The 72,089-nt window shown below is 36.4% G+C and overlaps 3 protein-coding genes across 4 annotated transcripts in view; 1 reads left to right on the top strand and 2 right to left on the bottom strand.

Annotated features, from left to right (window-relative positions):
- The first annotated feature begins 26,543 nt into the window (after nt 1-26,543).
- LOC125668895 (uncharacterized) lies at nt 26,544-27,556 on the top strand. The gene has a single exon (XM_048903333.2). It carries the CDS (start codon nt 26,822-26,824, stop codon nt 27,554-27,556), a length of 735 nt encoding a protein of 244 aa, XP_048759290.2. The 5' UTR covers nt 26,544-26,821.
- Nucleotides 27,557-37,190: 9,634 nt separating this feature from the next.
- On the bottom strand, nt 37,191-55,567 carry LOC125668894 (location of vulva defective 1-like). Its single transcript, XM_048903332.2, has 22 exons — nt 55,072-55,567; nt 54,543-54,936; nt 52,885-53,040; nt 51,059-51,189; nt 50,704-50,853; nt 48,912-49,013; nt 48,640-48,819; nt 48,419-48,515; nt 48,061-48,254; nt 47,694-47,915; nt 47,216-47,612; nt 45,773-45,912; nt 45,447-45,689; nt 43,727-43,897; nt 43,352-43,512; nt 42,550-43,261; nt 42,332-42,464; nt 41,992-42,239; nt 41,703-41,874; nt 40,271-41,515; nt 40,096-40,190; nt 37,191-37,586 (listed from the first exon to the last, which is right to left on the bottom strand). The coding sequence occupies exons 1-22, from the start codon at nt 55,408-55,410 to the stop codon at nt 37,311-37,313; spliced, it is 5,958 nt and encodes a 1,985-aa protein (XP_048759289.2). The 5' UTR covers nt 55,411-55,567; the 3' UTR covers nt 37,191-37,310.
- An 8,871-nt stretch (nt 55,568-64,438) lies between these two features.
- LOC125669793 (uncharacterized protein DDB_G0287625-like) overlaps nt 64,439-72,089 on the bottom strand; it is an 11,398-nt gene continuing 3,747 nt past the window's right edge. For both annotated transcript variants that reach the window (XM_048904570.2, XM_048904571.2), the window contains exons 2-3: nt 69,002-69,511; nt 64,439-68,172 (exon numbers count right to left, since the gene is read on the bottom strand). In XM_048904570.2, the coding sequence (XP_048760527.2) occupies nt 66,437-68,172; nt 69,002-69,509 (2,244 nt within the window). In that variant the 5' untranslated portion in view covers nt 69,510-69,511 and the 3' untranslated portion in view covers nt 64,439-66,436. The remainder of the gene's footprint in view (nt 68,173-69,001; nt 69,512-72,089) is intronic.

Here is a 72,089-nt window from a genome sequence, read left to right as displayed (position 1 = left end):
TTGGAGCGACAACCCTCCAGTTTCTTCAGAAGGGCAAAAATGAAACATATGCCAGTTTAACAACTGTTACCGAGTTCCTTGAATGCCAGACAGACGTTGTGGAGAACAAAATCCAGACTGCTGTGAAAAACAGCGATATTTATGAACTCGTAGCGGACGAGTATATTGATGTTAGTGCCAGGAAGCATTTGGCCTTGATGTGTCGGTACATTTGTGATGGTACATTAAAGCTCGTCTTCCCTGAAGATGTACAATTACCAAATGCAGAAGCAGATACCATCTAAAAAGTCATGAGGGGATACATACAAAACTCCAATATCCCACTACAGAAGATGACATCATTTGCCAGTGACGGTCCCTCAGTTATGGTTGGCAAGAAGAATGGTGTGGTCACACAGCTATAAAGAGACAACCCACATGCCATCAGTGTACACTGCATGAACCATCCTTTGCAGCTGGCAGTGTCAAATGCCTTTTACTCTGTCACTACAACAGTGTAAAGACGGGAAGCCTAAATGTCATCTAGAATCTACTTCGAGAAATCGGTGAAATGGATTCTACGTTCAACTAGTCAATTAAGACGACCGTCCACACTAGATGGTTGAGCCATGAAACAGCAGTCCAGACTGTAAGAAAACTTTATTTACCTGTTACGATTCTGTAACTTTTATGTAAATAAATAGTATGGTATTTACCATGCATTTAATATAGTACATACATGATATTGTTACCAGATATCATATTTTTATTCTATATTCATCATTGGGATTTTCTTTATACTGCGTATATGAAATCGCTACATTAACCAAGTGTAGTCCGACTTTACTCTGTTATACATACCCCGCGAAGTATAAAGAAAGCAAACTATTATTATAGAACATATGTTTGACAATCCATTAGCTTACCTCATCATATAGTTAAAGTATATGTAGCTTTAGTCAAAGTTTGTTTGATGATTATTATTGTAATCAATTATCTTAAATCATGGCACGATATTTACGCCGGATACGATATTCCGTATTCCTCGGGCGTTTTCCGGATTATCGGAACTACTTCCTGTTAAATGTTCTTGAAGTATGGCGCCAAATACGATTATGTATGTTGTCATCTGACAGCTGGTCGACTTACACAAAGTAAATAAATACGGAGTCTTAAGAAATTTTGGGCAGACGTTGTCTCAGCACTTCCAAAGGAAGCAGCTTTCCACTTCAGACCATAGTATGGCGCTCCAAGAGATAGGAGTCGAGGAATACCGTTGGGTAATTGTCACTTTATAATTTGAAAGTTAATGGTCAACATTGTATGTTTACCGATACTCATAAGTGGGATACTTCCGTTTCAATTTGTGTTGATTGCATAACTTCATTGACATTCAGTGTTCTAAGTATACTGTTGTCCGTTATGAAATTGAATCAGCACTTTTATAGTTTTGTTTAAACTTTGGTCGCCAGCATTTTGTGCCTGATTTACTTCAACATATTCTTTCAAGAATATGTTTCAACACTTATCTTATAATCGGTCATTAGCTTAGGGGATTGGGGGGTGGGGGTGGGTTGTAGATTTTTATTACAGGTAATCCATGCGATGCATTCCAGGAGGATCCAGTGCTGCAACTTGTTTTCATTATATGTAGTTTTGTATGCTAAATAAATTGTATAATTTCATAATTCATTCTGTTGTTTTCATTCAACGTACAGTAATAGGAGACCCACATGTTGTGTTTACTTAAGGATAACTTAAGAACGCGACATAACAATAATCAGAAACATTGAAAATGCAGTTGCTGAAAGACGAGACCAGAAATTAAAAGACAACAAGGTCATCCCACCGTCCAGTTTGCCGAAAATGATGAAAACCTAAACGAACCTGTATTTCTTTCCCATTCCTCAAATGAGAAATTCAAATACATCAGACACCCTGATGATCAGCATTTTCTGGATTTTATTAGACAATAGTTTAACGTACCTTTCTACCCAGGGAGGTTATTTTGAAAAACCATCTATTGATATCTTTTAAATGCCAACAACAAAACTTCCCAATTTAATTGTTAAATAATTTTTCAACACTGAATAACGGTTGCCTTCAAACAGCAATTATTTAAAAAATTGTATTTATGGTTTAAATGCATATTTTTATGTTTTCAAGGTGATTTTTGTAACATACATTTAAGATTTGTTTCTATTCTCCCAAACTCAATACTTTATAATATTATCCAATCAGCATTCAGTAATTAATCACGTGACTCCAACTTAGCGTGACTCTACAATTTTGACTTGCTGGTAGGCAGACGTGGCTGCAAATAAAGTGTGATCTGTATTTTATAACCACCATCCACCCCTTCATTCCTGCCATGTAATTGTTTTTCTAGTCCCTATCAATTTTTGATGTGCCAATTTTTTGATGTGCCATCTTTTTGCTGCATCTTTGTAAGGTTGTTTTTTTTTTTATTGTAGTTGATGTAGACTTTTATAGATAAATTTGGGGGATCAGACATATTGAATTATTTTGTCATTGTTTATTTTTTTTCTCCATTTCAGTGACATTTTCAGTGGATTGTTTGTGAGTCTGATCCCCTTGTTAGTAGTTTGTTATCTAGTTCGTCATTTGAATAAATGACATTTTTCATACTCAATTTGCCTTATGTTTATATCTAATATGATACAGCAAAAACTAGCTTCGGTGACCTTTCTCAGCATTTTAAGACATAAACAGTGTTCTATACAGTATATGCCTCAATATTTCCACTAATGAATAGTTTTTGTTGGCGGGCTCGGGGAATGTGCCACAGGATACAAGTCATGTGATGTGTACAAAATCGTTTATTCTATGGCGTAATCCCGACATCAGCGATAACTGTATTTATTTTTATTCAAGTAGATCAACACATCGTTACATTAACGATGACAAAGCTGTTGAAAATCTAACCGACAGTACATGCTAGGTCATTATTCAATGACATGAACTGACGGGATGCTTGAACACGTTCAGTGTCTCATCATCCGACAATTAACAAGTGTTTAGTCAGAGAAAGCTTGACATCATTTGTTTAAATGAGCACAGAAAGATAACGAATAATGACCAATATCATCATACCTATAAAGAATACAAAAGTAAGAGCGCAAACACGCACCCCTGGACATACAATGTACCAGAGGTGGGATCAGGTACCGAGGAAGAGTAAGTATCTCCTGAGGGGACTTTGGCTCGTACCCGAGTACGAACTCGAGCTATCCTAGCTGCAACCGAATATGACATTTGAACTTGACACAGCACTAGCCCAGGGTTAGTCATCATCGGAAACCCTAGGTCGGTCGCACTACGTTTACCTCTCGTGGGACACAACGCTGATATTTTCACTTGAAGGTGTGTCTCGGCTTCTATATGTGATTGGACGCTTTACCATTCCTTATTGCGATATTCAAACTGAAAAAGCCGCTTATTTTCAGTGTTCGGGAGCATAGAAAAACATGCTTTCGAAGCAAAGATTTTGACTACGTTGAAGTTGGACAAGTTACAAAGCTTTCAGCGAGATGCTTTATCTGTATTATTGAAGTGGATGGTGTATTTGTGTCTATAAAGACTGAGGAGGGAAAAGCCCGTGTAACCAAGCGTTTACTACTGCGTACAAGTCTATGTACAGGTTTACATGTTCAGCACTCGTAGTCTCGCCACTTTTATCCATCATATGGGAGCAATGTGTTTTTTAACGGACTTGGTATTTCATCGGTTTATAGGTCTATAGGTACATGTATATTAAATTTACTTGCGTATTAAGTTACTGCCGTAATTTGTTCCAGTTGTGTTGTCGGCACAATTTGAATAAGTAATTATAACCTTCTTTACATACCACTCTCTTGTTAACAAACACAATTGAAGTCTCACTTACGATAACTACAATATGACACGGGATTGTAAGACCCTATTTTAATTTCAATTTGCATTTAATTTTTAAATTGTAGCATGCATGACTGACTTTATTCACGTGCCATGTAGCAGTGAAAATAATAAACATACCATTGGCGATTCCAGGATTTCCGAAAGCGGGGGGGGGGGGGGGGGGGGGGGGGGGTACATGTGTCATCTACATATCCTTGAAAGTGGCACAATACAACAAAACACACACGCTTTCATGGGTGTCGCCATTACTGCTGACACTTTGAGTTCCTGGAATATTTACGGTGTTTGCCATTGGTCCTAGATAGGTCACGTAAGGTCATGCATTTTAATGAGTTATGCGAAAATATCGTCGTTGTGTCCCACGGGAGGTAAACATAGTAACATAGTGTGACCGACCGTGGGTTTCCGACGATGAGGGTTAGAGTGGTAGCAATATGTCGGTCTTGTACTGATACTGGACATGTGTCAGTTTTCAAACGATGGATTTGATTAGTTGGAATATTATACATAGTATTAAGAAAGAACGTCGAAATATTTACCCTCCTAACTCGGGTATATGAACCGAAGTCGCCCCTGTTGACCGGTCACATCCGCTGTGATAACTATATCTTAGTCAAGTAGACGGAGTAATCCTTGTCCATATCGGTACACGCTTTTATTCAAATCTGTAAAAAGTCGGGTATATAATTTTCTAAAACTACAAACATTTTGCACCCATGTCCTGGAAGTAGCTATAGCAGAAATCGAATCACCATAATTCCGATTTGAGATTTTTGAACGTATCAAGTTTTTGAAAAAATTAAGTATATTAACACATATTTCAGCTTGTCTGTAAATATGTGTCTTTATCTAAGCATTATTTACGATAGTATTCGCATCAACGTGTATATATATAATAATAGTAAGCCCATCTCTGTTATGTTGCAATCCGGAAACTTTGTTCCGGAATTATAACTCATCACGGGTGCACTCAGCAATTACGCAGCCCAGCTTCCTTCTTTTCCATTCAGCAGCCAACCAAGAAGGTTGGTCAAATTTTGGGGAAGAAAAACATTTTAAATATCTTTTACTAAATAAGGAATAAGTTGTTTCCATTTTCAAAATCATTAAGATTAATCACGTTAGATGATAATTTTACAATGTAATAACTACGATGGCTTTTACAATTTGAGGATTTTAGCAGATTTTAATGTTGGCACACGTGGAAGGTTTATATTGGTGGCTTGTAACTGCGTCAATTATACTTGAATTCTCATATGTGTAATTAGAAATTACATAGATTCTTTTTATTTCAAATTGATGTAAGCATGCCGCCGGTACGACAAAAACGAGGTAGCAGAAAACCAACAAGGGGGGGGGGGGTGCGCCCAATCCCAGGTACAAACGGAGCCGCCGGTCCCGCAGGGTGGAATAACCAGCGACGAAATACCGTCGAGTAATGCCGTCCAGCCCTTTCAGACAGGTACAAATACACTTCTGTCACAGGATTGGGGTTTTACCCCCATGCCAGTAAATTCAGTGCAATTTTCATTGGGGCATAACGTTAATGAAATGATCAGGCAGAAAATTGTAGAGGGAAAATATGTAGACCTGGCTCTCTTGTTAAAAAATTCAAATATTGAAGACTCGGCTAGCGAGAGAATTTTTCTGATTGGAAATGATGGTCAGATGCAGAGTAAGCTAAAGAATACTCTTAAAATTACATCTATTGAAAAATGGACGGACGCTTTTCTCATTTATTTGAGTGTGTTCATGTCTGTCCATACAAGTAAATACCAGGACATGCTCAAGTACATGCATGATGTACGTACGGGAGCTGGCAGGTCCTCTGGGTGGAAAATATATGATGAGCAGTTTCGGCTCAAATTAGCAATGGATCCCACCAAATCATGGTCAGCCATATACACAGAATTGTGGGTTATGTATATGGTTGGGGGTCATAACATGGCACCTGCAGGAGTACAGGGGGTAAATAAATGTTACATGTTTAACTTTCAGGGGTTTTGTGGTAGGAAACATTGTACGTATGCTCACCTTTGTATTAAATGTAGCCAAGAGCATGCAATGACAAATTGCCCCCTTGCTGTCAATGTTAACAAACAAGCTCCTTCTTTCAGTCCCAAACAACTTTTACGACAGGGGCCCCAACAAGGGAGTTGACCAGCACACCACATCCCGCAAAAGTACCCTCGATTTGCCGCACCCAGGCCTCTGGGAGCTCGGTTCAACTCCTATTAGGGTCTCTAATTTAGCACAGTATCTGCACCAATATCCAATCAGGCATGTGGCAAAGGAAATATTACATGGGTTTGCTTATGGCTTTAAGTTGAATTATACAGGTCCTCGAATTTTCACGTTTTCCGACAATTTGAGGTCAGCTAGTCAATTTAAAAATCAGTTACAGGAAAAAATCCTTAAAGAAGTTAAAGAGCGAAGGATAATGGGCCCCTTTTTACAATCTCCTATGCCTAATATGCATATTTCACCTATAGGGCTAGTTCCAAAGTCAAGTGGTGGTTGGAGGATGATTACACATCTGTCGTACCCTCCATCCCTTGGCATCAATTCATTTATTGACCCGGAATTGTGTACTGTGAGATACACAGCTTTTGATACAGTTGTTGACATGATCACTCGGATAGGTCCTGGTGCAGAGTTGGGTAAGGTGGATATTAAAAGTGCAGTTAGGTTACTTCCAGTATATCCTGGTGATTTTGAGCTGTTAGGATTTAGATTTAGGGATCATTACTATATTGACAAATGCTTGCCCATGGGATGCTCAATTTCCTGTGCAATTTTTGAAAAGTTTTCAACATTTCTTCAGTGGGCAGTTATAAACAAATCGGGTTTAAGGACAGTCGAGCACTATTTGGATGATTTTATCTTTAACAGTGCGACATTTAACTCTGGACACGACAAAAGTCCGGAGTTTCGCCAACCCTTTTATTAAGGATACAAATAAACCCTTCACAAAAAAAGATGGGATTTTATGTTCACAAGACATGCACCAAGATTTACACTTGCACCTATTGTAGTTTTTAAGATATTTCACCTGAAATCAAAAAATCCCATGGGATTTTGGAGGGATTTTTAATCCCACTTGGGGGATTTTCACTCCCACCAAAAATCCTATGGGAGAAAAAATATAATTTCTCCCATAGGATTTTAACTCCCATATTTAAACTTAATATGGGATACAATGTCCCATAAGAGGAAATGTCCCATAATGAACATGAAATGGCAGTAAATATCCTATTTGAGCATGAATGGGAATAGATATCCCAAATAAAACACAGGATGGGATTTTTATTCCATGAATATAACAATAAAACAGAAAATTGTATCTTAAAAAGTGTTGTTTGTCATGATTCTTAAAATGTACTTTAAAGCCAAGGCATGGCATTAATTTTTAAATATATATAGTAATTATAAACTCTTGTGTGTAGGCCTATGTGTTTGTGAATAAATGTCTAAAAAACATGAGAGATAATAAAAGATATTAGAGCTCTGCATTACTAAACTTTTCCCCATGCAATTTTAATTGTATACATATAACCCTTGCACAAAAATATCCATATAAAATTGGACGGGACTATATTATTGCAACAAGCAGACAAGAACACTATGAAATACTCATTCACACACGGGCACTGTAAGTTAATGTAAATATATAGTATGTGCATGTATAAATATATATACATGCACATACTACATGTATCTATTTACATCAACTTCCATTGCCCGTGCATTCACATGCAGTTGCTCACATTCACTATTCACAACCCTTCATATGTCGTCAGGTACTAAAATATGTTCACAGGAACCGGTAATTTTGTCTGTATTAATAATAGTGTGGGTATATACCATATACCGTACCATCCCCTAATCAGCTGCTATTGGGGGGGGGGGGACCTACAAGGGCTGATACTTCACTCAAAACTTCGTTTCAAAATAGTTCTTAAAATTATCGTCACCCACCATCCTTGTGGTTTTATAAAGGGTAGCAGTATTATTACTACAGATTAAATTACCAGTTCCTGTGATATGTTGTTGAATTACGGAATAGGCCTAGCTTACAACTTGTTTACATATTCTAAAATTAGTGTTAAGTGCTTACGGTGAAACATGAACTCTGCTAGGTGATGCTAAGTTGTTTAGTGAACCGAATCAGACATCTCAAATAAGATTCTCGATTATTTAACAACACAAGAATCGTTTTACAAAATGCATGCTTCGGTCCATCTTTCCCTCCCCAATCTCTCACCAGAGGGCGTATTACGCTGCGCTACAACACCTCTGTCAACGTCTGAATGTCAAGATTCTTGGCAAAACTTATTTCTACCTATTGCATGATAAAGTATGATTTTACAAGTTTTAGTGTTAAGCTTAAAATCTTACAGTAAGTTCACAAAAACAACGAATTCCATGATTATTCTAGTATTATTGGATGAATGAATATTTATATAAAACCTTTTAATTCGCTCAGTTGTCTCATATTTACCAGCTTCTGCATTTATAAAATTCAGACAAGTGTTTGATTTGCTTAGATATGATCATTACAGTTTGATATGCTAAGTTAGTTTTAGTACGTTTTGATATGATTTTTAGACGTTGACAGAGGTATTAGTGGAGCGTAGCGGGAACGATAACTCTGGGTAGAGATTGTTCCCTCCCTTCTACAATCGTATTCATTCTCAAGTCAAAGTACTTTCTCCGATTGCTACCTTTACATTAAGCGTCGAAAAGACTTTGACAGGCGTGTCCGAATAAACGGTTAACAGACGTCTCGACTCTAGGGAAGTTCGGCTCTAAGTGTTCTAAACATCTCGAGCGATTTTATAGTGATAAACTTATATGATTTTCGACATTTGTGTATCAATGTTTTATTAATATTGTAGACTTTTTTTACTCATAAAGCAAAGCAATGTTATCGCAAATTTTTAGGTCTACTTACAAATGTATTAACCCCGAGATCCGCCACTAATTAGTTACACAAGTTGTGTGGATACAACAGTCTTCACTTATCATTTTAATTTCATTGGATGATAAAATAGATGACGTTAATATTTTGAATACCTTGTATACGCAAAAGAATTTAACTATACGATGTTTATTTTTCAAATAATAACTTCAGTGGCGAATGGGCGGATCCCCCGTCCCATTCCCATCCCTCACGCATAGTACTAATTATTTCCCCAGCCACTTAATGACCAGATATACACGACTATTGAATGTAAAGCACTGTTCAGTCATTGTGTACTCCCAATTAATTAACAATCTACCCTCGTAAATCATAATCGTTACGCTTCGTTGGACATGAAACCTTAAATCAATCCATTGACACTACTTAGTCAACGATTTTGTATTGTGATACATTTCTATGATTTCGGACATTTATATATCAGGATTATCTGATTTATTTATCAGTGTTCAAAAATCAAAGTACATGTACCGTTACAACGATTTTATACCTACTTCTTATAATACCCCCCTGGATACGCCACTAGCTAAATTAATTCTGGTGATGCCTATAACAGCGGTACATGTACTCACCTATCATTCTAACTTATTGAAAGTTAAAATAAATGTAGATATAATCTAATGTAAACATTTTGAATACTTTATATATATATATATATATATATATATATATATATATATATATATATATATATATATATAAAGGCATGCCTTCATCATATGATGTTATGTTTATTAACTTTAGTGGTAGATAACCGAGAACGACACTCCACCCCTACTTCGCACAATTCAATTTCTAATATTGACAAGCGGCCCATTTTGACCAGATAGACATTACCCTTGAACGTAAAACACTGGTCAGTCATTGTGTATTTCTAATTAACAAACTTCATCATTGAATACAGCCACTGACACTAGTCGTGAGTTGATTTTGTACGTGATAAATTCCTAATGATCTTTACTCGTGTGTTTCATTGCTTATTTGGAGTTTTTATTTGTTTGGTTTTTCCCCCTTCTTCTTCTTCTTCAAGAGCAAAGTATTGATATTGCAGTTTAACCCCCTGGAACCGCCAGTTATTAGGTAGACGTATTGTGTTGATCTACTAATTAGGTAAATGAAGTCAATGGATATCTGCGGTAATATTTAGCGTTATTCACTTAATATTAGCTTCCTAACTATATTGAAAGTTGAAATAAACAACGTTAACATTTCGAATACTTTAAATATCTAGGATACATAATCATACGAGGATTATTTTTTAATATTTTGAAATTAGAAAAACAACTTTAGAGGCGGAGGAGCGGAAGCCATCCCTCTTCCTGCAGGATTTATGGTCCAAAATTGACAAAAGGCTCGTTTTGACCAGATAGAAATGGCACTTTCAAACGGAAAATATTGGTCAGTCATTGTGTACTTCCAATTAAAAAAACTACTCCCATTGTAACTCTACTTAGTCCCTGGTATTCTACAATGTACAATTTGAATATTTCATATTTGTATGGTATAAACAGTCACACGATGTTTAGTTCGGAAATTTAAAAAAAATGTAGTGGGGACACTGGTCAGTCATTGTGTATTCCCAATTAACAAACTACCCTTTTAAATCCTACTCGTTACGGTTCGTCAGACACGACAACATCTTGTGGGTGTACTTGTTTATTGTAATTAAGGTCTGCTTCGCAATGAAAACCTGTTATCATTGACAATTAATTGTTATTCCACTTAGTCATCGATTTTTTATGTGATACATTTCTATGATCACGGACATTTATATATATATATCAGGGTTGTCTTGTCAGGGTTTATTTATCATTATTCCAAAAGCAAAGTACTGTTATCACGATTTTATGCCTACTTCTTACCCCTCTGGATCCGCCACTAGCTAGATAATTTTGGTGATGCCTATAACAGCGGTACTCATCTATCATTGTAACATTATTGGAAGTTAAAATACAAGTAAATTTAATGTTAACATTTTGAATACTTTACATATATACATGTTAAGGAATTCATCATATGATGTTTATTAACTTTAGTGGTGGATGACCGAGAGCGAACACCCCCCTCTCCCTCGCACAGTTCAATTTCTAGAATTGACAAGTGGCCCATTTTTACCCTTGAACGTAAAGCACTGGTCAGTCATTGTGTAATTCCAATTAACGAACTTCACCATTGAGTTCTGGCCGTTACGCTTCGTCAGACACTAACCCACTAATACTACCTAGATACTGATTTTGTACGTGATAAATTCCTGTGATCTTTACTAGTATGTTTCATTGTTTATTTGGAGTTTCTATCTGTTTGGGTTTTCTATTTTTTCTTTCTTCAAAAGTAAAGTATTCATATTGCAATTTAACCCCCTGGATCCGCCACTTTTTAAAAGTACACATATAAATATAATTGTGTTGATCTATAATAATCAGGTAAATGAAGTCAATGGATATCTGCGGTAAAATTCAGCGTTATTCACTTAGTTTCCTAACTATATTGAAAGTTGAAATAGACAACGTTAACATTTTGAATAATTTGAATATTTAGAATAGATAATCGTGCGGTGTTTATGAATATTTTGAAATTTAAAAAAAACCAAAACTTTAGCGGCGGAGGAGCAGAAGCCACCCCTCCTCCTGCAGAATTTATGGTCCAAAATTGACAAAAGGCTCGTTTTGACCAGATAGAAATGGCACTTGAACGGAAAATACTGTTCAATCACTCTACTTAGTCCCTGATATTCTATACAATGTACAATTTGAATACTTCATATATGTACAGGAAATAATCACACGATGTTTAGTTCGGATATAAAAAAAAATATAGTGGCCCAACTGGTCAGTCATTGTGTATTCCCAATTAACAAACTATCCTTTTAAATCCTAGTCGTTACGCTTCGTCGGACACGACAACATAACACATTGACCCTAACCGAACAAGTCTTGTAGTTAAGGTCTTCTGCTCCCAAATGGAAACCTGAATAAGATATCATTAAGGTCTTCCGTTTCCAACGGAAGATTTCGTTGTTCTTGACACTACTTAAATAAAAAAAAAAAAAATAGTGGTCCCACTAGTCAGTCATTTTGTATTCCCAATTAACAATCTACCCTATTATATTCTACACGTTACGCTTCGTCAGACACGAGATCATAAGCCATTGACCCTAACCTATCTAGTCTAGTATAAATGGGTTTTTTGTTTACTGTAATTCAGGTCCTCCGCTTCCAACTGAAGACCTCATTGTTATCTCTGTTATCATTATGGTCTTCCGCTTCCAAAGAAAGATTTCGTTGTTATTTTTGACACTACCTAGAGACATAATCTCGAACATTTATGTATCGATGATTTGTTGTTTGTTGTAATTTTTTGGTGGAAGCTTTACTGGAGTTGAAATAGTTACGGTTGATATTGGAAATAGATTTTACAATGAAGAACTAATACTGTCTTCATTACTAGGAAAACTTTAGTAGCGGACTGATCAAAGCACCCACCCTTTCCCCAACCCCTCGACCAGCCATCACGTATAGTTCATTTTCCAAAATATATAGATGCAACACTTGATCGTAAAATAGTGATCAATCAATGCATATTCCTAATCAACAAAATACCTTTAAAAGTGCGACATTTAACTCTGGACACGATAAAAGTGCGGAGTTTTTTGTCTATGACAACCACATATTTTCTTCAATAAAAACACTAAAATTTCACTCTGTCATTAAATGTACGTATACGACGCGATCTAATCAAGCCGGCATAGAGGCGCCCCATGCGAAAATTACCCTTATCAAATGTTACGTACTTCGGATTTTTATTGAGCTTAATCCTAAATATTGCACATCTAGATAATTTTCCAAAAATATATGAAACTTTTTACTTGTATCAAAATTCTTTCTGTTTTATATCTTCTAAATTTTATCATAGAGTTAACTAACAGTCTCACTTGCAGAATTAAGGGGTGTGGAGATGGAACCCCCCCCCCCCCCCCCCATCATTTCAAAGATAAGAATTTAATGTGCTTGCAATTGATCATTACCTGTAATGCTTCAATATTTTCTCCCGTAAGGGAGGGGGACAACCCCTCCCGAACCACCCTAACCGTGATTTGGTTAGTCCTCAATTGCAAAGCCCTTGTAGTCCAATATCCAGTATCCAGTTAATGTAGGGCTTTTACATGTAATATGTATATCAGATATGTTTCATCCCGTGGGGATCCGGTGTTGTATCATAGACCCCCCCCCCCCCGGAAAAACGGGCCCGGAATTGCGCCCCAGGATATAATTCCCCCCTATGTACAAAATCAGTATAGAGTCTCCCCTTTGGCGGAAAAATCGCCCTGGTATATATATAACCCCCCCCCCCCCCCAACCCCCCCCCCCCTGTTTCCGGATTTCATTTGTTATAATAGTTTAAGGAAATAGATATGCGCTCATTAATATTACGATATTCATAAAACAAACAAATATTTTTATTGTAAATACAATATGCTTACCAAAAGACTTTAACGATGGTCAATATAAGTAGGATTTTTCGTAAAAAATCGACTCACTAAGCGCACGGTACTGGTGTCACTTTACGTTACACTTATAACGTCATAAATTGTGGCAAAATATAATCACGAAAGCAACGTCACATTTTAAACAAATTCATTATCTCCAAGCTGTAATATCATAACTAAAGCACATGCATGATTTAATGTTTAAAAATTGAAAATAAATCTTTGTACGTGTATAGTGTACATTCATAAAAATTATGAATTCTTAGAAATACTCCAAAGTATACGTACTGTATTTATTTCACCGTGCCTACAACAGCAGGCATGTCGTATGAAATAAGGGTACCCGTTTCGGTAGGTTTCGTTTTGCTTCGGTAGATTTCGTTTCCTTTCGATTTCGTTTCGCATTTTACAGGTAACCATCCCATGAAATAAGGCTTGCAATTCTTATGAATATGACCTCTGAAAAATTTGAACACAGTAAAAAAAATCAGTTTTGGTTTTTTCTAGGATATATATAGACTTGTTCAAGTCTCTATGTTTAATAATCATTACTCTCTTTAATACTTTTTATTAATGCCAAACACGGAAGGGGGGGGGGGTTAAAAACTCCCGTACGTTTCTGTCATCGATCTACATCGATCACGCTCTAGTGGAAAAAAAAACAACAACCAGCGCATAGAAAGTATATGTAGTTTTGCGCTTTATAAATGAATAATAATAATAACCACGGTGAGTTGAAGTGAGAGATAAAAACTTCCAAATAATATTACATTTTAACGTTTTAATGTTCACTTTCATTTCTGAATAAACAGTAGAAAAGGTATACAGAGTGTTATTTATACTCGTATGTTTTACTTGCGAATCGGTTAGTTTCAATATATATCATATTTAGTTTTGAAGGGGTGGTCTCGTGAAAACCGTGTGACTTTAGATTTTTTTGTCAGATGTTGAACTTTTGATCTAATGATATTGTTATTCATATGCGGAAATCTTGATTTGTATTCGATAATCTTGATATCTATATGCGGACGGAAATTTTGATTTATATGTGAGAAATCTTGATATCTATATGCGGACGGAAATTTTGATTTATATGTGAGAAATCTTGATATCTATATGCGGACGGAAATTTTGATTTATATGTGAGAAATCTTGATATTCATATGCGAATTTTTTTTATTTTACTCTACGAGAGAGAGAGAGAGAGAGAGAGAGAGAGGCTTCCTCTACTCTTCTGGAGTACCAACGCATATGGGCGAAATATTCCAGGGGCAATCGCTCACACCCGCCAGAGATCACCTGGGTCCTAAATACAACAGTGAGGTTGTTCAACACGTCACTGATACTCTAACAAGATTTTGACATTCAATTCATTTAATATGTGACTTATGTATATATCTTTCATTCATTGGAAGGGGGGGGGGGGGGGGGGGTAACATAAGATCTAACACGCTATATATATCCACCGTTCTGGTGCCTGTGCTCACATCCACCTCCTAGGGAATGCTACTGGCTGGTGCATGTTGGAAACTGTAGGAGGGTCCACAGTTTGCTCTGTACTTGCTCTTTAAACCAGGTAGCACGCAGGAGACAGCTGAGATGCGCAGAGATCTCTTCCCCCTTAGATGATCACCCGTTCAGGTCCAGGCACCCATGTCCACATAAGGCCCCCTGTGTTGCCCCTACGTTGGTAGTCAAACTGGCCGCCTCCCCAGTTCCCCACAAAAAATTGCACGCGACCCTTTCCGCCATAAATGTAAATTTGCACCCTGTTTCTGATTACGATTAATACATATTCAAATTTGTATCACACTTGTTAATCCAGCTAGGTAAGCAGCCTATGGGGGATTACAGGGCAGCCACCCAAGCTTCGACATAGCTACTGGGTTTATTCAGCATATTAGGGCAAGGTCAACTATTCAATTCAGGCAGTAGGCCAAATGTCTCACGGCTGGTAGTGCTGTATATTTATTAAAGTTTAATTTTAGCAGAGTAGCTCCTCTAGTTAAATTTAAGACATCCGAGGTCAGGTCATGGTCAATGAAGCTAATTCTTTTATCAATTTTTGAAATTATGCATTTCACCTACAATCAATATGACTAAATTCATGCGTACATCTAGCATGTGTACATCAACATTATCAAATACGAATCAAATATTATGGAATATAAATCGAGATTTATATAATTATCGAATATAAATAACAAGGTTACCAAATGTAAATAAATAACAAGATTATCGAATATAAATCAAAATTTTCGCATATAAATATTAAGATTATCGAATATAATTAAAATTTTGTCATATATGAATAACAAGATTATCGAATATGATTAAAGAGTTTCGTATATAAATCAAGATTTGTATAATATTGCAACGTTTTACACACCGTAAGTGTATCTGTTCAATGCTGAATTTTTATATGCATACATACAGTACATCGTTGCAAACCACGGGTTATTGTTTCATTCTATTTCACAAACGTATGTGAAATAGAATGAAACAATAACCCGTGGTTTGCGACGATGACATACAGTAGTACATGCAACAAAATGTAGTCTGTACAATTGTCATTTGATAAAGTCAATTAAAGTATATGTACCAGATCTAGAGTAAAACATATCTATGAGATACACATGCAATAGCTTAAATACCTTGTATACTATTTTTAAAAATCATTTTAATTTAGATAATTCAAAAATAATAAAAGCAACATTTTACGTTTTAGCTAGACGTAGGTTGTGTACATTGACGTCGCGTCATTGCGCGACAAAATCACATGGGACATTTATTTGGACATTAAGTATCTTTTCGTTTTCCTAAATGGACGCGGGATAAAATGAAATGTTGTATATTCTATATAGTAAATTTTATGTACTTTCTGTAAGTTATATTCATTAAAATATTCGCGTTGGAATAATGCTTAGAAATAAGACATAAAATGGTAGAATTGTTTAAAAAGCGCGGTATTTGTAGAAAAAGGACATTTCACTGGACACCGATAAAATCAATCTACTTCATGGATATACTCAGAATTTTATAATACTGGTATACATTGTGCTCCACGATACATGTACATTATAAATGTAACAAGGATAGTCAACTTCCCCCTGTATTAGGCGTGCTACTGGTCATGATGATTTGCATTTGCAGTCTATCTACAAACACGGGACACCACTGACAGGCACTGTCTTTGCCATTTTTAAGGTCGCTATATCAATTCTATGAACTAAATGTTTAAAGTAATTGGTTTATGGTTTTTAGATAAGGACGTCACAATCATACACCAATTCTTACGTTATTTGGGACAAAATCAATCATTTTATTAATCTGTGGATAAAGCGTATGCGTATTTCATGTAACGCGGGACAACGAAAAATGACGACATCTGCGTGTATATAACTCCGTTATTGATAATATAATGCGTGTAAATTATATTTTATATAAGCTATTATTATTATTTATATATTTTCCTTGCCATTGATGTATAAGACTTTAATAATCCACAAAATATACAACTGTGTAAACATAGCGGAAACATTTTCTAATGCACGTATGAAAGTAACACCAGTACCGTGCGCGACGTGACTATAAGATGTATAATTAAAATATCTGAAAAGTGAAATAGATGAACTGTATAAATAAAAGTAATTCAATTTTCTCGTTTATTTAAATTAAAAAAATCATTTAAGTTCTTCCCAACTTTACTAATTCAAATGTTAGATACTAGTAAATAACGATAAAGACTTAAGATGTCTGAATGAATTTTGATATACCATTACACGATTTGAGCAATTTCCTTTTTATAAAAAATCATAAGATGATGATTGTTCACGATACACACACACAAAAATAATCAGAAGAATTACTGGGTCTAAATAAGCAAGAGAATTCTAGTAATAGAAATGGAAACAGATACATAGCTAAAATGTAAGAATGGGGGTGTACTGTCATTTAGGGGGAATTTCTATACTGGGACGGTTTTTCTTAGGGGGTTGGGGTTGGACCCGGGTTAATTCTTCGTAAGGGGAAATTCTATTCCAGGCCCATCTTTCCGGGGGGAATGTCTATCCCGGGCCCGTTTTTTCGGAGGAAAAGTCTATGCGGGAGGGGGGGGGGATTTTATGCTTTACAACACCGGGTAGAATAGGTCCTCAGTACTCCTTGCCTGTCGTAAGAGACGACCCAATGGGACAGTCCTTCGGATGAGAACGCAAAAAACCGAGGCCCATTGTCTCAACTTCTGTGGCACGATAAATTCCCTCCCTGCTCTAAGGCCGTAAGCACCGAGCATAGGCCTATGTTTTAGCCCTTCACCGGCAATGGTGACGTCTTCATATGAGTGAAAAATTCTCGAGAGGAAACTTAAACAATATCCTATCAATCAAATCTGAGTGTCTGTTTTCATATCCATGTAACGTGTGTCTCTAGTACTTAATACATTCTAAGGAACTAAAGATCATGCACCCAATGTTGGGAATGAACTAAGTAAACTTAATTTGTACACTTTTAATGCGATATAGTTTTAGACTTTTTTTTCATTAATGTATATTAAATATGCGCATGCCAAATATACAGCTTTTAAGAATAAAGATATGCAATCAAAATACTTTAGAGAGTACTGGTGCTAGTTTTCGCAATAAAAAGAAGAAAGAAAAAAGCGGGAGCTTTCATAGGCTTTGTCCCCTGGAACCACCCAGGACTTTGTCCTGGACTTACTGAGGTCTAAAGGCGGTCTTTAGACCCACCCACCCAGCAATTTCTCCGGGCCCCAAACTGAAATATTGCACCCGCCTCTGAATACAATACATAATTCATGGTTATATTGCCTTAAAATCAACAAATGTAAATTCATGTAATACTACACAATTGTCTATTACTTAAATGTGGCCATTTGCACGGATCTTGAGAGATAATTCAATTATCCCCTAGATTATAACGCGAGAGTCGGAAGGATAGAGCCAGTCAGACAGCAGAAAGGCATGCGCATTTGCACGCGTGTAGATTCTTCTTTTCCAATATAATTTCATACTAGAGCATTACACACCCGTTTTTATTTGTCAAACTGCGTTTTGGAAATCTTAAAATCTTCAATTCAAAATACCCAGTCTAAGCTTCGATGATTCGGGCTGTATGAACTTCGTAATATCAGGGGCGGGTCCAGGAAATGCGGTTACAGGGAGGGGGCGCCACTTTATGAGGCAGGGGGTCCGGGGGCCGCCTTGAGGCCCACAGTGGACCCAGAGCAAAGTGCTGGTGGTGTTCAGGGGGGCGAAGCCCCTGGAAGCTCCGGGATTTTACAGGGCTTGAAATATGTCTCCTATTTAGTCATTTGTGAAATTAATAAAATGACTCAAATTTTATGGGTTTTAGAACAAAATTAAGTTCTCCCAATAAAGTAATGCAAGAAATCAAAAGATTTTGTCATTTATTTCTCCGGGAGTGGAAGAAATTATTGCTTCTTTTATCGTTTAGTACATTTTTTTAAACAAGATACCGCGATTTACCTTAAATTTGAAAATTTTAGGTGGGGGGTTGCACTGAATATAGGTGTATGGAAATGTATAGATCTATGTGCGTGTATTTTAATAACCAATTGGGACTTCACTTCAGAGTAACACAAACTGGGACTAAAGCATGCAATTCCTAACACTAAAAGCTGGTCTGAATCCCCCCCCCCCCCCACTCGCTTATATACCCTACAAAATTTACCTGCAATATTACATAGTATTTACTAATGTCAATTTATATACATGTAAGTTCTTTTCATTAAAAACATGGAATTTACAAATGGATGAAAAATACAAATTTCACTACATAGACTTAGGTGTACAAGTGGTTTTCGTCAAGTTTCCGCACTCATTTTTCATCTTGAAAGCTTTCTCCCTGCAAAAACTTGGTGTGTCCTGCTGAAACTTGACATATCTACGTTGTTTTCAAGTAGTTTCCGCAACGAAAATTTGCTGAAAGCTGATCAAGTTTGCGTAAATTTCGGTTTGCAGAAACTGTTCTGTTTTAGTATGCACATTGCTATATCGATAGTCTACCGCAAAGTTTTGATAAGTTTCCGCAATATTTTAGTTCTGTATCAGTTTGTACAATATGGTGTATACCAATTTTCAGCTTTGTGGAAACTTACTGAGACTTTATCATCGCCATGTAATTATAATAGGATGTTTGTGTTGCAATCAATATATAGAATTTTTAAAAAGATAACTGAAAACACTCGGACTAAATGCAAAGACAGCCTGTTACATGTATATTATAATTTGCGGAATGTGTTTTTCCCCTTTCGTTGTTAGTCTCACCCCCTCCGTTTGGGGGGATGGTGGTGGTGGTGGTGTCCATTTGTACTAATGAAGTATCACCTATAAGGTGTCAGTATATTCTGGTAGATTATTGCAATATACATCAGTGGCGGATTTAGAGGTGGCGCAGGCGGAGAAATAAATGACAAAATCTTTTAATTACTTTATTGGGAGAACTTAATATTTTCCCAAAAAACCCTTAAAATTTGGGTCATTTTGTTAATTTCACCTTATTAAAATGATAGAAAATACATGTAATACAAATGACTAAATAGGAGAACTATTTCAAGCCCCATAAAATTTGTAAAACCCAGGAGTTTCCGGGGGCTTCGCCCCCTGGGCCCCAACCAGGGCTTCGCCATGGACCCACTGCCTCATAAAGTGGCGCCCCGTAACCACAATTCCTGGACCCGCCCCTGTACATGTAGATATGAGGAGATACTGTCTGTATAAGTTGATAGCTCATCAAACGCACCTCCTGCGATGTGAAAGTGAAAATAGCTGCAATCCTCGCCGGCGGAATTATGGTAAGGTTCAATTTCAGCAACTATTTGCGATAATGTGCTCCACGAAGATTTCCTTAAAGATTACAATTATTCTAAATGAACCCTGTGCTTCCTAATCCCCGTAATGTAGTTCTTGTTCATCAGTGGCGGATCGAGAGGGTTGTAGTCACTCCACTTTACTTCCATAGTTTTAAACAAAACTTGTCATTTTACCAGTTTGAGATATTCACCCATCTTTGGGGCCGGGGCGGAATAGGCACAAACTTGGGTCGCAATCCGCTCATCCTTTAAACAATTCCTGGATGCGCCCTTGCCTGCACAGGCACCTTAAATATGGATATTACTACTCCCCCCCCCCCCCCCCACCTTTTTTTCATATTATTTTTGGTGGGAATAATTTCTCTGAAATGTATGAATTCGTAGTCTATTTCATCCCTCTTTCGATTCATGTAATCGTTTCACGCTTTTTTGTAAGCTTTAGAGATTGGCCTTCTACCGGTATAGAGATTGGCCTTCTACCGGTACAATAAAATTCATTTTATTATATACCAGTAGAAGGCCAATCTCTAAATACATGTATCCGTACTTCCGGTGCCTGTCCCCTTGCCCGTGGAGAACAATACGTAGAGTGCACTTGTAAATATATTACCATTTTGTCTGTAATGATATTTACGGGTGTATTCAATACCACCTCTTAATAAAAACACGGGGGGTGGGGGGGGGGGGTGGTATCGTATAGACTCTCATTATTATCATTACAGACAAAATTACCGGTTCCTGTGATTAGACAAATATTGATTTATGTTCACAAAATAAAAATTAAACCAAAATCGGAACCAGGAAAGCTTAATTGATTCCCAACTACATGGAAATGGACATAAGATTTTAATAGTGATATTGTTTAGCTACAGTTCATAATGCATAAGATATAATTGCAAAAGTCTATCTGTTAGTTGGATAATATCTTGTATACAATATAAGAATTTCATAAGTTAACATCATAGCTATATACTAACTAGTATATAGGTCCCTGTTAACATCAACACTGTTCCAAGTATCTGATTTAAATCATTACTTCTTTTTACTGGCTAACAATTTATATTTCTATTAATTTGTCTTGAAAATGAAAAATCCATCGTACCACTGGACCTGTTCATAAAATGAAATTGATCCAACTTCGCCCCAAAATCACAGATTAAACAGTGGCGGATCTAGACCTCACTGTGTGTGTGTGGAGGGGGGGGGGGGGGGGGGCTTTTTTGGTCAAGAAAAGGAGATATGGTTTTGGTATTAAATGTTAATGAAAATTGAAACATCCATACTTCTTCATTATACTAGCCCGAATATTTAGAAATAATTGTCAAAGTGCACAAATGATCTTACAAAGATTTGGCCTAAAAGCAAAATATGCTTGACCTGGACCATTTAAATTGGCTTTAAAAGTGTTTCAGGTGTTTTCCCCCAAAAAGTCACTTAAATGATTTTAAAAGATTTGAGATGACCTTATAGAAATTAACAAATTTTGCACTAATCAAAATTTATAATCCATAGTTTTGAAATGTTTGAGTGGTATGAATGGTTGGTATGAGTGATTATATATCAATTGTACATCTTACCTTTAAAAGTATATATTATGATGCACTTAATTTCTATTTGTACAAATAAATAAAAAAAAATTAAGCCTAAAAAAAAATAATTTAAAAACATTATTATAATTCGAGGATTAATGTGCATTAAATTATACTTTGTTGTACAATATGAAAAAGGTACAAATTAAACAAATATTAGAAAGAGATTACATATCTTAATGGTAGTATAAGTTAACCACATTCACTAGCTGCAGAATTGTAGCTCTCTGAGAAAATATTGGGACAGATCTGTACCAATTAATATTTTCTCAGAGAGCTACAGTTCTGCAGCTATGCATTCACATGATTATGAATTTCACAATATTTCATATGAATTTAAACGTAAAAATTAAAATGTATCCTTTGCCTTTGTATTGGGTGATGTACATGTATATTGCAACATAATTTTCAATGTTCATGCTGAGAATTGCTTTGCCATTATTTTCCAAATATTACCATATAAGCCTACAATATTACATATTATGTGTCAAATGAATTATTTATAATATTGACTGAAATAGCATGACATGTTGATCATGATATGAAATGCTTATAAAAGTATTAGATGGCAAATTACAACCTCACAAAGTCATTCACCCAGTAATTGTAGATAAGGAACAATGAGAAACAAAGCCAGGGGCTTGCTGAGCTGTAAAGAACATCCCATGTGTATTATACACAGAGGGATTAGTTGGGGTAAAAGTCACAAGACAAAACCTGGGTACAGATATAAAAAAAAAAATGGACAAAGTGACCATGCAAGGACAAAGTCAATATTAGAAGTTTATTAAAGCATAATAACAAAATGTCACAGGACATAATACTGATTTTTATATAAATTCAGGGGGGAAATCTGTTCCTTTTGTAAAGTTTACAAAAATGCATGTGTAAAATATATGTTATATTTTTTATGAGATTGTTTTTCAATTTTAAACTATAGATTTTGATAATTATTATTAAATGCTTATTCCTTTTATCATATCTATTGCAAAATATGAATTAAAATAGGATTTTCTTTTACTGATATAGAATACTAATAGACTTTGTAATCATTGGGTTTACAAATTGCTACACAAGATCTGACATTTTTCACATAGCTTCTGCATGCATGCATGTCATTTGATTCCATATCAACATATCAATTAATAAGCAAGATTCAAAATGTGAAATTACTTTGAACCAAAAAAAAACAACCACACAACAAAAATCTTGATGACTGATAATCTGTAATATGCATGATAGTTCAAATTTTCTTATGAATATATATGTATATCAAATGATATGTCAGAACAATCAATTTGCTATTATTGTACGTACATGTATATGCTTTCATAATTTTGCTGTTGTGTGATAATGAAATATTGTCAAATTAAAAAAAAAATGTGAAATTACAATTTAGTGTCCTTAGGTTTGTAATCAAGAATGAAGGAGTAAATGATAACCCAGTGGTGGATCCAGAAGGGGTGCTGGTTCAGGAAATTTTGCTAAAATAAAGTAAAAATAACACATTTTGAGGGTGGACCCCCTCCCTTGATAACCAAAATTAATGGTAAAATTCCCCTCTCTCAAAAATTCCTGGATCCATCCCTGTAAGCATTAGACAATCATTAATTTGTGATTCCATTATTCATAATTTCTTCATTGGACACATGGAGGCCAACTCTCACATGTATGTATATAGACATAATTCCAATTATTTTGAAAATAAAGAGGTCAAAGTACCAAATTGAATTCAATATAAAATATATAAAGAATATCTTATCATGGATATAAAGATTAAAACATTTCAATCATGTTAATTGATAGATTTTTAGGTCAATTGATTCTCTCATGTGACCTATTGCTAGTGGTCAGCTTCTGTTGTGACAGTAAACAAAACATCAAGCTTGTAAATATCATGATTCCTAGGGTAGAAATTCTGACTCCAGGAGGAACCAAACTTGATATATAGTGTTTATGTGTAAAACATTTAAATTTAGATAACATCTTCCTTAATGCTATTGATGCTTTTAGGTAGAACAGGTAATTGTAAATTTCATGACCTCGATCAGTGATAATAATAATAAAATTTATATACATGCAGCCTTATATAAAACAGTTTATTACTCTATGGTGTTTTACAAGGGCAAGAAGAGGAAATGCAACAATAAAATAGAATTAAATGACATTATGACAACTTATACATGTATCTGTAAATTAAATTATCAAAATAAAACACTATGATTAAGATCAATAGCTAAAAGTTGGTTGGTTTTTGGGTGGGTTTTTTTTTTTTTTTTTTTGGTATTTGATAATTAAAAACGCAGTTTATATATACATGTTAGAATCTAAAGGTTTTGATACTAGCTTTAAAATAGATGGAACCAAAATGGTCATAGTAATTACATGTCTTTATGATTTAAAAGAATCCTTCTTTAATTTTGTTGACACTAGAATATTATAAATGATGGATGCATTGTCAAGAAAAACAGAAAGAGATGTACAAAAATTGTGACACTTGCAACTCCAGGGTTCTGATTCAAGGTCAGATCCAAATAGTGTTAAAAGTGTATATCAAGTTTATAATTGTAAAATGTTTCATCAGTATAGATGATTTTGGGGGAATGAATTACACCTTATATTATACTTCTACTGAATATTAGAATTTAGCATATAAATGCATGCCTAGAGCAAGAAAAGTTACTGTATTATATAGATTTCATTCATATTGAGGTTAGTAATACTTTTAACTAAATAACTCAGGTGACTGGTAAGGTCAGTGTCTTGTTGATATTTTTGATGTGTGTATGCATGTACGTGTATGTGTGCGTGTGTGTGTGAAATACAAAAAAATCCAAAAAGATTTGTTTCAGAGTTTTGAGTAGTGATCAGTTTTAGCAATCATCAACAGCTAGGGTATGAATCTGTACACTCATCTTTGTTAATTTCTAAAAAGACTTAAATTGCATTTCAAAAGTAGTCAAGTGTTATGTGAAGGAGATTTGAGGAACAGATGTTCCTGCTGAATGTGTGTGATCATACATTTGGGGTATCAATGGATGGAAAATCATCTGAAGATTGAAGTTTTGAAGAAATTGAAATACTTTTTTGAATATTAATCAATCTTATTTTCATTCTAAAATCATGTACTCAAAGGAATTTTCTTTCAATTACATATGTAAGTGCAATAAATTGAATTATTTTTCTATTTCTGACTTACATTTAAAACAGTTATGTTTGTCATTTTGTTTCTCAAAGTAGAAAATATTTTCATGTAGATTTTTCTTCCAAGATTATTATTTCTTAGATTTCAATTTAGAACATTCAAGTTTGTGGGTAGGAGTGGATCGGCGGACTGTTTGCAGTTAATGACAATTTTCCAACAGTTGTGCAGTGAATTAGGAGTTCCATTAGCAGGGGAAAAGACACAGGGTCCAGTTACTTGCTTAGTGTTTCTGGGACTTGAAATAGATACAGTGCTTAGGAATGTTAAGATCCCCAGGGAAAAGATACAGGGACTGAAAGGGCTGCTTAGTATTCTGATCAATAAAACTAAGGCTAAGTTAAAGGAACTGGAATCATTGGTGGGAAAATTGAATTTCTTTTCCAAGGCTATCAGAGGTAGTAGGGCATTTAACAGGAGATTTTATGATTCAATGATGGGGTTATCTCGCCCAAATAGTCATATTAGACTCACTAGAGCATTGAAAGAAGACATGTTATTATGGCTCCATTTTTTAGACAATTTTAATGGTGTAGCTTATTTTTCTCATTCAGAATGGGTTAATTCTAGAGCGATCCAGCTATACACGGACAGTGCTGGGACTGTCGGATTTGGTTGTGGGTGTTATTTTAAAGGAAACTGGACTTACTATGAGTGGCCTTTAGAATGGAAAAATTTGGATGTCTTGAGGGACATAACATTTCTTGAGTTGGCCCTCATACTGTTGGCAGTGATGATTTGGGGGGAGGATCTAAGTTGTCATAAGGTTCAATTTCACACAGATAACAGTGCATTGGTTAGCATTTTGAACACTCAATCGTCAAGGTCTCCACGGATTATGTATGTGATTAGGAAGCTAGTATTGTTGTTTATGCAATTTAACATCACATTTAAGGCCAAACACATTGCTGGTATTGATAATGGTATAGCTGATGCCATTTCTCGTAAACAGTGGGGAAGATTACGCCAACTTGCTCCAACAGCAAACCAGATCCAAGATCCAATACCAGCAGCGTGAAGTTTCTCGACTGCTGACGGCAGTAAATTCCTCCAATACATCAGCAACATACAAAACGGGGCTTTTAGCTTTCGATAGGTTTAGGAGCGAGACTAACGCAGAAATAGAGCAAATAGTCAATTTCATTGCATACTTATCACTTAAGGGCTATGCAGAAGCTACTGCTAGAGCTTATGTAGTGGCAATTGGGTATGAGTGCAAAATTCTGGGATTAGAAGACTCTACAAATAGGTTTGTTATTGCTAAGATGTTGGATGGTTTCAGGCGTCTGAAGTCCAGGGCGGATACTAGGTTGCCGATAACGGAAAAAATTCTGACAAACTTGATGGGAGCGTTAAACACTGTGTGTTTGAGTCTTTATGAAGCCAAATTATATAAAGCAGCATATACATTAGCCTTTTTTTGCCTTCATGCGAGTTGGAGAATTCGCCTTATCCAAGGGCAACAATCTTCAGTCAATTTTGGGGGTTGATGATGTTAGTATACAGAATCACCAATTAGTAGTGTGTCTTAGGTGTTCTAAAACTGATCAACTGGGAAAGGGGGTCATAATTATGTTAAATAGGCAGGGCTCAAATATTTGCCCTGTTCAAGCTATGGCCAATTTTTTGCTAATAAGACCTCATTTTACAGGACCTTTGTTTTGCCATTTTGGAGGGAAGCCACTTACCCGTTATCAATTTTCGGCAGTTTTAGATAGAATTATTATGGCTATTGGCTTGGATAAGAAATATTACAAGTCTCATTCTTTTAGGATAGGGGCTGCAACAGTTGCAGCAGACAAGGGATTTTCAGATGAAGAGATTAAAATGGCTGGCAGATGGAAGTCCACTGCTTTTCAAGCTTATATTAGATCACCACTTACTCCAACATCTCCTATATCTTAAGTTTTCCCAATTTTTGGTATGCATTACAGGCTGTGTAAAAACAGACAGAATAACAGTTTGGATAGTCGGTTCATCAATCATAAAAAAGGCATCAATAGCGGCAAGAAATAGACCGGGGGGATGGAGCTTAGGACTGAACCAAAGAGGAGTAGATATTTGGTGGCAGGGGTATGGCGGTCTAAAATTCATACAACTGGTCAAAAAAGTCAGATACTTGGCCACTTCAGAGGACCCCCCTAAATATTTGCTTATCCATTGTGGGGCCAATGATTTAGGCCAAACTAAACTCCAGAGCTTATTGCATAGAATCAAAGCTGACATCAAATTGCTTTCAGGTATATCCTCTCACACCACACTTATATGGTCCTTCCTTCTCCCACGTATTTCTTGGAGACACTCTCAAAATGTAAAGGCTATAGAACAGGCTAGGAATAGGTTGAATAGGTGGGCAGCCAATCAGGTGTTTGCTTGTGGGGGGAAAATTCTCACCCACCCCCAATTCATAGGGAAACCAGCACAACTCTATCACTCAGACAGGACTCATTTATCGGACTTGGGAAATTATATTTTTCTTAGCAATATCCAAGGGGCCCTAGAATATTTCGCAAATGGGGGAGAAAGCAAAGAGTTTCCTTGTAAATAAAGTAAGGTAGGCATTCAGACGGGGGGGGGGGGGGGGTTTAGACAATGGCACAGTGGTCGGTTCTATTGAAGGTTCCTACCCCCACCATGTGGCGGTGGGCTCCCTGATTAATTTTCTGCATTGCACAAATGTAATCAGGTTGCCCATATGGCCAAATCGTCACCTTCAAGTTGGTTGTGAAAATATACGTTGACTGTTGATGATGGTTGAATGTTGATTTGACAGTTTAATTTCATTTTATGTAAATAATTAAGAGTTGAATACTTGTGTGTTGTATGTGTCGGTAGCATGATTGAGATCAACCCAGCATGTTACTTGCCCTTTCGGACGACGCATAATATGTTGTTGTTGGGGATGAGCCCTGTTGTTCGGCGACCCCACATATGTTGTTTCTGACCACTGTGGCCAATATATTCCATACAATAAACCCATACATTTACATCGTGTTTTTACAATGGTGGTGAAACTGATACGTCTTTGATAATTATTAATAATGGGCCTGAATGGTTTAAACCGATCCTTGAAATCTATAAAACAAGTGAGGATTTGCAGAAATAATGAGTAGTAGTTACGAGTTGTTATATACAGATACAGAAGGACTACACGTCTCAAAGACTGAATTTAAGAAATATAATATTCATTTTTGAAAATACATGCGAGTACGTAACGCGCTTCATGAAGTATGCCGAATTAAAGTGAATGGTTGTACTGTAATATTTTATTATTTGTTACATGATCTTAAGTTATAGCTGTATTACACAAAATACGCAAACAATTCAAGGTTTCAAAGTAAATGATAAATCAATGGATGACGCTGATTCTCAATTGGAATTTGGCAGCATACAGTTCAATGACAATGATCCACTATTGCTGGTAACCCTGGAAGGTAGACAGTAACGATGACTTGTATAGAAATTCTGTCATGTGGATTTCAGGGTTCAAATATTGAAGACCAACAATCTAACCGCCAATCAAAGCGAGCTTAGCAACAACATGCAAAAATCTTGAGTAACTGCAAACGTTCACACAAACAAATGCACCATATAGTAGGGGCGGGGAAAAGGGGGAAAGGATAGGGAGGGGTATGACCAACTAGTTAACAAATATTGACAATCTATTTAAGGGTTAAATCATGTTAGTTACAGCACTACTTGGGATTACGATAAACCCTAGAATTGGATTGACTGTATATTGTTTAACGTCCCACTCGAGAATTTTCACTCATAGGACGAGAAATAAATTATCGACACTTGTAGGAAAGCTTCGAACAATGAATTTCCTAAATTAGATCAATTTACCCCCATCGCAATATAGGTTAGTTTGGCAGGTTTTATTGTCAGAGTGAGAGATTAAGCTATTACGTAATTCTTAAAAATGGCGTACGAATGACCCAAGGGGAAAAGCCTCTACATATTTTGGCTGAATGTTAGATATCATATCTCTACAAAATTTGCAAGGTAATGCATGTATATCTGACCAAATAATGAAGGTATTGGGCATATGAAAATGAACATTGCCTCAATCTGTATTTTTAAGGAATTGAAAACCGATGCTATTGCCACCACAATAAATAACTAAAGTCTGATGATTACCATGAAACCTGGCAGTGGGTTTTGCAAGTGAAGTTCCATGTCTTTCCATTTGAATCCGCTGCGTCCACACCAGATAACATTGATATTCTGGCGTCGTCACAGAGTCCAATTAATATCCCCCCTATCGCAGAACTTGTGTAGTTCTGAGCTTTGTTGATGATTGAGTAATCAACAATCCAAATTGTTCGCAAACCTGCAGGTATACAGATTGTGGACGAATATCAGATTTAAAAGCGTCCGAACGGCATCTGCATTTAGTTTTGATTTCGCTTTCTGGGATTCCTGGCAAGAACATGTAAGTTGCGGCACCAATTCTAAATGAATGGTAAAATATGATAAGGCACTTTTGAGAACTTCGTTGAGTTGGTAATATGTTAACGGAGAGCCCTCAATGTTACACAATACTCGACCAGGATGGTTTGGTCTTGCTTTCAAAATATGACTGCAATCATTACGGCAATTGATTGTCGACACACCGATTTATGATAAATGATGTGCCTCCACAGCTCTGGCTAGTTTTGGTTTTTGCCAAAATAAATGATCGTTTTGCTTGATAAGTGGGAGTTATGAATAGTTAAGGTATTGTTTTGGCTGTGATTTTTTCGGGTAATCTCGTCCACTCATAATATGGCAGAATAAGTTAAACTGAAGGTTGAGGGGAAACAATAATACATTTGCACAAATGTATGGCATGAGATTTTGGATGTTGATGAGGATTGGGCGGGTTATAGGGAATCTCGAGTCCCTAGACTGGGAAATACGACGAAAACCCAAGAGCAATTTTTTTTACAATGAAGAATGAGAAAGGTTCATGAATGCTATTGATCTTTAAATTAACCGATGCCAGCTAAATATGATCTGACTGTTGCATATGACATGGCTATGGAATTGATAATGTGGTTAATTGGGGGAGGTCATAAATTAGGCAAATTGTGTTGAGATTGAAATTACTGGAATGGTTTAATGCAATTAACCATGAAAAAGGTGAAGATAACGAACAGTGATAGATTTCATAACTTCTATAAGGAATACAAAATTAAGAGTAGGGCAACGCGGATCCCTGGATATACCAGAGGTGTGTGTGTGTGTGTGGGGGGGGGGGGGGGGTCAAGTGTCTAGGGGGAGTAAGCATCCCCTGTCGACCGGTCACACCCGCCGTGAGCCCTATATCTTGATCAGGTAAACGGAGTAATCCGTAGTCAAAATCAGTGTGTAAAGAACGGCCTAACAATTGGTATGAAACACATCACACAGCATTGGAAAGGTTGTATTGCCAAACTAGATTGTTATAATGATCATAGAACTTGCGATATGCTGAATTTAAACGAAATATGTGGATTGGGTATACATCCTCTACTAAATTCCCTACCCACTGGCATGTCCTTGGTGATGAATGCGAAAGACCCCGCTAATAACTGCATTTCTCTAAGAGTTATTTTTCTAGAAATTTTAGTAATTAGCAAATTGTGAAGAGCCTTGACTTTGTTAAGTGGTTACGGATATCGACCGACTGACATTGTCGATGCCAAAGCCTAAAATGTTGAAGGACCCTCATATTGCGCAGGAGATATAGGGATGCCCCACTGCAGGTAGTCATTGGCCGAACCCGCAAACAGAAAATCACCCAGGCAATGTACCATTGTAATGCCATTTGCTTTACATTGTATGATCCGATGTAGATAATGATTGTAATTAAAATGAAAAACCAATAAGGGAAAGTCTTTGGGAGTAATTCAAATGCATTGGTTATGTCTTTTTTGCCAAACAACGCGTTGCAACCCAATTTGCTTATAATGGTAATTGTGTCGATGGACGTGTACTTTACTGAACATTGTTCAGGGTCGATGAAGTCATTAACATCAAATGAAGTCATTAACACTTTGGTACTGGGAAGCAGACAAGTTTCAGACCATTCTACAACCCCTTGGTTTTTTTTTAGAGCTAGAACTACCACAATTGGATTGCACCGTAGATTTGAAATCGAAATTTTATTAAAAGGACACGCAAATGCAAGGTGAAGATAACGAACAGTGATCAATCTCATAACTCCTACAAGCAATACAAAATAGATAGTTGGGCAAACACGGACCCCTGGATACACCAGAGGTGGGATCAGGTGCCTAGGAGGAGTAAGCATCCCCTGTTGACCGGTCACATCCGCCATGAGCCCCATATCCTGATCAGGTAAACGGAGTTATCCGCAGTCAAAACCAGTGTGCCAAGAACGGCTTAACAATCGGTATGAAACACGTCAGACAGCATTTGACCCAATTCGAGGTTGTATTGACGAACTAGATCGTTATAACGACCATAGAATTTGCGAAATGCTGACTTCAATCGAGACTGTTGATTTCCCTGTACCATCAACTTGTTTGTCAGTAGCTTACCTCGATTTAAAAACTGACTATACCCAGAACAAGCTCTTGCATATCAAATCAGTTGAGATATATAAACACCATATGCAGGTGATAATGGAATATTGCTACATAAATGTGGGAAGTTGACGATGGAGAAGCTGAAATCATCCTGTTTGTCATACAGTTGAGTTGTCAGTTTGCCGTTAATGTCTACTTTCAATAAAATATCTAAGTATGAAGCAGAAGTGGACGACTCTGTGGTGTCCTTTATTTCGAGCTCACAGGGATATATCAAATCGACATATGAATGAAAGCTATCATTGTTAAAAGACAAAACGTCATCGATATATCTAAAAGTCGAATTGAAGGTCACAGCGAGAGAGATTTTCTTCTCACGTAGAAGTTTTTGTATAAATTCTGCTTCATGTGAATATAAAAACAGGTCAGCTAACAAAGGAGCACAATTCGTGCCCATGGGAATTCCAACAGACTGTTAGAAGACCTGATCACCAAAGACCACGAAGATATTGTCAATGAGGAACTCCAGCATATGTAAAGGAGTAGAATGAAATTCGGCAGATAACAATTTGTTGCAGTAACGGGGGTACATATGCAGTTTGATATAGCCTAAAACCAAAATTAAAACCATGTAATAGTTCCCTACCTATATTACGATCAGGTAATACGGTTTCAGTTCTTCCAATACACAAACTCCCATAGGTCTTGGACGGAAGTTCTTTTAGGCCCTTTGGTGACGAACAGAAGGAATGGGTGAGGGAAAGGTGGAATTAGAACTGGGTTTATCGGAAGAAATTAAATTCCTTGAGAGAGTTCCTACAGAACTGGACTAGGTGGAAATTGTGGCACTTGATACATGTGAAAAGTGAAGATAACGAACAGTGATCAATCTCAACTCCTATAAGGAATACAAAATAAAGAGTCAGGAAAACACAGACTCCTGATCATACAAGAATTGGGATCAGGTGCCTAGGAGGAGTAAGCATCTCCTGTCGACCGGTCACATCCGCCTTGAGCCCTATCTTTTGTCCAGGCAAAAGGAGTAATCCATAATCAAACTCAGTGTGCCGGTATCACACATCAGATAGCATTTGACCCAATGGTAGGTTGTATTGGCAAGCTATATCATTATAACACCATAGAATTTGCGAAAAGCTAAATTTGTCAGTAGCCTGTCTCGATTTAAAAACTGATCATACACAGACGAAGCTCTTGTGCATTGAATCAGTTGAGAGGTATAAACACCATATGCAGATGATAATGGAATATTACTACAAATATGGGAAGCTGATGGCGGAGAAGCTGAAGTTATCCCGTATGTCATAAAGTTGAGTTTTTAGTTTGCCGTTGATATTCAATCTAATGAAATATCTAAGTACGAAGCAGATATGGAAGACTCCCTGGTGTCCTTTATTTCGAGTTCACAGGGATATATCGAATCGACATATGAATGAGAACAATTATTGTTGATAGCTAAAACGTCGTCAATATATCTAAATGTCAAGTTGAAGGTCACAGCAAGATATTTTTTCTTCTCGCGTAGAAGCTTTCGAATAAAGTTGCTTCATAACACTATAAAAACAGATCTGCTAACAAAGGAGCACAAAATTCGTGCCCATGGGAATTTCAACAGGCTGTTGGAAGACCTGATACCAAAGACTACAATGATATTGTCAATGAGGAATTCCAGCATATTTATTTTATTTCAACTTCAGAGTACTTGTGCATGGAATTAGAGTGGTGTTTAACCAAGCATTTACAGCTGCGAAGAAGAAACATCCACGTACTGTGTGACTACATATGCCAGAAGTAGTGTAAATCAAATGGGGATTCCAAAAAATTCTAAAGAACGTTTAGTAAACTTGAAATCGCAAAACTTTTCTCAAATCAACAACATCAAACCGTATGACTTTTCATCACTTTACACGTCCATTCTTCACGATAAATTAAAGACTACACTTTTTGACATCATACAGTTGCTTCTTCAATAAAAATGGAAAAAGGAAATACATGTATTCATATCTAGTGATCAGTCATCCAAAAAATTATTTTGTTAAACACCACTCTAATTCCACGCATAAGTACTCTGAAGTTGAAATAAAAAAAATATGCTAGAGTTCCTCATTGACAACATTTTTGTGGTCTGTGGCAATCAGGTCTTCCAACAGTCTGTTGGTATTCCTATGGGCACGGATTATGCTCCTTTGTTAGCTAACCTCTTTTTATATTCATATGAAGCAGAATTTATTTAAAAACTTCTACGTGAGAAGCAAAAATCTCTTGCTATGACCTTCAATTCGACATTTACATATATCGACATTCATGCAAGGTGAAGATAACGAACAGTGATCAATCTCATAACTCCTACAAGCAATACAAAATAGATAGTTGGGCAAATACGGACCCCTGGACACATCAGAGGTGGGATCAGGTGCCTAGGAGGAGTAAGCATCCCCTGTTGTTTATCTATTAACAATAATAACTTTCATTCATATGTCGATTCGATATATCCCTGTGAGCTCGAATTAAAGACACCACAGAGTCGTCCACCTCTGCTTCATATTTAGATATTTTATTGAAAGTAGATATTAACGGCAAACTAACAACTCAACTTTATGACAAACGGGATGATGTCAGCTTCTTAATCGTCAACTTACAATATTTATGTAGCAATCTTCCATTATCACCTGCATATGGTGTTTATATCTCTCAACTGATTCAATACGGAAGAGCTTGTTCTGCGTATAGTCAGTTTTTAAATCGAGGCAAGTTGATGTTACAGGGGTTTCAACAGTCTCGTTGAAAGTCAGCATTTCGCAAATTCTGTGGTCATTATAACGATCTAGTTTGCCAGTACAACCTATCATTGGGTCACATTGCTTGTGGGAGTTATAAGATTGATCACTGCTTCACCTTTTGATAGGTACAGTAATATTCATCGATCTCACTGACTGGGATATTAAGTATGTCTAAAACTGAAGCATTGTTTTGAAGAATACCATCTTTTGAAAGGGCAGTTGGAATGTAAGTACGATTACCAAATGTGGAATTAATGCCAAGTTTGTTTATAATATAGCTACAATAATGAGCCTTACAAACAAAGATAATGTTGTGACAAACTTTGTCAGCTACATTGTAGAACAAAAGCATATTCCTCGTGTAATGTATCTAATTCTTTTATCTCTTCTGGTTTACTAAACACAGAAGGATATATGGTACACAAGCTTTTGTTTTGATGTGTCCAATACGGGATTTTAATATTCCTCTTATATATCTGATAAGGTATCAAATTCTTTTTCATATTTAAGCTATTGTCTGGCATAATCGTCGACAGAATTCACAACAGATACGACATGCTATTATCAATGGAAAGACCGATGCTTTCCGAATTTAAGACCTTTTAAGGAAGTATGCTACACAAGAGAAATTTGATATTGATGAAAAGTGGACGTTGTGTACAACAATATTTTGAAATTGAAAATTTTCAAATTTACTTTACTTAGTTAAAAAATGAAGTTTAAGTACACAGCAATCTGAAATTTAAAAAAACCCAAACCTGCTGGATTCGAACTCGCGATCTACAGTTCTGCAGCCGACGTGCTAGCCTACTTAGCTACTCGGCTAGACTATAATGTTGAAATGAATAGACTAATGTAAAACTTATTCTTTACCAATTTTGATGCACCAGATGCGCATTTCGACAAATTATGTCTCTTCAGTGATGCTCAACCGAAATATTTGAAATCCGAAATAACAATGAAGTTTTAGAGCTATTATAGGGAAAAACAGTTTTTGGCACACTGTTTTTCCCTATAATAGCTCAGTGTTTTCCCTAAGAACCGGCCGCCGGCCAAATTGACCGTTTCAAACGATTTTCTGGCCGGTTCAAATATAAAAAAATCAAAAAATAATATGTTGTCAATTTCAGTGATGTTGATTTACACGATCGATCTTTGCAAAGAAAGTATGCGGTAGCAATTGGTTGGCTATAAATATCTCATATTGTTTTTATCGAGAGCTTTTTGAAACGGCGATTTTGATTGGACGATATTTTAAACTCTCACCTTGCGCGTGAGAAGCACATGGCAGTGAAAAATAATGAAGCGTCGAACGAATACATTAGGGCTGTTCCAAAAATGATCAAATGGGGGGGGGGGGGCGTCGGTCGGCAAATGAAATTTTTTTGTGTGGGTGGTCGTATTTTTTCATATTTTATTTGGTCCGTGGTTGGACTGTTAAAAAATATTTATTATGGGTAGTGGGTAGTTTCTATTGTTTTATTTTGTGCCACGTGGGTGTTGAGTTTTCAGAATATTTTTATTGTCGCTCTTGTCGTGCTGGTTACAAAACGTCGGAGGGAAAATTGAAAACGTGCTTTCGAAATGCTGCTTTCGAAATCTGAAATCGGAAGTAACAAAGAACTATTCGAGTTGTCGCTCTTTGCAGCGCATAACTTTCCATTACGACACTCTTCAAATTAGAGGCGCGTTTAGTAGGGTCCCTTTGGACGTGATGGCGGCGAACTCTGTTCTGTAGATTATTACAGTTTACAGTGCATCGATTTTGGGAATATTTTGAAACCAATAGGTATTCCGTTTTCTAATAAAAATAGGCAATCCTTAGTTGATTTATACGAGGGTACCGATGCGTTATATTTATCAGTCAGTGTGATGGTGATATAGAGGCCTCCGGGCGCGGGCTCCATTAGAAGACGAACGATTCGTGGATCGTTTGGACTCCCGATCTTTCCAACATTCCCGCCATAGATGCCTTTGATTGTTGATGTGACATCGTTTCTTCAGAACTACTGTGATACAATGTCGCACAGGCATTACCGCGTCATTGACTAGAATGTTTGTCCCGAAAACCTCGCGAGATTTGTACCGTTTTCATTTTTAAAAATATTTTTGTGGTGGGTCTGGTTAGTTTTTTTTTTTTTTTTAGATGGGTCATTGTAAAATGAGTTTATCAATTTGATGGGTCATGGGGTAATTTTTTTTTTTTATGGGTGCTTGGTATATACAAAAGGTGCCTCCCGACCCCCCCCCCCCCCCCCATGTATTTATTTCTGGAATAGCCCTTACATGATTTCTTCCAGTCAAAACATCGGAAAGGTGTGTATTTAACACCACTGTGGCTAACTTGTCCGAGGAAAAAATGTTCAACCCTTTGGTATATATTTAAAAATGTAGGTTAAAAAGTGGCATATGAACAAGGGTCATTTTGCCCCCTGAAATGCCTCAGAATGCAGGATTTTGCGTCTAATTTTCCAAAATTTCATGGGGGGAATCCCCATACTCCCCCACCGGCCTGTTACAATTCTAAATGGGCCTGTTCAAATGAAATGAATGGAAAACACTGTAGCTATTATTTGTCGAAATGCGCATCTGGTGCATCAAAATTGGTACCGTATAAGTTTTACATTCTGATGAATCTTATTTTTCTATATATATATTTAGGGACGGTGAAAAAATTTGCAGGTGTTCAATATTCCCATTCATATACTAGAACTGTCCTAGCGGGACTAATATCCCCACAAGGCACATTGGATGGTGGGAAATAGTGAATTTATGCTCATTGAAGAATAAACACATCCTTTGCACATGCAGATTGCTGAGAACAATAACTTAAAATGTAAATCTATATATAACAACTAAAAGAAACAAAAACAATCCAATAGGTATTTTATGTATTAAATGATCATCTATGACTACACATATATATGTAGGGGGTATCACCCTTTTAATTTTTGAGAAAGGCGTTACATTGGAAAACATTTTCAATCCGTCACAAAAAGCGAAGATTTTGCCGAACCTCGTCTTGTTCTTTTTTCTCAATGGACACTTGAATATCCTTCAGGGTGTTGATTCTTTCGAGTCTGCTGAGGTCGTCAAGGCATTGTCGCCTGTGAGGTATGTTTAGTGTCAGGGCGTTGATTCTTTCGAGTCTGCTGATGTCGTCAAGACTTTGTCGCCTGTGACGTATGTAAAGTGTCTGTGGTGTTGGAGTTGCAAATTTAGGAGAGGAATTCACAGTTTTCAACGAAGAACGACGGGTTGCATCCTGGAAATAGATAATCTTATTACTTATCAAAGAGGAAGAAATTCGGTCGATAGAGCGCTTAGAGGTCTCGAGTTCAAAATCGATCCTAGTCAACTAGTTAAACTTACGACATTCAAATAGAAAAGGGACCACTGCTTCGCAAAATTAGCAAAGGCTTGAAATGAAATATTAACGTTAAACTAACAACTCAACTTTATGACAAACGGGATGATTTCAGCTTCTACATCGTCAACTTCCCATATTTCTGTAGCAATATTCCATTAGCACCTGTATATGGTGTTTATATCTCCCAACTGATTCGATACGCAAAAGCTTGTTCTGCTTATGGTCAGTTTTTAAATCGAAGCAGGCAACTGACAAACAAGTTAATGGTGCAGTGGTTCAAACATTCTCGTTTAAAGTCAGCATTTCACAAATTCTATGATTGTTATAACGATATAGTTAGCCAATACAACATATCATTGGGTCAAATGCTGTCTGATGTGTTTCATACCGATTGTTAGGACGCTCTTGGCACACTGATTTTGACTACAGATAACTCCGTTTACCTGATCAAGACATAAGGCTAACGGCGGATGTGACCGGTCGACAGGGGATGTTTACTCCTCCTAGGTACCTGATCCCACCTCTGGTATATCACGGGGTTCGTGCTTGCCCAACTCTCTATTTTGTATTGCTTATAGGAGTTATGAGATGGATCTGTATTCGTTATCTTTACCTTTCATCCTGAACATTTGCAAGTATAGTGTAAATTATCACGATAAATCATTTATTTGTAAATGTTTTGTAGGTAGCCACCATATATTGGCAACCATAGTCCATTGTTCATCACCATAATACAAATATTATATGCCGTATAGAGGGTTTTTCCCACAGGGTAAAAATTTGGCTTATTTTAGCGTTTAGATAGCTTTCCGCTAAAATTACACTCGCCAAATATGCAAACAAATGCGACTTCAATATTTGCATGAGAGATAACACTTCCTTGTCCGCCAATTTTTATTCTAAATTTAATAGAATTATAAACATACCTTTGAGCAATCAAATCGCCAAACTTTAGACCCGGGGGGAAACCCGCTATACGATATCAATAAAGACTTGAACTAAACGAACGCCTTGCCGTGTTACATTCATTTCAACCAATAAACATTTACCGGGGTATTCATTTAAGTTATATATTTTTTTACTTTTAAAGTCCATTTAAGTACTAAAGGACATATGTTATAAGATTAGATTATTCTCAGAAGCGTGGAATAAAAAAACCCATTACTCCCTATCTCTGGTTAGCAAACTGCTATGGAAAATAGCTCATTAATCTAACGTCTGCTGACTACATTTATGACCTTAAATACGCGGCTCTTCGTAGCTCACACACTGACCCTGGTATAGCGTGTGTATGAAAAGATAAATATAACAAACAGTTATCAATCTCACAACCCCTATAAGGAATACAAAATTTGGAGTTGGGCAAACATGGACTGCTGGATATACCGGAGGTGGTATCTGCTCCCTAGGAGAAGTAAGCATCCCCTATCGACCAGTCACACCAGCCGTGGGACCTATATCTTGATCAGGTAAACAGAGTAATCTATTGTCAAACCAGTGTATAAAGAACAGTCTATCAATTGATACGTATGAAAGTTATGAAAGACGCCAGACAGCATTTGACCCAAATGGCATATTGTATTGGCCAACTGAATCGTTATCACAACCATATAATTTGCGAATTTCTTACTTTGAAAAAAACTACTGAAACCCCTGAAATATCAACTTGTTTGTCAGTAGCGTGCCTCGTATTAAAAACTAATCATACGCAGAACAAACTCTTGCGTACCGAATCAGTTGAGAGATATAAACACCATAAGCAGATTATAATGGAATATTGTTACATAAATATGGGAAGTTGATGCTGAAGAAGCTGAAACCAACCAGTTTGTCATAAAGTGGAGTTATTAGTTTGCCATTAGCATCTATGTTCACTAAAATATCTAAGGAAGAAGCAGAAGTGGAAGACTGGTGTCTTTTATTTCGAGTTCACCGAGATATACCGAATCGACATATGAATAAAATGTATTATTGTTACATGTAATAGATAAAAGTTGTCGATATAGCTAAATGTCGAGTCGAATACCACAGTTGCATCTAGTAATAGCTGTATCATTCGGTCTTAGATCACAGAATCGTAAAACAACTATTCAGGTATTGAGATGTGACTTCCTAAAATGAAAAGTGTTGGTGTAAGCGTTTCATGTTTCTATATTCTTTCTCTTACACGAAAAAACCCACAATAATATCAACTCTGCAAATCTACTTCTCTTCGTGGGATCAAATAGTCATGTGGAACAAATGTTCTTGGTTAATGAAAATAACATTTTCATAGGAAATTATTCTTTGCTTTCAGAGATGTTATTCTTCATTTCAGTTCAGCGTCTCTTCGTGGTCGACTTATGTCCGAACAACGAAAGCTGATCCCATGCTAATGAAATATTTTACAGAATATTAAACTCACCAAAAATTCCTTGCCAAAACTTTGGACAAAGATGTCTTTAATCAATCTAACAATACCAATGACGTCTATTTTTTCTTCATGCAAAGTCAGTTTTCCTAAGAAAGAAGAAGAAATGATTTAACATATAGACATACACAACATTAAAATTCATTGAAAACTTTACATGTACCCCTACCTTCTGTATTGGGACTTGTTTTAGATTTATCCTTCCTGTGAAATGCCGTTGCTATTCCTAACAGATTACTAATACTAGAACCAAGTATGTTAAGAACGCCATACATTTCGGGATTTCCTTTTGACTGCTGACGAACACCCATGATACTGTAGTTCAGAATGGCGGAAAACGTGGTCAATAAGGTGAGGATGACGCACAGGGTGTACGTGAAATAGAAAAAGGTGGCTTCCTGAGGGGCCACGTGGATCATCATGTCTAACCGGTTCTTTCCAATGAGAGAATTGGTTAGAGTTCCAAACGACTTAAACACAGTCTTGTACTCGCTCAAGGACTTCCCAAAAATTAAGAAACCGAATAAGACATAGGCTATATATATAATGATGAAAACAAAGCCAAAACCTATCAAGTCCCTTGCTGCACTAGTTATAACTCGCACAATTTCGGTCAAACGCCGGTTGTATCCCAGTATTCGGAGTATTCTTAAGGTTGTTATAAAGGTCAGAATTCCTATGATGCAGTTGAGAGCATAGTCCCAAAGAAATACTGACTGAAAATTGACAAAATATCCTTTAGAAAAATTAGCCTTGAACTTCGACATGATTTGTATGGCTTTCACCAAACGAATAAAAAAGACCACTATTCCCACATAGCTGAGAAGAATGCAACATATGTCCACCATATTCCAGGGTTGCTTTAAGAACGCTAGTCGTTCATGATATATTCTATTTATAACCTTAAAGGTTCCCCAGACAAGGAATATAAGAAAAAACAAATAACAGAGTACAGCGTATGTTCCCATTGCCCCTGTAAATTCATTGGGTCTGAATACCCAGATGTTAGATGAGGTCACGATTCCACCCGTCTCGATAAATTCGGCTATGAACATGATGTATGTGAAGATGTTAATATTTGGATTGTAGAGGTTGAGTTCTAGGAATAGAGCTCTGGTATGTCTATCCATCCATCTGCTCTTTTCAAGATAATCAACAAAGTTAAGCGCCTTCGTCAACGTATCCGGGAATATGATTGTGTATCCTCCCGGGTTATACGTGTGAATTTCTCCAGGGATATATATGCCGTCCTCATCAGCAGAGTACTTCCAGGCCTGATCGAGAATTCGTTGTGCTTGAGAAACGTTTTCCGTGAGCTTCCAGTAGGAATAAAAGTCTCTGGTTTCCATGTTGTCCTTCTGATATCCATGGATACAGGGTCGAACGATATGATACATGTGGGACGTACAGGGTTCTGAAAGACAAAAAGAAATATTCATCAAAACACGTGGATATCCCCAATCACAGTCAGATCATGAAAACTTAATCATTGCATACATGTAAAGTGGCTCTTATAATTGAAACATCAAAAAATCAATATGCTCCTAGATAAAACCGCACATTTTGAAATGTATTATATCCATACTCAAGATAGTTCGTACCTTCTGTAATTCGAACTTGTCGTAGTTTGGGAGTACCAATTCTGATATTAACCAAGTCTCCAAACCAGGGAGATGATGGCGGCAATGTGGTGTTTCTCCAGTCATGTGACGGATAAAGCTGTGGGAGCAGTGTTGTCCTTAACCATCCATAGTAGTCACTTGTTTTATTCATCTAAACATCATCGAATTCAATAAGTGCTGCATTTGTTGAATACTTTATTTCTGATTATAAAATGTGAGAAACTAAAATATCAACAGTTTACACAGGAAATGAAAATCTAATTATTACCTTTGCAAATTTTGTGTGTGATACAGGGTCTTGGACAAGCATGTTATGAACATTATGCTTTAGTAAATATGATCGCTGGTCCTTGTGAATATAACTGATGCTGAAGACGAGAAAAGCAAAGACGCTGTAAGTTATAAGTTCTATAAATATCCGTCTTGCTTTGACCTCTTCTTGGTGTCTTTTTCTAAAGTTCTCTACATCTAGGTTCGTCGAAGGCTCTTGTCTACCAAGGATCTGTCTTCGTAGCACTGAATTAAAATGTATATAATAAGCTGTGTATAAATAAATGCGGGAGAACGTCGTTTTAATTCACGCAAAACACGCTTTGACTGAAAATTACCATTAAGGGATTCGATGTTGCGATTGTAGAAGCCGTTTGCCAAACGCCGAAGGTGGCGGAGATCAACATTTAGTTTGTATTGCGTCTCCTGGTTCTTTAGGAAAAGTGCACCCACCACAGCCATCACAATGACCTAAAAATCACACAGTAAGTACATTTTGATTGGACAATGGAACTCTTACATATAAATTGATCTAACACGATACGTAGTTTCTTACCTTTGCTGGATCCACAATAAATATGGACTCGAGTGATGATAAGAAGAAATTGATTAACCATTTTGTTGACTTTTCTTTCCCCCAAGCCAAACTGTACCAGAGCAGAAAAAAAGTAGAAGCCAGGGCTGCCACAAAAAGTACGACCCAGGCTATAAACAAAACCCACCTTGGGAACATTGTTTTCTGAGTATCAAACATGCAATTGAGATCTACTCTATGGGGTAACTCCGATTTTGTAGCAGTGTACTTTTGAGACGACGTCGATGCTCTCCTTGAAAATACCTGTCTGAAATTGTAAGAGTTTTTTGCAGTCCTTTTAAACAAGAAAGAAGCACATAAAATTGGCGGAGTAGTAATGAAAACTACGATGAAAGATACATATAAATCCTTCAACGAAAAGCTGAAACTTCCTATTTTGACTTGGCTTGGTGATACATCGGGATCCTCTTTAAAATACATCGCGTGGGAAATCATGGAAAGCAGCATAAAAACAAAAAGACACGACACTCTCTGGACACGTGAAAAGTTGCTGCTTTCTGGGCGAATCAATGTAGACACTAAAAGGTGACTATCCGTTAAATTGACCTGAGTTTGTTCAGAAAACTGAGTGTTGAAGCTATTAAGGTGCGCCGTTGTGCAGACGGGGAGGACCCTTTCTGTTTTACCATCATCATGGTCCAGGGAGAGCCATCTTCCACAATGAAACACGCTTCTGAAAACAAAGTAATATTTCATTATTCCTTGCAAGTGACATTCAATACGGAAATAACTTTTTATAAGTAAATAAAACCATACAACGAACCTTTCCTTTGTTTGCAGATCGTCTACCACTACTTTGTTTAAGAACCAGGACTGCATATTACCGGACCCCGAGTTGTCATGCCAGATTCTAAGATAGTCCAGTCTTCCAAATGTTGAGGTTGAACTCATGATAAATCGACGTACAGACCCAGCATTAAACCCCTAGTAATAAACAGATGTTACATTTGTTACTTCAGTGTCCCAGCAGTATTGATAATCTTCTATATCACGTATAACATATTGATAGATATCAATTTGATTACTAATTCATTGCACATTAGAAACTGGTATTATTCGGATTCTTGACATGTCAGTTATCACAATTTTACAGATATGATATGTACTAATTGATTTCTTGAGGAGCGATTTAACTTACAGAGCGATAGCTGTCACTCATTACTCTAATTCCAGAATCATCATCCTCTCCAGCTAAAATGAAGTTTACATTTGACATCGTGGCAGAGCCCCTGCGCATGCCTGTGTACACGGTTATCATGTAGAAGTAGCCATCATTCTCGCCATTGTCACAAAGGAACTGAGGAATCCACTAAAAATCATGATGAAAGTAAGAAACGGTTGATTGAATATCTACTCACAAATGAGGTCCAAAATTTAGGAAATGAATGCATAGATAATGTAAAACTTATACGGTACCAATTTTGATGCACCAGATGCGCATTTCGACAAATAATGTCTCTTCAGTGATGCTCAACCGAAATGTTTGAAATCCGAAATAACTATGAAGTTTTAGATCTAAATATAGCCAAAAACAGCGTGCCAAACAAGTGGAGCCAAATTCGTCCAAGGATAAGAGCTATGCATGAGGGAGATAATCCTTAATTTTGAAATGAATTTCTAAATTTTATAACAGCAATTAAATATACATCCGTATTTTCAAGCTAGTAACGAAGTACTTAGCTACTGGGCTGTAGAGACCCTCGGGGACTAACAGTCCACCAGCAGAGGCCTCGACCCAGGGGTAAGAGTAGCACGAAACAACAAGAGGTACTGTGAGCAATGCTCACTAAGAATACCCCCCGCTTACCCCAATCTCCCAAAGGGTGTTGGTAATAGGTATAAACTACCTCTTTTCTGAGTGTAAAAAACAAATGGCATGACAAACCGAACCATATTGCTACTTCGATGTCCAGTGCGCGTGACCTTTGACCTTTTGACCCCAAAATCGATAGGGAACATCTTCATCCCATGGGTAGTCCATATGTAAGATATGGTGACTGTAGGTGGAAAGGATAACGCTTTAGAGCCCGGAAACCATATTGCTACTTCGATATCCAGTGCGCGTGACCTTTGACCTTTTGACCCCAAAATCGATAGGGAACATCTTCATCCCATGGGTATTCCATATGTATGATATGGTGACTGTAGGTGGAAAGGATAACGCTTTAGAGCCCGGAAACCATATTGCTACTTCGATGTCCAGTGCGCTTGACCTTTGACCTTTTGACCCCAAAATCGATAGGGAACATCTTCATCCCATGGGTAGTCCATATATATGATATGGTGACGGTAGGTGGAAAGGATAATGCTTTAGAGTCCGGAAACCATTGCGTTTACAGACGGACAGACGGACGGACGGACGGACAGACAGACGGACAACCTGATTCCAGTATACCCCCCCACAACTTGTTGCGGGGGGTATAAAAATATCCTGTGCCGTATTTGTTGATATTTCCTGGAGGAAAGAAAACAACATGCTCGACCCTGTCGTCAGGTCGAATGCTGTCTGACGTGTTTCATACCAATTCTTAGACCGATTTTTAGAAACGGATTTTGACTACTTGACAAGATAAAGGACTCACATAGGTTGTTACAGGTTTACAGGGGATGTTTACTCCTCTTAGACACCTGATCCCACCTCTGATATTCCCAGGGGTCCGTGTTTGCAAAACTCTCAATTTTGTATTATTTATAGGATTTATAAAATTAAGCATTGCTCGTTATTTTCATTCTTTTCTATTTTAAACAAAGCTTGCAACTTTCCACTTGTTATTTGTTTTTTTAAATATTAGTCAAACCAAGAACAATGAGCTCATATTATAGTCAAATCGGAAGATAAATAGTATGGAATCTCTTGCCTTCTGTGTGTCTTTGTGATCCTGTCTTCTAAGAACAATGACCAGTACCATGTACAGACATATCATCACAATTAACGTCCCATAAACCGCGGCGTTATTCACGTCAAATTTGGTGAAGTCGGATATTTTAGAGAAGTCAATCAGATTTGGCTGGACGTAAAATGTGGTAGTGAAAAGACTCAAACTGCGGCTAGTGTGTGGACAGCGACAGATAGTGTACTGCAAGGAGGATTGCTCATCAACCTGACAACAGCAAAAAAGCAAAGGTTAAAGGAGTAAGACTGAGATTTTTCAGCTATGTATTGATTAAGGTATTCGTTACTAACCTTGCACCCTCCTGGGATCCATGATGTGGATGATCTGGACCGACACCCTACAGTGAATGTCTGAATGCCCACTGTCTCAGAATTTCCACTTATTTTGTCGTTTATTCCCGCATGTCTTCTTTTTCGTTTTCTCTTTGCATCTAAAGCATTTTGTAATGTATTAATAACTGCTGGTAACAGTTACCTGAGTTAAAGATTCACGGAAACAAGGTTTTACGGTGTTTATGTTGCCTGTTATGTGTACAACTAAACCAATTTCAAACAAACCTCCTAAAATAAAAGGATTGAAGTTGGTTGGTTGGTTTACATTGTTTAACGTCCCCTTCAAGAATCTTTCACTCTTGTGGAGACACCATTGCCGGTCAAGGGCTGCAAAATTTAGGCCTATGCTTGGCGCTTACGACTTTTGAGCAGGGAGGGGTCCTTAACATTGTTCGTTATCTTCACCTTTCACATGATTATGGCCTATTTAGATTGAGGACCCCTGCATAATGTTTAACATAAGTAAAAGGAAAATTCATGGACAGATGATTTTTTTCATGCCACTGCCCTTCCTGACATTAATATGCAGTCCTTCTGGTGAAGTGTAAAATCGTGTTTCTTGCGCTGACCGCGAACAGTTCTGAAAGGAAGTCCACCCTGGACAATATTTTTCAGAAAGGGTTAAACTAATTCAAACAATATAGGATTTATCTTGTTTTTACACCTTAAATTCTATGAAATATTTTGAATCATTAAATTCTCGTCCTCTTGAACCAGGCATGGGTTTGTACAATAGGAGTAAACTTTTACATTGGAACATGAGTATATATTCTACAGAAAGTTTTCTCTGAAGAACAACAAAATTGATTTACGTTTTCTTAAACCGTTATCAACCTCATAAATTCTATAAAGAATACAAAATTAAGAGAAGGGCAAATACGGACCCCTGGACATACAATAAACTTGGAAATATTTTCATGTAGTGTAACAGCAGTCAAGTTTTAACACATGTAAAAATATAGAACCATAAAGATGTATACCTACATTTATCGGCATGTTGTGTAGATTCATGTTTGCTCATTCTGTACACATAAAGGGGTTAGGATTTTCACCTAGTAAACTGTTAGAATATTCAAGAAAATCTACGTTTTTAGTGCCACAATAGATCACATGCACCAAAATATTGATTCAAGTATATGTTAAGACCATGTAAACCTCATTAGTGTAACCCAGGAATACATAAAATGTGATTAATTGGAAATTTTCTTTAGAAGAATATCAAGATTGCATCAATATGCAAAAATAGGTAGTTCAATTTTATTCAAATCCTTATGTGATCAGCATAAGGACATTAATCTTGTAAATATGTATAATCCATGATGAATATGTAATACTCAGGTGAATGATGTGGCAGTCATATGCCTCTTGTTGTGTAATTTACGACATAGTACAGTTACATACCTTTCAGTAGAATCGTTAGATATCCTTTTGAGTGTGAAATATTCCCGGCTGGAATAGGATAACTGGTTTGACCTTTTTGAACATCGTACTTAATGTCGAAGTTTGTTTTAGTCGGTATGGTTCCTCCCTTGATATACAGCTCCAGTTTTCCTGCATTCGAGAAGTTTTGAAAGTCTAAGTGAATCAAAGTTAAATCATAAGAATTAACAGCGAATTCTTGAAAGAATTCCACATTAGAGTGAAGTGAAAAGTCTTTTGAGTAGACATTTTCCATCTCCCTGTTCCGCAGTGTCACTGACACGTCACAATCAACATCGGCATGAAGCATCACAGCGCCGGATGAACCGACTGAAGAGTCGTTTAATAATGGAAACGGTGACCTTTTAAATGTTGCAATCTGAAAGCAGAAGTAGAGAGGCATGAAAAATGTTTAGAGATTCCACATATTGCATAGGAACCATTAACGATTAGTACATACAGAGATATTCACGTCAGTGTGGCTGATTCCCCTAGTGTGAAGATTCAGAGGTATACCGCCCACTGTAGTGGAGTAATTTTGGAATGACCGGAAATCGACCTTCTCCATTTGAACGGACATAAATTCGTGATTTTCTGTCCTTTTCCTCTCTGTCATCGTAGCTGTCATCATCTCTTCTATTGCACTCAATGACGTTATTAAAGGTTCTGAGGACACTTCTAACTACAAAATATCAAATTGGATAAACGAAATGCACATTCGAAAGTTCTGTCCTTTGTGTTTCGAAAAAAAATTCGAAAACATCACAGACGAAACAAAGTGTCCAAGTTAGATGGCCAAATTTGTACGTTTTTTAACACAAACTTACTGCTTGCATTTTCTGAATCGTTTGACGTCTCTTTGAGGATATATAATCTTCAATTAACTGTGTTCTCTCAGTGGATTCGGTACGGCTTCCCATCAACATGGGGTCTATTGTATTTCTGGTTAACGACTCCTCTATATCATCAAAGTAATGGTGATAACAACTCAAGAAAACTCTATCAATGACCTTCATCAAACCTATTAAAATGTGAAGATAACTAATAATGATCAGTAAACAGTAATATGTATAGAAAATTGAAAATAAAGTGCAGTTTTGCTCCATCAATATGAAATATCAATGCTGCGTGGAGAGAGAGAGAGAGAGAGAGAGAGAGAGAGAGAGAGAGAGATCCACAGTTTACCACTTATGGTCTTGTTTGCTATTGAACCGTCTTTGAGGAATGAACCTTGCAGTATTCTACTTGAAATCAGCTGGTCAAGTGCACTCACAACGGTTTTCTGCAAAACATTTCATACAATATAACTGATGGCAGCTTTCCTCTATCAAATTAGAAATAAGCTCCAGGATGAAGTAAACGTAAATTATATGCGTCGTAAAATCATTAAATTTTAATTTGCTTACTATAGATTCTGGTGTTGTGATTTCTGGGTTTCTTGTGCAAGTTTGCAAGCTATCTAGGCATAAAAGCAGCATGTGACAAGTCTCCTTTTCAGATAATACACTTTGCTGAGAATTATTTAGAATTTCCAGAAAAGAATTCGTCAACCAGTCGAGAGTAGAGTTTGTGAGAATTTCAAAAGCCTGAAAAAAAGTTTGTACAAAAAGACAGATTGAAGTCAGATCGCTGTCTCTTTTCAATGAAAGATTAATTACTATAAGCGGTATAATTTTACCCGTCTTACGTTTTGTAACACAGTGGCCTTAGAGCGAGTCATCATGGTTCTCAGATCGGAAATATTTACGTTGACAAGATCTGCCATGTTTGGAAGTGAGTCCTGCAAAGAAAATCATATAACGTCTTTGTTCAGATGGTTGATATTTTTATAGAAATTCCTACATGCTAGTTTACCATCAAATACAATAAGTTAATGTTTATCAATCTAAAATCGTCATCGACATGGGATGCTTACTCCTCCTAGGCACCTGATCCCACCTCTGGTGTGTTCAGGGGTCCGTGTTTGCCCAACTATTTATTTTCTATTGCTTGTAGGAGTTATAAGATTGATCACTGTTCGTTATCTTCACCTTGCTTTAATTTGGATTTTGATGAGCTCTTTGACTGTCATCACTTACAGGATTTTTATCACATATCTACCTCTTTATCCAGTGGATATCACTCGTGCGATAAATTATTCGTATCCCAAAGTAGGTGTTCTTACGCCGCGTGACGTAATGTGCATAGGAACTGAATCAGGGTTACAGAATTCCCCCAAAATTGTAATGATTGATGGAAGTGGCGCAGACGTTGTTAAATTCTTCAAAATTTGAAAACAATTAATTCATATGTAAATTACGTAATTAGTAACGATCGAGGAGTAAACAGTCTTGTCATTTTCATTATCTAGACTAGTTATCGTCTCGAAAAAGTGAAACAGCCTGTAGCTTGGCGTTGCATACACCCCCTGATCATGTTTGTTTCGATCTTAAAATGTTCTCATTGGTCAAGGATACAAAAATACATAACATGTACATAGAAAAAAATCCACATTAGTTGACATGAACTGAAATTGTTTTCTTAAAACTCAAAATGAACGTTTTATTGAACGCCCCCTACCCCTGTCGTTACTGATCATGTCTTTATGTAAATCTCTCTAAGTGTTAGAAACCCGATAGTTCACATTATGAAGATCTTTTAACATATTTACTCCTTTATCTAAAGGGGATATCAACTTTCCAAATCCATGCACCAAATGAACCTGGGATACGCTACATTCAACTGCACACAAAACGATTCCATCACTTTAAAAAAATACAGATGTAAGAGACACAAGCATATCTAACAATTAAAGTTCCATGACCATCCTTGTCACTGGAAACAAAAAATCCTCTGAATGATGATATACATGGTGGAAAATTTATCGTCAACATTGAACATTCAAACGAAGACCGCGCGTCATCTATGACACAGATTCGGATGACTGACATATTCATGAATAATCACACAATTTCAAAGTAAAATGTTCTAAGATGTAAATGTTTTTCTCATTTAAAATGATTTTTATGAATTAAACATTGTGATAGTCAATATTCACTTTTATTTATATTTTCCAACGAACTATTTGTAGCGGCGTATTGTGAACGTTACGGATGTACTTCGGATTGAGATACTGGCTCATTAATATGGAAAGGCCTGTTACGATAAAATATTTAGTAAAAATAATATCCCATGGTTTGTGTGGTTGGATATTATTATCCAACTCGTTGTGTGTTTTCTATCCCCTCGCCAAGGCTAGGAAAAGAAATAACACAACTCGTTGGACAACAATCATATGCAGCTACAAACTATGGGAGATTATATATATCTTGACTTCTTTGGCTGTTCTCACTTACATTGATTTAGATTTTGTTAAGCTCTTTGGCCGTTATTAATTACACTTACATTGATTTGGATTTTGTTGAGTTCCTTGCATGTCATTAGTTACATTGATTAGGGTTTTGTTAGGCTCTTTGGCCGTTATTACTTACATTGATTTGGATTTTGTTGAGTTCTTTGGCCATTATCTGTATGACATGAATCTGGGAATCAGGCTGTGGATTGTAGTCGAACTTGGCAAGATGCCGCCTGAGGCTCTCAACAAATGTATCCACATTATCCGTATCGTTCATTCCTCCTTCCTGAAATAGGAGTGAATGCAGTTGGTGTTTACAATATACATATCCGCCTGTAATTACTTAGCCCTGTACGCTTTGAATTTCGATGTTTTTAAAAAAATTCAAATCACACTGTGTACTAATATTTTACACAAAAATTAAAGTAAATCTATGCTGCTGTTATCCACTTATGTTTGTAAAGTCCTTCATGACATCCCAGCATTGATACCTTGACAGACACTGATATGTTTAGGCCTGTCGTGTCACCAAACCTGTCTTCCACTTCAATCTCTATCGCGATTCGGTGGTCCTCGGCAGCAGAACCCGACGGCAAAACAAATGCGGGTGTTGATGACTCATCTGAAAGTGAATTTAAAGATATCACAAATAACCTGCTCCATAATCACCCTCATTCGAGTTGTTTTGCTCTGGTAAAAGAATCTTATCAACTCTGTGGTCCCAAGATACATGTATGCGTAGAAATACAATAACCTTGTGTATTGCTTCAGAATGGCCCCGGTGGCCATGTGCTGAGAGCATATATTTTTATGACTATGTTTACTTAGCAATTCCATAACCAGAAGCCTTGTCATTTTTTTCCCTGTGAGGATAATTTTTCATATATATTCTAAAGAATGTCAAATATTGAAAACCAGTTGTTTTTCTACATTTGCACATACTTGAAATCTTAAATATTTTATAGGTATTATTGTCATATCATAGTAGTCTAGCATGGATAAGAATGAATCTTAAATGTAGGCAATGCATAAATGGAAGATGCATGTAAATGGAGATACAGTCTGTATATTTGAATTCGTTGTGTGTAGAAAGTAGAATTTATGTTCCTGTGCGAGACGTACCTATGAATTTATCATCAAAAATCGATTTCAAATTCGTGGATTGTATCCGAGTTTTACCCAGACCTCTGTTGAAATGATAAACTAATTATTTATGTAATACACACTGTAGTTCATATTTGCAAACTTTTAAAGTTTGGTCTATCGCGAAATCATGTTACACAGCTTATAAACGTTCCTTTGGTTATTGTAACATGACGTCATCAAAAGGTGAATAACATCTTCTGTATGAAAATGTAACTGATAGTCAGCTCAATGAAAGCCCTCGTCACATATAAAACACAATTTGTGTAATATGATTCAAATGTGGCTATGATAGAATGGATGATCTGTCGCAGTTTTGAAAGAATGGATTTAGAAGTTACGCAGTTAACGGTCACCTAATGAAGATGTGTTGTTTGACAGTAATGAGAAAATGGATCATGAATGTCAAATCGTTAGAAAAGTTCATAGAAAAAATCCCATGGGGCACCTATAATTGTTGGAAGAAAAATCAAATGGCGGCTATCCTAGGTTTCTTTGTAAAACATTGTGATTAGGTCGAATGTTGTCTTACATCTTTCATGTCAATTGTTAAGCCGTGTACTGATTTTGACTAAGGAATACTTCATTTAATACTCCTTCTTGGCACCTGATCCCACCTCTGGTGTGCGCAGAGGTCGATGTTTGCCTAATCTAAATTTTGTATTCTTTGTAATATATATGATATTGGCCATGGTCACCGTTCATTACTTCTATTTTTCACTGAAACTCTGTTACCTACCCTATTCTTACTTGTGTATGGTTTGTACCTCTAACAGACAGTCACATGACTCAAGGATTGATGATGACCAGGTCAAAGTAACCGTGAATTCAAAAGACATATAGTTATCGTGTTACATCAATGACCTCGAGACGATCTCACCTTTTCAATATTTCTCATTAGATTTAGAATGTTCCTTCATTATCAGAAATTCGTGTGTCCAAGGGTCCGTGTTCGCCCAACTCTCTATTTTGTATTGTTTGTATTGTATTGGTACCGTATACGTTTTACATTATAGGAGTTATGAGATTGATGACTGTTCATAATCTTCACCTTTCATTCACATATCTTCTATGTGCTATTTTTAGATATGGACATATGGTTTTCAAAAAAAGGTAAAAATGGAGAACAGTTTACAAGTTTTCATATTATCAAATTTAATTGTCCAATACTAACACCCTTGGTACACCATAACTCTGTCATCGTTGTTGGTTCTGTACCACACTGAATACAACAAAGGAACTGGGACCAGTTGTTCTGGTGTGCTGTAATTCTCAGATCCCGATTTCCAGTATCTACAAGTTACCACGAACTCAGTCTCCAATACCAACCCTACAACAGAAATAAAACTCAGTGTCCAGTATCAGTCCTACAACAGAACCAATTAGTGACCACGAACTCAGTGTTCAGTATCAGTCCTATAACAGAACCAATTAGTGACCACGAACTCAGTGTCCAGTATCAGTCCTATAACAGAACCAATTAGTGACCACGAACTCAGTGTCCAGTATCAGTCCTATAACAGAACCAATTAGTGACCACGAACTCAGTGTCCAGTATCAGTCCTATAACAGAACCAATTAGTGACCACGAACTCAGTGTCCAGTATCAGTCCTACAGCAGTCAATTAGTGACCACGAACTCAGTGTCCAGTATCAGTCCTACAGCAGTCAATTAGTGACCACGAACTCAGTGTCCAGTATCAGTCCTACAACAGTCAATTATAGTGGTATTTCTTTACTAGTGTACACTGTATCACGTGCTTTGTTTATAGATTATACATTTACTTATGCAAACTCTCTTTTCCAATTCTCAGAGAAATTATACTGGACGACTCTTAGTTAGTTTATTTATTTCTTTTACGTCCCTTCGGGAATTTTTCACTCCTACCGAGACGTCACAAGCTGTAGTTAGTGAAGTACCACAGATTTAGACCTATGCTTAACGGGTAGAGCCGTGGCATTGAGGGTTCTTTAACATGACAACACCTGCTATCACACGAGACCTCCATTTTTAAGATCATATCCGAAAGACCCGTGGTTCTCACTTCTAAATGTCAAGCGATTAGCGAAGGAACAATCACTACCATTGTTTACGTCTGAGGTTCGACTCGTCCTTGGCACGAGCGGGTCACGAACTCATGAAACGAACAATTTGCTATTGAGCTACAGCGGCCAGTGATACCTATTAGATATATTCTAAAATTGAATTGAATGACAAATTATGCAATTGGCCTGGATTATACCAGATTTTGTTGGAGCTTTTATAAACTGCTTGACAATTTTTATTTTTCATGATTTCATGCATCACCTGATGGCTTCATTTTTAATCTTAGAATGATATTTAGAGAGGAATGGCAAGCTTTAATGTCTTAATGAATTCACATTGTGTTTCAAAAGCAATCAATTTTGAAATCACAAGTTATAATAATTTATATTATATTTAAATTATAAATAATTTAAGTTGTAATATTAAAGTATTCTGTCGTATGATAATTTGGACAGTAAACTACTTAATTTTGCCAATGTCCATTTTAAACATTATACTTGTTTTACTTTCTTCGCTTCACGAACTTTTTTTTGCACTCATATCTGGAGGTCAGAAACTACAGGTGAAGGAGTTCCATACTGGAACTTTCACAATGACGGGCACTCGGGGAAGGAACAGTCACTTCCAAGTTCCAATGTTAAACGTCATAGGTATGACGCGGGACCGAACTCGAGATCTCCCGCGTTCTAACTGCTAGGCTAGTGTGACCGATTTTATGCAAATCAATTTATGCTAAAAACCTATTACATCCATTAATATATTAATTCTGAAAACGTTTCTTTTACCCTCCTTTGGAATGACGTCACAATAACCTCCAGTTGGTGGTTGGTTCATGGACAGAGGGATCATCCACAGACCCTTATCGGTCTGAATATTCCTGAGAGGTAACGTGAGGTTGGTCAGTTGTGGGTCCCCAGTTTGCTGTTGAATCGCGGTGGATACAGTGCTTGGTATGGCTGTCATAGAGGTCACTGTGTCTTCCTCTTTTCGAAAACTTTGAACGACAGTCTTTACCACATTTGACGAATACAAGGCAAAGTAACCGCTATTGAAGTTCAAGGCGACGGACGGACCGTAGCAGAAAGAAGTGGGCAAAATCCACTCGTTAATCTGGTTACTTCCGATGTTAACTGTCGAATTTAACATTGTCCCTCGAATACTCTGATAACTTGGCAGCTCCTGAAAGATCAAACATGAAAATTTCATCAAAGTAAATTCATGTAGTAGAATTTCATATACCTGTCAATTTCGTTTCCTTTTGTCAGATATTATATATGAAAAATGTAACTTTTGTAGACACTAAACTATACAAACCTGTATGCTTTCATCAACTGTTTCGTAACGCAATAAAACGGGTGTATTTTTTACTTCCTGTGCTGAACTGACATACACTACAAGCACATGTACACCGTAGGGTTGATCATTGAACTCTCCTGGAAGCAAATCTATGAGGAACACCCCGCTTGTGTTTCTGTTGCATTCGGAGGAGTTAGTGAAAAGTTTCCACGAGCAATTCACAGTCATCCATTCTGATGGCGAGTAACCGACCACTGTTAGATTTAGACGGACAGTGTGACCTTTCGGTGCCGGTAGAGGGAGCCCTGAATAATTCGCCACCTCCACCGCTAAAGATGATACGTGAGATATATTCATCTGGCTGTGCAGAGAAGAATGGGAATCTGAAAGTAATATTATTCAATTGCTAAATATGAAAATAGTTTTGCCTTTAAATTTCGCGTTTTTAAAGAGGAATAACACACCAGAGAAATTTGATATGGGATATTTCCAATAATATTTTGAAATTGACAACTTTCAAATTTACTCTATTTAGTTAAAAAAAACAGTTTTAGTAGAAAGCAATCTAAAAATAAGTAAAAGCTCTAACTCGAGATCTACAGATCAGCAGTCGACACGTTATTCGACTGAGCTTCCCAGCGGGCAATCAAATTCAAAAGGAATAGAGAAATATTGACGAGATATATATATATATATATATATATATATATATATACGTGTATATATATATATATATATCCAAATTGTGTTTTTAAAAAAATCACAGTGTCCGGTATAAAATATTAAAAGAAATAGAATAAACAGTACACAAAGTTAAAAATTTAACGCAAGCGCTTTCATTTTATAATCCTCAGGCGTTACATTATATGCCTCGTTCACACGAAGAATTTAATTCGCATTAAACGTAAGTTAATGCGAATTAAATCTGAACCGCGTTCACACGGAGATTTTAATGCGCATTAGTTTACTTCGAATTTAATGCAAATTAAATTTACTTCGCATTAGCTCCGTGTGAACGCTAAGCGAATCTAATTCGAATTAAATGTAGACGCATGCGTAATGGCCAATTTGGGTCACATGCATCATACCCATGGTCAGCTATATATATTAATGTTAGTTTTGTACGAAAAACTAAGCAAAATGATAATAATCACTAAAAACATGTACAAACAACATGTCATTAGATAATGTCAGACGTAAATCTGTGCTTTGCATAGGCATACTGAGTAATACATGTGGAAGGAATTGTTTTTAAATACGACAACAATGTTTTAAAATAGTGATAATATGATTTTTTTTTGATTTTTTTTTTACATTTTTTAAAACAAATATGCCGCTACCATATGACGTCATAGTAGACTTATAATACGTATTAGTAATTAAAATTTACGTCACAACAGTAGTCAGCGGAATGGTGAAAAAGACGTTCCGAAGTTTTAAAATTGGGCCCATGAAGAAACAATATATTGTCTAGATTGAATGCTGGTTGTCAGAGGAAATAACAAGTAATTTCTTGGGAACATCTAAATAAACACGACAAAATATACCTTATGTGTAGATTTATGTATGTAAATTGTAAACATGTAGTATATTACATGTAGGCCTATATAGCGTTTTGAACAAAGAATTCTGTATCTACACAATATTCATTAAAAGATCTATAAAAATAATTTTCAATAACATAGTCTATTCTATTATTTCGCGCACCCTTTAATAGAGATGCATACGAATTTAATGCGCATTAGTTTACTTCGCATTAAATATTACCGCCGTGTGAACGCTATTTAATTCGAATCAATTTAATGCGCATTATTTTACTTCGCATCAAATTTGATGCGAAGTAAAATTTAATGCGCATCCGTGTGAACGAGGCATTAAAATGTAACGCCTGAGGATTATAAAATGAAAGCGCTTGCGTTAAATTTTTAACTTTGTGTACTGTTTATTCTATTTCTTTTAATATATATATATATATATATATATATATAATTAAATGAAATAATAGTCAATTTAAAGTTTGAGTAATGAGGTGGTTTTTTTTAATTCAATAAAACATCTCAATTACATGGTTTGTCCATCCCACCGTAGAGATAGGGTCAGTTATGAAATACTATTTTATTAATTATTTTTTTAAAACAACATATAAGCACTGTACGTGGAATGCCTGATAAAATCAAAGGAACATAACACTGAACTCTACTGATCGAAATCATTCACGGAACCAGCTATGAGTTTTGGCTATGTATTTACAGCTCATAACTTTTATGAATTTCATCCGTGATATCATAAAAACTAAATAATTTGTTCAAATAAAATGTTACAATTCGCTCAAATGAAATAAAGTTCCGTCCAAATCACAGGCCATTGCATCGCTTGGGGGTCGAATTTACTATATAAAGAGTAAAGGTATAGAACTCTAAATATAGGGTACCCACGTTAGCCGATGTAAAAACAATAAATCAATTGATATAAAATTCTACTTTGTATTTTAATTTATTCATACATAATTAATCTACATTACTACCAAAGTTCATCCCGAAATTCCGTATACTTCGCAAGACATGCAGAAATGAACTCGGAAAAATGTCTATTATTTTTTGGTTGACTTTTAGCTGGGCCCTGACACTATACGACTACACAGAGTGTTTGAGCATTGCAACAAGCTATCAAATAGAATGTGCAGCATAAAATATCATTTCCAAAATGAATTTCTTACCCCAATTCATAAAATGAAGTCCGTAATAGCTCCAAGTGACTGAAAATTTTAAACAGTCTGTACTTTCACTTATCACAGTCATTTTCATCGGTGCCACTAACTACCAACATTGACATCATTATTATAAATCGTCAAACACCTGTGATAATGTGATTTAGATAAAAATAGACATAATAAGACATTTGTATATTTATAAAGACTTGTTATTAGCATAATTTATGTACTATAATGAATCAATATTGATAAATATTAGTTTTGAGTCTCTAAATCTTTATGGGTCCTTCCATCTCTTTTGGGTATTAGTCATAACTACTTTAATGGCTGGGATTTTTAAAGTACAGACGGTTAAAAATTTCATTCACTTGGAGCTATTACGGACTTCATTTTATGAATTGGGGTAAGAAATTCATTTTAGAAATGATATTTTATGCTGCACATTCTATTTGATAGCTTGTTGCAATGCTCAAACACTCTGTGTAGTCGTATAGTGTCAGGGCCCAGCTAAAAGTCAACCAAAAAATAATAGGCATTTTTCCGAGTTCATTTCTGCATATCTTGGGAAGTATACGGAATTTCGGGATGAACTTTGGTAGTAATGTAGATTGATTATGTATGAATAAATTAAAATACAAAGTAGAATTGTATATCGATTAATTTATTGTTTTTACATCGGCTAACGTGGGTACCCTATATTTAGAGTTCTATACCTTTACTCTTCATATAGTAAATTCGACCCCCAAGCGATGCAATTGCCTGTGGTCCAAATGAAAGACACGACTCTGAAAAATCTGACCCCAAAAATGCACCCGAAATCACTGAACCATTGAGCATAGACTGTTATCTCGTAATAACGCCTCACATCTCGTAAAAACTCCAAACATCTCGTATTAACGCCTCACATCTCGTAATAACGCCTCGCATCTCGTAATGCCTTGCATCTCGTAATAACGCCTCACATCTTGAAATAACACCTCAGATCTCGTAATAAAGCCTCACATCTCATAATAATGTCTCACATTTCGTAATAACCCCTCACACCTCGTAATCACTTCTAATTCATTCTCTCATTATTACTTCTCTCTCATTAGTACTTCATCATTCCGTGGGGATTCGGGTTAGAATACGTCCTTGTCGTAAGAGGAGTCTAAATGGGGCGGTCCTTCGGATGAGACCGCAAAAACCGAGGCTCCATATGTCACAGCAGGTGTGGTACGATAAAAATCCTTCCCTGCTCAAAGGTCGTAATTGCCAAGCATAGGCCTAAATTTTGCAGCCTTTCACCGGCAATGGCGACGTCTCCAAGAGTGGAAAATTCTCGAGCATACAATTAATCAATCATACAATTCGTTCATTATCTCGTAACGATTTCTTTGACTCACTGTGCCTTCTGATACGATCTTAGGACTTTTGTACAGATATTTGTATGATCTAGGACATTCTATCTCCCTCATAAATTCGTTTTCACACGGCTTAAAATATACGATTTTCTCGTCCATTTCATAAATGTTATACTAAGTTATATTCATAGAAGTTTTAATTTCACGGCTGTCTGATGCAAAATAGTGAACATTTTAAAAATCGTTGCAAAAATAATACTGTATAAAATTTAAAGCTACCATGCCAAAAAATATTTACATACACGGAACACGCACGAAGATAGTAATGTAGTGCAGGATGCAGGCACAGATCCACGCAGACATCGTGGAGGGTCTATCCGTCCCTCCCAACTACGTCCAAATAAATGTCCAGTGATTCTGTCACTGGAATATTAAAGATTTAGAAGGAATTTTTAAGCTGGACGGCGGATATTAAAAAGGTCTTATCAGTTTCAGTAGCTCAGATACGTTGTAATTTAACAATTAACATATAGAATACATCGGTGATTTTATTGAAGCGAGCATCTGTCGCTGTATTTAATGAAAAAGACAATTGGTTTACACAAAAGGGAAAATGGTTAAATAAATACCTGGCATTTACTGGAAAATTAAAAAGATTAGTGTATGACACTGTGATGTTAATTCTTGTTTGCAAAAAATATAATTATATTTTCCCAGTTTAGCGACAGTGAATATGGTGTGTAATCGACGCGCCCGTCTATTCCATTCGGGTATTTCATTTAAATTCAATCACAACACCCCCCTCTCAAGTTTGAGTGTCTAAATCTAGCGTTCAAGCCTTGAATACAATTTTAGTTCTCGTCCCTTTCAAGAGAAATGATATAAGAGATCAAAGTTATTGGAAGAATTTTAATTTCTTTATAAATAATTTTTTTATGTGTGTATTTTACATTCGATTTCAAATGCAGCTTAGCTGTATATACTATAGCCAATGTGGCGGATCCTGAAATTTAATTTCAAGGAGGGGTGCGACCCAAGTTTGTCTAACGAAGATGATCGAGCACCTTATTATTGAAGTATCACTAGTCCCAAGGGCTATGAAATCTAGAAAATTAAATCCTGTTCTGAATGTACATAAATGGCGTCGAAACTGTATCAGCTAACTTGGATAAGTATTTCAAATGATAGGACAATAATCATTATATTAATTTTGGCTCCAACCGGGAACCAAATCCTTACCCCCTAAGATCAAGAAATTCACAAAAGGAATACCTCCTCCTTTTAAATATCTATTTCGTATCAATAGCATATAAGAAAATATTATTTAAATGTTTTACACATATATAGTGCATTATATATACTAAGTTTGCCCCGCCCTAGAGTCGGAACTTCTACCCCAGGGATCATGGAATTTATAATTTGGTAGAGGCCTCCCTGCTTTACATCACTATATATTTAGTGTTTCTTAGAAAAATGTGGTTCTTTGAAAAGTGGTCAATTTTTGCCCTGTCCCTAAAGGGATGCAGGAGTTCTGAAATTTACAATTTACGCCCCTAGTCTCAAAAATGTTCAATCTTGAGTTTGATCCCCGTGGTCGACAATGGTTGTATGTGAGAGGGTATGGCGGTCGCCCGCTCGAACACGTGGGTCTCCTCCGAGTACTCCGGTTCCCTCCCACATAAATGACCCCCTAGCGCAAACATCCGTACATCAAAGGACCACACTGGAAATAAGCGTTCGAGCTTTCATGGGTTATCCTTGGTATTTATGAATGTATGTATGTATATACCGAATACACATTTATTTTTAAAAAAAAGTTAAATAGTTCACACATTTAATATCTCACCATTTTGACCCCACCCTGATACCAAAACCCCTACCCCTGGGATCATCAAATTTACAATTTTGGTAAAGGCCTACCTGCTCTTTCTAAATATCCATTTTTAAAATGTTTTATACATGAATACTATATACCAAGTTTGGTCCCACCCCTGGAGTCACAATCTCTACCCCCAAAGATCATGAACGTCTTCCTTCTCTGCATCACTATGCCTTTAGTTTTACTGACACATCTGCGGTTGAAGAAACGATATCTGAAAGTTGGTCAATTTTTGCCCTGTCCCTAAGGCCCCAGGGATGCAGGAGATTTAAAGAGCTAGAGCCACGAAGGGTCAAAATCGGCCTGCATTTTTATGAAAAATTATCTGAAACTTAACAAACAAATATTGCACTAAATATTGTCAATATACATCGTAGTAAATGTATTCATTTCAAAATGTTAATTCTATGACGTCATAACTGTGCCGTACATGTCATAACACGTGACGTTTGCACATTTTTCTCTAAAAATGACAAATTTTGGAACTTTGATTCAAAATTTCAGTTTGGCCACATTAAACGAACAAATTCAAAATTCAGACATGGGTAAAGAAATGAAAACTGCACAAATAAATGTTAGATTCAATTTGTTCGATGAAAGTGGCAATACGTAAATTTCTTGTTTTAGGTCTTTTAGAAACATAATTTATGCATCGAATGATGATAGTTTCTCATATTAAAAATAGACGTGTCCTTTTAAAACATTATAAAATGATAAATTTTTATATAGGTACACGATGGACGAACGCAGACTAATTGCAATAGGTCATCCTTGTAAAACTCTTCTGAATAACCACAGGGCCTTCCCTAGGTAATGTAGATTGAAATACCCACAGAGGTAGTATGGAACACTACAGGGGGTCAAATTTTACATGGGGATATTTAGGATAAATAATCTGCACTATCTGGAGGAGATGCTTGCATATCAATAAGAGTAATCATGGCTCTGTGTTGCTCTTTAGAAGATTTTTAAAGATTTATCATATATATATTCCCAAGTAAACCATTGATCCCCTATTGTGCATGGCTCCATCCTACTCCTGGGGAACATGATTTGAACAAACTTCAATCTGCATTACCTGGGGATGCTTGCATATTAACATGAGTATTCAGGGCCCCATTGTAATATTTTCAAAGATTTTTCCTATATATCTCCATGAAAGACTTTGATCCCCTATTGTGGCCTCACCCTAGCTACCCCTAGGTACCACAATTTGAATCTGCACTACCTTAGAATGTTTTAAATTAGCATGGGTATCCATGACCCAGTTGTTGTTCAGAACATGAGTTTTAAAGATTTATCCTATATATCGACCCCCCATGTAAAACTTTGATTCCCTATTGTGGCCCCACCCTACCCCTGGGGTCATGATTTGAACAAACTTGAATCTACACTATATCAGGAAGCCTTCATGTAAATTTAAACTTTTCTCGCCCAGTGGTTCTAGAGATTGCTTTAATATTGTTTAATGTCCCACTCATGAATTTTTCAATCATATGGAGACATCACCATTGCCGGTGAAGGGCTGAAAAATTTAGGCCTATGCTTGGCACCTATGGCTTTTGAGCAGGGAGGGATTTTTATCGTGCCACACCTGCTGTAACATGGGGCCTCGATCTAACTGTTTTTGCGATCTCATCCAAAGGACCACCCCATTTAATCGCCTCTTACGACAAGAAAGAGGTACCAAGGACCTATTCTAACCCAGTTCCCCACGGGACATGGTTCTAGAGAAGATTTATAAATGACCCCACTATATTTTTGCATTTTCTTCATGATCTCACCTTTAGAGAAAGCATTGCCCTTTATTTGAACAAACTAAATGAATCCCCTTTATCCAAGGATGATTTGTGTCATTAATTTGTTGAAATTAGCCCAGTGGTTCTTGAAACTTAATGAACAAACTCTTAAGCATGCTTTATGGCAAATGTAGCTGAAAATTAGTCCTGTGGTTCTTGAGAAGAAGTAAAAAATTGTTAAAGTTCACAAGACATGGGACAATGTGACCAGAAAAGCTCACTTGAGTTTTCAGCTGTGAGCCAACAAAACTTGACACATTTCAGCATCCCTAAGTGAAGAGCATTTAAATTTGTTTGATATTAAAGGGCTGTCCTCCTTTCCAATATGAGACATAATTAAAGGGGCATTATAGCTATCATTTATCACCAAAAATTGAATTCAATGAAAATTGCTCTATATATTATATATTTTAGTAATAACACCAGTATTTAATTATTTCCCACAATTTTAACCTCAAAACATTCACATGAATATGTATGATTTTGGTGATTAAATAAGTATTGTCTTGCAAGCCAATAATTCTACCTTATATATTTCGATCTTTACACGAAAGCAGTTATCTAACATATTTTATTAGGATTCTCGTTTTATACAAAATGTTTTTATTATTCATTAATATATATTCCTTTGCCATTGAGAGATTTTGAAGGGGGGGAAAATGGTTGCCACCACTTTCACAGCTAATGATCAAAATATAGTGGCAAGTTTTAAAATGTTGTTTTGTTGGCCCTTGGGGTAATGGTACAAACAAACTTAAATTTTTAACATACAATGTATAAGCAATATTTTCTACAAGTATTTAATTTTCTGACTTGAAATTTTTAAAACTCGCCACTATATTTTCCTCATTTTTAGAATTATGTCCCCTCAGAAAGGAGCACAGCCCATTAATTAAAGAAACTTAAATCCTCCTCACCTGAGGATGCAAAGTGGCAAGTTTTGTTGAAATTGGACCCATGGTTCTGAAGAAGTTGATAATGTGAAAAGTTTACAGATGACAAATTTGGATTAAAAAGCTCACCCATGCCTTTGCATTAGTTGATCACTATGTATTTTCAATCAATTAACTAAATGTTCCACCCTAAGCACCAAAACTCCTAAACGGGGCCATAAATTTCACAATTCTGATGAAAGTCTTTTCTTTCATTATTACTGCATAGATGTATGTGTACTCCATCCTCCCTGACCCTGGGGTAATGAATTTCACAATGTTGGATAACCTTGTTCACCATGACAATACACACAGTTTGTCCCTGTGGAAAAAAGTTTTTGAAGATTGCATTAATTTGTAAAGTTTTAACCATATCACTCTGGCCACAGCTGGGTGCAAGAAATTTGTTACTCGTATTTCAAATGAAATCTCATAAAAAAAAAAAGGTCATTCAAGAAGTGGATTACCTTCAAATATTAGAACATGTTGACAGACGACCTCATTTATTCTTCCCAAAAGATGTTTCATAAATTTGGATTTTAACTATGTGCTCTTTAGAAAAAGTTATTTTGTTGAAATGTTAACATAGTTATGATGAACAACCACTAAAAGCAAGAATTTGCCTTGCTTGAAGTTTGATCTAATAAGACTGAAAATATTTTCCCCCTCCCCCCTTTCCCAACCTGTAAATTTCACAGAAGTGTATGGAATAAGCAATAAAATTTGAAGTCTTAAAACATTTTATTGAGAAAATATAAGCATTGAATGTGATTGCTTTCTGACATCTGTCATGCACTTAACAGGAACAGTGAATTATGTAATTGCACATTACAATATTCTTCACAACATTTTGTGTTACTAGCACAATACATGTAAAAAAAATTATTCAAAGCTTTATATGGTAGCTTGCAATTATAAATTTTAACAGTTTGGTTTAATCTTCCAGAATTTTTAATTTCTCTGCATTTACTATTTCTAAGTAAAACTATTTGAGTCCCATTGAAGGCTCATTTTGGCTCCTGGAGTAAATTGAACCACTTATTACTGTCCAAATGCTCATCACTTTTTTTTAAAAACCATTTTCATTTGAAATTTAATATCAAATATTTCAATCCAATCCAAAATATGATACCTTCCTTACAGTCCCGACAGATGTCAAATAAGAGGTCCATGGTCCACAACATCTCTCTGCACAACCTTGTCCATTCATTGACAGACTCATTAAGCTTAGGACCCTAAATATACAAAACTTTAACCACCCCCAGATTGAATAAACTTGAATCCACAACACATGAGAACACCTGTACATATACAGTAAAAAAACCTCTTATTATAGCAAAGTGCTGGGAACGAACAATTTTGATTCGTTATAAAAGTAATTCATTATATCCAATAAGTTAATAATCTGTTTAAAAAACAGGGAATAAAAAATCATTTTGCTGTAAGTGTACTTTCATTATAAGTGTGTTCGTTGTAACCATGTTTTACTGTATTCTGATATGACACACTGTACCATTAAGAGGAAGATATTTAATAGGCAAAAAAATTAATAGTTTCTCGGGCCCCGCATCCGTTGAAAAGGTACCACATGGAATTTTTAAAAAAATTTATATTTGTTTATTTATGTATATGAGATACTGTAACTCTTTTCTTTATAGATATTTATCTAAAACTTAAATTTGAGAAGGTTTTAACAAGACTGCAAGTATCTTTTGTTCAAATAATTATTGAATGCAAACTCAATTATGTGCAAGTGGTTAAGAAAAATAGAATACATTTTTGAAATAGTAAGTAATATGTGAAGCTATTTTTTTTTTTAGAAAATTAAAAATTCCATTGCTTATTCTATATTTGAGGGAAAATAGTAACTCATTCTGCAATCAAAATTTGAAATTTTTGGCCCGAGAAATGATTAATTTTTTTGGCCTTAAATTTTATTCAACTGTAAATGCTATATTATATGATATACATGTATAAAGAATTTTTCTACACATTAAATCCCATCTGGTTTGAGCTATTAATCTACATTACACAAGTATGTATGTACATGTGTATTCAGTTGACTAATTGTATTCTTGCGACCGTATAGAAGATTTTTTAATGCAACCCTTACTCTGGGTATTCTCTGGTTTCTGAGATAATGGTTTCAACAAAGTCTATACTATATGTGGATGCTTATGTAATGATTTGACAATCTGTACTCATGTGAATCACATATCCTGTATAGATCAATCTATTCCTATAAAAGCTTTAATCCCTTATTGTGCCCCTGACCTGGGTCCATGCAACCTTGGTTTAAACAAACTCATGTCTCCTTCAGCCGAGAATAATTTGTGCCTTTGGTTAAAATCAGCCTAGAGAGAATGGACAAATTCAAAAGGTACAAAGTTAATATTCACCAACAGCAACAGACAAATTTTGATCACAAATTAATGGTATCTCACTTGAATCTATGGCTCAGGCAAGCTAAACATGTGTTAAGTTGACAGATGGACAAACATACAGACAGATGCCAGGCAAAATTTGATAAAAGATTATCACTTCAGCCCTACCATGTGGTCTATTAGACACAGGCAGTCACAAATACTTTAACAAATGTCACAAATAGACACACCCACACACACCCAAATTAGATTTCTCTACTGTACATAGAGGAAGGATCACAAATCTATAGCATCTTTAAGAAGTATGTCACTCAGTGTAGATACTTGACACCATGACTAGTTAGAAGACCCTGGCTTCCAGCTCTCATCTGATTCATCAGAGGCATACTCAGACAGAAGCTGGTTTGCAGATTTCGGTATAAGGACCTCATAGTCACTACTGCTGTCATACATTGACGATGATGTCACATCACTCTCCTCTGGAGACGACACAGGTTCCTTCGTATGATCACTGTCTGAATGGTAATGTTCAGTATCCAGTGCCGAATGCTCCGGCCTTGCCACTAGCGGAAATGTTCTCTGTGAATTCACAGAACTTGGCTTGGAATTTGACCTTTGACTTTTTGGTTGGTGCTCTGATGTGCTGGTTCCACACCTGTTTTGGTGTGAGGAGTTAGTGGATGATGAGCAACCAGTGGCATTAAGGGAAGATTTAGCTGGTTCTCGTTTTCTTCGTTTGTTGTCACTATAATCATAATCGCAGGCATCACCCACAGATTCTGTTCTTTTTCGTTTGAGGGGTGAGCGGGACAGGCAATTCTCGGCACTACTAGAACTCCCCTCACCATACCCACTCTCACTCAGTGACCTTTCTGCACCTTTGGTGGGCTTTCCTGTGTGGTTTGATGTTTGCAGGGATTGTGTCTGCCTGTCTGAGGAGTGGTTTTCTTCCACCTGATCCTGAGCACTCTTTCTTCCTGGTAGCCATCCCCTGGTGACTCGCTGAGCATCATCACTACTATACTCCTGCTCCCTCCTGTCCGATGGCCCCTGGTTTTCTCTGTGTACTCCATTAATATGGTCTCTCTCCTCTTCACACTTGTAATCTTCATTTCTCTGGTGGGAAAACCTTGAGCTTGTTGTTGAGCTCTGTCTGTCAGAATCTCTACCTGTATCTCTGATAGACCCACCACTTCCATCACTCTCTGCTGCAGACAAACCACAACTCCTGGAGCGAGAACGACGAGGAGAAAAAGACCTTGATTGTGACCTTGAGCGAGATCTGGAGGATGAAATGAAACGTCTAGACGAGTGTCTTCTCCTGTAGTGATATAAGCTAGATTCACCAGATAAGATAGAACTGGGACTTGCATTTCGTGATGACTGATATGATCGACTTGGAGAACTGCGTTCACTGCGTCTTGATCTGTGACTGTAATCAGAACTTAAGCTACGGTTTGTTCGAGTTCTACTGGACCTGCTACTTGTTGAAGAATGGCGATAGGATTCTCGAGAAGAACTCCGGATATTGGATTCCCGTGAGGAACTCCGGGAATTATTACGTGAGAATGAGCGCCTGGATCGATATAAGCGACGACGACGATACCTTTCATAGTACGTGGAATCTCTGTCCGCATCAGACTCATTCACTACATCCACATCACTTCCATTCGGGTTAGGCAGTGGTGACGGGGACCTTGGAGGGGTGTTAACCACATCAATTTCTCCAGTATGCTCATCCCTGGGATCACGTCTATATCTTCTTCTTGTTCTTCGCCTTCTCGGTCTATCCCCAAAATCACGCAGACTTCTCCAAAAATTTCTGTCCTGACGATCGAATTCCTCGAACGTCATCCCCTGCCTTCTGTCCTCATAGTCTGGGTAGCTGTAATCACTGTAGTTATCTGCAGAAGAGAAATCCGACAGACTTCGGCTGTCGTCACTGGATGACATCCAAACATCAAATGAGAGACTTCTACGCCGAAGGGTTTCTATTTGTTGGTTTAATTTTTCTGTTAATGTGTTGAGCTCAGTTACTTTTTTCTTCAGAGTATCAACTAAGGCATATTGTTCTGGAAAATAAAAACATGAGGTCTATCAATGATAGGTAGGTTAAAATAATTTTGCTAGGGTATCTCAAGAACAACACCCTCTGATCAAGTCCTCTCAATGAGCTAAAAGAGGATAGAGTAATATCAACACACAAATTCAAACAAACTACTCACTAAGTCGTGAAGGGGTAGGTGCAAGACGCTAACTCCTGCTCTTTGGCTATATCTTTATTTCATGGCAAAATTACGTAAGAACATTAATTCAAATTTTGCTGTTGTTTTTTTTCCTATGGGTGTTTTTGATTTGTTTTAATAAACATGATAAAGGTGGTGAGACATCCTCCAAGTGCTTTCACATGTTTTTTATTTTTATTTTTTTACCCCACAATCAATCTATGCCTATGCATTTATACACCTAGGCATTGATTGAATAATTGAGTCCAGCCTATTCTAAGGACCTCTGGCTCTCACTTCTAAATGCCAAGAGTTTGGTGAAGGATCAATCACACCCCCCCTCCCCTCCAACCATAAAGCCATCGCTCTAACCACTGGGATACCATGACAGGTTAAAAAAAAATTAAGGAGGAATTCTATTAAACGTAAAAATCTAACAAAATTCTATATATAGGAAAAACTTTTTTGAGTCTTTGGACAGATAAACTACATTCCTATACCTTTCAAAATATTCATGATTTAACATAAATACTATTACAACAAATTAAAAGAATGCCATATTAGAAATTAGATAACAAAGGACAATTATCTTTTTTTTTCCATCCCTGTATGTGCAAGTTTTCACACACTGAAAGTGAGCGAGTAAATGATTAATCCAAAGTGAAATGATGTGTACCTTGCGAGTATTTCCTCAATTCTTCCACGCAGTCATGGTTGTCATAAATTCGAACTGGAATCATCAAACCACACACATCTGTACACAGCTTTTCTCTGTGTTCACATTCCTCCTCTTCATGCTTTTTCAGAAATTTCCGTAAGACAGATTCGAAACATTTCTCATATTTACACTCCATCATTTTAAAGTCACACTCATTGATGTGTTTATCATACATCTCCAGTGGCACTTTTTCTCGACAACCATTGTTTCGAAAATCACAAAACATCAACAAGCGGTTCAACATGTTTTGTACGATGGGTAGTATTGGTTTAAGATGTCTTTTCTTTAGTCGATGGCGACATGTTGGACAGTTCCTGTTATGATGCAGCCATGTTTCGATACAGACTTTACAGAACACATGACGACAGGGGCTTTCCACCGGGCCATCCAACACACACTGACAGATACAGCACACCAAATCTGGGTCTGGAGGACTGTCAAATTTCTCCACATCAAAGCGAGACATGTCTGCAAGAGGTTAAGACACATATTTAAAATTACATAGTTCCATTCAGACTAATATTGTCTTCAGTGTGAGTTTCAACCACATACATCCAAAGATGATATGGATGCAGAATGATGGCTTATCTACTGTACTTACTTAAGTGGTTACTTATGCATGGGGAAAATTTTAAAATTACACTAATTAATAGTAATCATAGTGCAATGTGTATAGTTATAAATATCTGATATGATGTATGTGTGTGTGTATATATATAAAATATAATATATATATATATATATATTATATTCAGTTACCGCATATTTTTCCCCATGCATAATGATATTGGATGTGGAAAAACATGTACTAAACCCCCAGCGTCAATATCCGCTTTTACAGTGTATATACAGTGTATATAACGGTTTTCATTGTTGAACTTCTTTGTTTGCTTATTTATTCAGGAATATACATATATACAAAAGCATTTAAAACAAGACATCTTATAACATAATTACATGACACATTGTGTGATACATACAGTTGTTACACCAGAACTGGATAACATTGTTTTCAAATGGTGTTTAAAATTCTATAACAAACAAGAGGCCCATGGGCTACATCGCTCCCCTGAATCACCTTGGCCCATATCTAAAGATTTTCTCCATATAAATTCACATGTAAAACTTTTATCCCTATTGTGGCCCAAACTTACCCCTGGGGGCCATGATTTTTACAAAATTGAATCTACACTATGTCAGAAAGCTTTCAGGTAAATGCAAACTTCTCTGGCCGAGTGGTTCTTGAGAAGAAGATTCTTAAAGATTTTCCCTATATATTTATGTAAAACTTTGAACCCCTATTGTGGCCCCATCTTAACCTCGGGGGCCATGATATTTACAAACTTGAATTTGCACTACCTCAGGAAGCTTTCATGTATATGTAAACTTCTATGGTCCAATGGTTCTTGAAAAGAGGATTTTTAAATAACCCAACCATATTGTTGCATTTTTGTGAATATCTTTAATGGCCCTTCATTTGAACTTTACCCAAGTATGCTTTTTGCCAAGTTTGGTTAAAATGGGCCCAGTGGTTCTGTAGAAAAAGTCAAAAATGTAAAAAGTCTACAGACGAATAGACGGACAACAGGTGATCAGAAAAGCTCACTTGAGCATTAAGCTCAGGTGAGCTAAAAAGAGCCCAAGTGTCTCAGATGGAAATAAATTGGGCTCAAATTGTCTTGTGCCGGAATGTCTTTGGGCTGAATTGTCTCAAAAAGTTGGGTTGAAGCACCTAACTTTTTGGACTGAAACATCTGAGCTCAAGTTTCTTTGGGCTGAAATGTCTTTGGGCTAAAGTGTCTGACATTCGTTGGTGACTTATTTTTGTTTTCTTAAAACAGAAGAGTTCCGCTCTTATAGCTAGAGTTATGGTATGTTAGTGAGGTTTATTGAAAGTAAAATCCAACCAAATTAATGTCCCTGTAGTTCAGGCAGGTATTTCAAAATATAGATGCATCATTTTAAGTGGAAAATCACATGTATAATCATAATTGTACATTGCTACTTTTTCTCAAGAAGTTAGCATTTGTTCATTGAAAACACATGGTACTAAATCTACAACTAATGAAATTAGTAATTGTAAACAGTTTCGAAAGATGAAAGGAAATGTTGAAGAAAAATTTCGCACTTACTGAAATTTATCATTAAACTGAATTATAAAATAGTCAGTCTCAAATCATTGTCAACTTTCAGAATGTATTGTGCAACTTTATGTTTATGATGTAATGTTTATTTATAGATTCAACACCTATCTGACAATGTTACCTGCCATAATAAAAATAGTTTCTTTGACAATAAATAATTTGCTTTTTATCAAAACTTGACACATAACCTTGTGTTGCTTCAAGCTTCCTCACTAGAGGAGAATGACAACTGCTCCAAACTTGGAATTTCACAATTTAAAATGCAGTTTATATACAACTGTTGTGTGAACCATTATCAAATCACTTTGATTGCATTCTTTGGGGATTTTAAAGCACATGGCAGGTTGGGAGCACTTTCCCTACAGCGAGATATTCTCATAAAAACATGATTATCCCTTTTTAGCAAGAGTAATATATCCTGTACAACTGAGAACAACACCCAAGAAGTACACCTCTTTGTTTTTCACTTGGAAAGAAGAAAAAACGCTAATTTCTTGACTGAGTTGTCAGTTTACCATTATTTTCAACATGTCCAGTCCAAAGGCTATTTCTACCTACTTAGCTATTACTAGCTACCTAGGTATTTAAACCTACTTGTCAAGTACTTGAAGTAGTTACTTCTACCTACTTTTACCTGTTTTAAAAAATATAAATAAATAATAAGTATGGCACATCTTTTAAACAGGTCATTCGTTTTATGTACAGGGCTCGAAATTAACATATGTCCGTCAGTCTGTGACTGGCTAAAAGTCTGGAGGACTGACTGACATTTGTTTTAGTCAGTCTGATGGGACTGGTTAATTTTCTAAAGCATCATTTTGGAAAATATACTTAATATGAAATTTCATACACATTTGGCATGCTTCGATCTGTTTAATCAACCGGACGAATCTGATTCGTAA

The sequence above is a fragment of the Ostrea edulis genome, chromosome 4 (assembly GCF_947568905.1).
Source record: "Ostrea edulis chromosome 4, xbOstEdul1.1, whole genome shotgun sequence".
Taxonomy (NCBI): domain Eukaryota; kingdom Metazoa; phylum Mollusca; class Bivalvia; order Ostreida; family Ostreidae; genus Ostrea; species Ostrea edulis.
The sequence above is the reverse complement of the archived record's forward strand: the minus strand, read 5'-3'. Positions and strand labels throughout refer to the sequence as shown.

What these genes read in the sequence shown, in the direction of transcription:
- LOC125668894 (XM_048903332.2), bottom strand. Translation starts at nt 55,410, where the DNA reads ATGAATATATCTCACGTATCATCTTTAGCGGTGGAGGTGGCGAATTAT. An exon ending in CAGTTGATGAAAGCATACAG is followed by an intron (nt 54,937 to 55,071) that starts GTTTGTATAGTT and finishes TTGATCTTTCAG; the next exon opens with GAGCTGCCAAGTTATCAGAG. An exon ending in ACAAGTTCGAATTACAGAAG is followed by an intron (nt 41,516 to 41,702) that starts GTACGAACTATC and finishes TTTGTCTTTCAG; the next exon opens with AACCCTGTACGTCCCACATG.
- LOC125668895 (XM_048903333.2), top strand. Translation starts at nt 26,822, where the DNA reads ATGAAGAGATTAAAATGGCTGGCAGATGGAAGTCCACTGCTTTTCAAG.